The sequence below is a fragment of the Carcharodon carcharias genome, chromosome 31 (assembly GCF_017639515.1).
Source record: "Carcharodon carcharias isolate sCarCar2 chromosome 31, sCarCar2.pri, whole genome shotgun sequence".
In the NCBI taxonomy this organism is placed as follows: domain Eukaryota; kingdom Metazoa; phylum Chordata; class Chondrichthyes; order Lamniformes; family Lamnidae; genus Carcharodon; species Carcharodon carcharias.
The window spans coordinates 9,703,437-9,775,328 of record NC_054497.1 but is presented as its reverse complement, the minus strand read 5'-3'; the positions used below and the strand labels follow the sequence as shown (position 1 = coordinate 9,775,328).

At 44.6% G+C, this 71,892-nt stretch overlaps 1 protein-coding gene and 1 pseudogene across 4 annotated transcripts; both read left to right on the top strand.

Moving 5' to 3' along the window:
• Positions 1-20,078: 20,078 nt before the first annotated feature.
• LOC121271824 lies at positions 20,079-50,281 on the top strand. 4 transcript variants are annotated; one of them, XM_041178118.1, is made up of 9 exons: positions 20,086-20,315; positions 26,863-26,979; positions 29,507-29,611; positions 31,573-31,632; positions 38,499-38,642; positions 39,997-40,138; positions 41,264-41,853; positions 45,343-45,437; positions 48,142-50,281. In XM_041178118.1, the coding sequence occupies exons 2-8, from the start codon at positions 26,911-26,913 to the stop codon at positions 45,406-45,408; spliced, it is 1,176 nt and encodes a 391-aa protein (XP_041034052.1). In that variant the 5' UTR covers positions 20,086-20,315; positions 26,863-26,910; the 3' UTR covers positions 45,409-45,437; positions 48,142-50,281. The 4 variants fall into 4 exon arrangements, with proteins under 4 accessions (XP_041034055.1, XP_041034052.1, XP_041034054.1 ...); XM_041178119.1 differs by lacking the exon at positions 20,086-20,315 and adding an exon at positions 21,904-21,970; XM_041178121.1 differs by lacking the exon at positions 29,507-29,611 and having other exon boundaries at positions 20,079-20,315.
• A 4,364-nt stretch (positions 50,282-54,645) lies between these two features.
• On the top strand, positions 54,646-54,778 carry LOC121271852 (annotated as a pseudogene).
• Positions 54,779-71,892: the final 17,114 nt, after the last annotated feature.

Here is a 71,892-nt window from a genome sequence, read left to right as displayed (position 1 = left end):
TGGTCATTGGGGGAGGTCGATGGAGGGTTTTCAGGTTGGGTGGTTGGGGTTGGTCGGTTGTGGGAGGATCAGATGGACATGGGGGTCCTGTGGGGGGGTGGGGGGGGTTTGGGGGGGGGTGTTGTTGGGCAGTGTCAGTACTATAGTTACCCAGGAATTAGAAGTGGTTTTAATTCCAGCTTTTTTCTGGGTAAGTATTACTGGAAGATAGTCAGAACCATCCGAAGTTTGGAACTTAAAATCGTACTTTCGGATGGTTCCAACTGCAGAGCAATTGCCCAACATACGTTTGAACTTCCTGGGCAATTGCTGTGCAATCCTTACCTGGGAACCTCTGGGTGGAAGTAATGGGCTGACGTCTCCTTCTTTGGTTGGGTGACAGATTTCACTTTTGTGAAGCACCTTGGACTCTATTTACAAGGTTAAAGGGATTATATAAGTTGTTAGTGAGGGCTGGAGGTGGCAGGGATACTGCACGCGGGTACACAGGATCTATATTACCTTAACAAAAACAAAAATACCTGGAAAAACTCAGCAGGTCTGGCAGCATCGGCGGAGAAGAGCAAAGTTGACCTGTTGTTGTCTGACGCACTGACATCTACCTCGCAGAGGCTGAGAGTCAACTCGTAGACCCTTCCTCCTACCTCTCCCTGGATCATCACCCCACCACTGAACATCAAGTCATTGTTTCCAGGACTGTCACTGACCTCATCTCCTCTGGAGATCTTCCTTCCACAGCTTCCAACCTGATAGTTGCCCAACCTCGGACGCCCGATTCTACCTCCTACCCAAAATCCACAAATAGGACTGTCCCGGCAGGCCGATCGTGTCAGCCTGTTCCTGCCCCATGGAACTCATTTCTCGCCATCTTGACTCCCTTCTCTCTCCCCTTGTCCAGTCCCTTCCCACCTATATCTGTGATTCCTCTGACACCTTACGTCACATCAAGAATTTCCAGTTCCCTGGCCCCAACCGCCTCTTCTTCACCATGGATGTCCAATCCCTCTACACCTCCATCCCCCACCAGGATGGTCTGAGGGCCCTTAGCTTCTTCCTCGAACAGAGGCCCGAACAATCCCCATCCACCACTACTCTCCTCCGTCTGGCTGAACTTGTTCTCACACTGAACAATTGCGCCTTTAACTCCTCTCACTTCCTCCAAATAAAAGGTGTGGCCATGGGTACCCACATGGGCCCCAGCTATGCCTGTCTCTTTATGGGGTATGTGGAACATTCCTTGTTCCAGTCCTATTCCAGCCCCCTCCCACAACTCTTTCTCTGGTGCATCGATGATTATTTTGGTGCTGCTTCATGCTCTCATCAGGACCTGGAAAAATTTATTAATTTTGCTTCCAATCTCCACCCCTCCATCATTTTCACGTGGTCCATCTCTGACACTTCCCTTCCCTTCCTTGACCTCTCTGTCTCAATTTCTGGTGATAGACTGTCCACCAATATCCATTACAAGCCTACTGACTCCCACAGCTACCTTGACTACAGCTCCTCACACCCCGCTTCCTGTAAGGACTCCAGCCCATTCTCTCAGTTCTTTCGCCTCCGTCGCATCTGTTCTGACGATGCTACCTTCAAAAACAGTTCCTCTGACATGTCCTCCTTCTTCCTTAACCGAGGTTTTCCACCCACGGTCGTGGACAGGGCCCTCAACCGTGTCCGGCCCATCTCCCGCGCATCCGCCCTCATGCCTTCTCCTCCCTCCCAGAAACATGCTAGGGTCCCCCTTGTCCTCACTTATCACCCCACCAGCCTCCGCATTCAAAGGATCATCCTCCACCATTTCCGCCAACTCCAGCATGATGCCACCACCAAACACATCTTCCCTTCATCCCCCCGGCGGCATTCCATAGGGATCGTTCCCTCTGGGACCCCCTAGTCCACTCCTCCATCACCCCCTACTCCTCAACCCCCACCTACGGCACCTCCCCAAGCAAACGCAAAATATGCAACACCTGCCCCTTCACTTCCTCTCTCCTCACCGTCCAAGGGCCCAAACACTCCTTTCAAGTGAAGCAGCATTTCACTTGCATTTCCCCCAACTTAGTCTACTGCATTCGTTGCTCCCAATGTGGTTTCCTCTACATTGGAGAGACCAAACGCAGACTGGGTGACTGCTTTGCAGAACACCTTCGGCTGTCCGCAAGAATGACCCAAACCTCCCTGTCGCTTGCCATTTTAACACTCCACCCTGCTCTCTTGCCCACATGTCTGTCCTTGGCTTGCTGCATTGTTCCAGTGAAGCCCAACGCAAACTGGAGGAACAGCACCTCATCTTCCAACTAGGCACTTTACAGCCTTCCGGACTGAATCTTGAGTTCTACAACTTTAGATTTTGAACTCCCTCCTCCATTCCCAATCCCTTTCCGTTCCTTCCCCCTCCCTTTTGTTTTTACCAATAATTTATACAGGTTTTTCTTTTCCCACCTATTTCCATTATTTTTAAATGTATTCCACCCATGGTTTATTTCACCCCACCCCCACTAGAGCTACCTTGCTTGTCCTGCTCTCTACTCTTAATTAGCACATTCTTTTAGATAATATCACCACCTTCAACACCTCTTTGTTCTTTTGTCCCTGACATCTTTTGGTTAGCTCCTCCTATCACTGCTTGCTTGTCCAACAACCCTCCCCCACCCACTTCTCCCCCACCGCCCCCCCCCCCCGCCCTTCTCTCCCCCACCTACTTAAACCAGCTTATATTTCACCCCTTTCCTATTTCTACTTAGTTCTATTGAAGGGTCATGAGGACTCAAAATGTCAGCTTTGCTCTTCTCCGCCGATGCTGCCAGACCTGCTGAGTTTTTCCAGGTATTTTTGTTTTTATCTCTGTGTTTAATTATACCTATATTACCTTCTCTTGGAGTGTTGCTACTCAGAGAATGATATTTGTTCTAATACAACCCTCCATTTCAATTTTCCTTATCACCTTTTCCTCTGTTTGAACAGTTTCACTGCATGATGTTGTAGCTATAAGGAATGAGCTAAACGCAGTGCATTGAATCAGGAGTGGGCTATTTGCTCCATTATGTTGCCTAGACACTTCAAACTGAATTACAAAGTCTTCGTTGAATGGATCAAACAAATGAGAAATTGACAATGTAAATCTGATTCACTGTTCACCTTGAGAATTCACTATGATTTTCAGTCAGTGTTTGCATAGAGGTCTGATTACATTATAATTCTTTCTCTGACACCTATACTTGAGTGACATTCAGTATTTGAATGAACTACAAGCTTTGGGTAAAGCAAAGTGAGACTGAGGGTCCAGGTGTACACCTCCAGCATTTGTCCTGAAATGTTAATCCTCAGTGCTTCTTTACTCTGTGGAAGCCTTTAGGTGAAGAGAGTTTTCTAAGCTTTTGTTGTAATTACAGGTTTGAAGGCTGTAAACCCTTCACCAGAACTGAAGACTAAAGGATAGGCAGGCATTTTGTTAAGTTTTTGGTTTAAAAAAAAGGAATGGAAGAGAGGAGAGAATCAGATAGATATCTGAATCACAAAGAGCCATTTAATTGGTTGAATGGCCTGCATACTGATAGAAAATTATTAGATGGTAAGTAAGATTGTCAGCAAGGTAAATGAGGACCATATGAAGGTCAAAAGAAAACATAACTAGTTTGCAAGGTGAACAATCAGGGGAGAAGACCAAAGATAAAAGCATAAACTTGTAGAAAGAGCGAGAGTAAGTTGCAAACGCAGCTGATATGAAATTAAAGCAGAAATATAGGGCAGAAAGTTGGGTGGGGGCGGGTGGGAGTGAGTGTGAACCCGATCAGCAGCCTGAGATGCCTCAGGGAGATTAGTTTTAAGTTTTGAAAAATGGAATAAAGGTTAACAAAATTTTTAGGGGCATGTCCCCTCATGTGAAAAATTTTATGTAATTAATAAACCCTTCATGAAACCTCATCCCGCCTGTGGATGAGGTTTCATGAAAAATGTGAAGGCCGCCTGGGCTCTTCGTCTGCCTCCCCCCCACCCACCCCCCCGCCAACCTTAAGGTTGGATGTGCAGCATTCTTAACAGGTTTAATTACTTTGGTAAAAGCAAAAAAACTGCGGATGCTGGAAATCCAAAACAAAAACAAAAATACCTGGAAAAACTCAGCAGGTCTGGCAACCTCTGCGGAGAGGGACACAGTTAACGTTTCGAGTCCGAGTGACCCTTCAACAGAACTAAGTAAAAATGGAAGAGAGGTGAAATATAAGCTGGTTTAAGAGGGGGGTGGGACAAGTAGAGCTGGATACAGGGCCAGTGATAGGTGGAGATAACCAAAAGATGTCACAGACAAAAGGACAAAGAGGTGTTGAAGGTGGTGATATTATCTGAGGAATGTGCTAATTAAGGGTAGAAAGCAGGACAAGCAAGGTACATATAGCCCTAGTGGGGGTGGGGTGGGGTGAAGGAATTGAAAAAGGCTAAAAGGTAGAGATAAAACAATGGATGGAAATGCATTCAAAAATAATGGAAATAGGTGGGAAAAGAAAAATCTATATAAATTATTTAAAAAAGGGGGAGATCGGAAAGGGGGTGGAGATGGAGGAGAGAGTTCATGATCTAAAATTGTTGAACTCAATATTCAGTCCGGAAGTTCCCACAGAGAATTGCTCACTTAGGCAAGGCCCTGGGGGCTGTATTGGATGATTAATTGGGAGCCGAAAAAATGGAATTTAAGCAGTGTGGGAGAAACACAAACGGGGGTTAACAAGACTAGCAAACTTTAGCTTCTGGATGAAATTGACTGAGTTTCAAACAACAGAATCATTGGCCAAAAACCAACATCAACATTAAAAGGGAACTTCTGTTGATTTTGGGAGAGAAAAAAAGAAAGAGAACTGCTTCCTTGAAGCTAATCATGTTAGCTTGTGGGAGGATTTTCCCCTAATTAATCTGATAGTTGTTTCTAAGCGTACATTTTAATTATTCTCTGAATGCAGTCTTTCAGCTCTGATGTCCTTCAATGAACTCCCAGGGGGTTTCTGAGGCTCTCTTAAAATCCTCTCCCTGTACTTCCACGTATTGTATCCTCTTTGGCTTATGCATTATTATTTGACAGTCGCCCCTGATAACGCATGCTTGGAATCACACCCACGCGCTGTCTTCAGGTGAAATAGGGCAAATTCTGCAGTTTTGAGGGAGTTAAACTCAATAGAGGTTGTCATTGTGGGTAGCCCCATTGTCAGGGAGAGACAGCAAAATGCTGACAAGCCAGGATTTTATGGCTCCTCCCGCCCGGTGGGATATTGCGGTCCCATCGAACTGAATGGATATTTAAATAGCTTGCTGCATCCGCCGGGGGAGGGGCTAGACACCCCACAGTGGGGCTGTAAAAATCCTGGCTGTGATTATTATTTTTTTTAAATGATTGCATTCTGCCTTTGTGTCTGCCATTAGTATCTGCTGTGGCTGAGTTGGTAGCAGTCTTGACTCTGAGCCCGCAGGCTGTGAGTTCGAGTCCCACGCCAGAGACCTGAGCATGAAACCCACGTTAACATCCCCTGTGCTTTGTTGCCAGATGAGGTGTTAAATTGAGGCTGCTCTGAGGTTTGTGCAAATGATTCCTGGCCAATGTTTACCCCTCAACTGAGATCATGAAAACTGGTCATTATCTCCTTGCTGCTTGTGGGATCTTGTTTTGCACCAATCAGCTGCTGAGTTTCCTACACCACAACAGTACAGCACTTGGCTGTAAAGTGCTTTGGGATGACCTGATGCTGTGAAAGGTGCTATATAAGTACAAAATTGATTTGGCTAAAACCTATAGTTAGAAGCATGATGAGATGCCAAAGGTAACACTGAATTCAGTTTATATTGTTAGTGTTACAGGACAAAACGAACCAGTGTTTAAAAGACGAAGCAGAAAGGAAGAATTTAATAAAATTGAGCCAATTCTGATAAAAAAAAAATGTGATGGAAAGGGTACACCTTAGAAATGAAACATACTTACTGAGCAATCAAACTCATAATTATTGCATGGCTGCTTTTGTTGCCTGTGCAGGGTTAGCAATGAAGGGCTGTGAAGCCTTGGCACAGTGCCATCTGGTGGTCACTTGCATAACTAAAGCGTGACACGTTTACATAAACAAAATGTATTGGCCAGGATGTTGCTCCCAAATCGAGGTGCACAGAAACAGAATTCCTGGCTCTGTGAACCCAACCTTTAAAAATGGCTGCCTACAGTTAAGATTCTTGTTCCAGGGTTGGATGGGGGGAGGGTGCTGGCTGGATTAGAAGTTGGGCCCACTGCCCCGGAACGAATGCAAACACGCGGATTGGGCAGAAGGCCTGCATCATTTTGATTAAGTTCTCCAAAAAAAGATTAACATGAAAAACAGCCCACCAGTCCTCATCCCTCCTTAACACTCCCACACACTCCCCATGCCCCATCCATGCCAATCTATGCCAGCTCATGCCCCCACCAACATCCTATGGACCCTCAAGCTCCCTATGCCAACCAAGTGCCAACTCTTGCCAGTCCATGCCCCCACCACCATTTGCCCATACCACCTCCATGCCAATGCACCTAGTATCCTTTGACAGTTCTTTGACAAGTTTGACAGTTTCTTGACAGCTTGACAGTTCTTTGACAGCTTTGACAGTTCCAATGAGTTTGTGCACAGCTATGTTTACTTTTAACAATCCCAAAAGGTGCCTTACCTCTCCTAAAGGTGTTCCAAGACCATATCCAAAGGGGTACCCTCACTATCCAAATGAATCCGCCAAGCTCAGACCCCCTCTTACCTGGTCTAACCAGCATATCCTGGGTTTCACACTCTTGATCTGCCAAAAATACCACTTCAGTGGAGGCAGCTGGTGATTTAAATGACCGGCTGCCTTCGTAAACCGTGCATGCGTGAACCCCAGGCTGACTCCAGTCCCGCCTCAGTGAAAATAGGAAATACCATTTTCGGGGATGGGACTTAGAATTTCCAGCCAATTCTGGAATTTTTCCCACGATGGGCAATCTCTCCAGCCTAGCAAGAATCGGGCCATTATAATTGTTGACATGGGGCAAAAGAAAGACTTACATTTACATAGTGCCTTTCATGGCCACTGGGCGCTCTAATGTGCTTTACTGCAAATAAGTACTTTTTGAAGTAGCTATTGTTGGTGTGTAGGAAACATAGCTGCCAGGTGTGCACAGCAAGCTCCCACAAGCAGCAATGCGATCATAACCAGATAGTTTGGGATGTTGATCGAGGGATGAACATTGGCCTGGACATTAGGGATAAAGCACCTACTCTCCTTCAAAATAGTGCCATGGGAACTTTTACATTCACCTGAGTGGGTAGGCAGAGCCTCAGTTTAATATCTCATCCGAAAGACAGCATCTCTGACAGTGCAGCACACCCTCAGTAATGCACTGGCACACCGGCCTAGATTATTGTTCTTAATTTCTGGAGTGCAACTTGAACTCACGAACCTCTGATACTGACTCTGAGGCAAGAGTGCTACCCAGCGAGCCACAGCACACAAAGTGTGGTGAAGGAGCATGACAGCACAAAGTAATAAAATGCAGACTGACAATGCATCTAGTCATAATATTTTTAATATGCTTTGGATGAGCAGGTCTGCAGCAATAACACACACCACAGGCCATCTGAAGTCTGGAGCACAGTTGTGCTGTTTAGCTGTGAACTCAACCTATTTCTTAATGTGTAACTACTTGCTGCAGGTGCATGGTGTAAGTAGGCAAATCTTCATAATTGTAGCTGTTGACAAATTCCAGAGTTAATCAAGGGCCAAGAGTGTCACTTTATAAACTTTAGGCTTTGAGTTTGTAAGATTTTAACTTTTGGAACATGACTGATGTGCACTTGCAGCAAAACTTTAATTTATATACAAGTCTTGTGTGATGTTGTTCAAATTGTAGCTCAGAATGTACATGTTAAGTTCAGGCTAAAAAGAATTTACACAACGCAATTTCAACTCTCTTTCAAATTATTGGAAAAAATTAAGTCGAGAATACTGGGCCTTCAAGAGGAAAGGAAGGAGTTGAGAAAAATAAGTACATTTGGGATTCCTGTCTCTAGTCTAATTTCCTTTAGGGAAGGAAATCTGCCTTCCTTACCCGGTCTAGCTTATGTGTGACTCCTGACCCACAGCAGTGCAGTTGACTCTTAACTGCCCTCTGAAATGGCCTAGCAAGCCATTCAGTTCAAGGGCAAGTAGGGGTGGGCAACAAATGCTGCCCTTGCCAGTGATGCCCACATCCCATGAGAGATTAAAACAAAGTTAGAATATTCACTATTAATTTTGTGTTGGAAGCTAATTTTAAGCATGTGGCTAGTTTGTTGAGGAAGGATATTTCGAGTGATTTAATTGGTTTTGCTTCTGCTTTATTTTATTAGCAGATTTTCTGCAGTTTTCAATGAATTGGGGCTTAGTTGGAGTGGCTAAGAAGGACCTATTTCCCTTAAAAGAAAGGTCAATGACAAAGGGCCTAGCTTTAAGGTAATTGGGAGAAGGATTAGAGGGGAGCTGTGCAGTAATAATGTCACCCAGAGAGTGATGGGTGTAGGTTAATAGAAGAGATATGCTTATGAGTGATGTGGAACATGATGTGTCAGTGACATCAGCAGTCATGTACTCAAGACTGTGGAGCAGAAGGGAACAGTCTATATTCATGAGAGACATACCTACTCTGTAATCTAACTTACATAATGTTAGTAAACCAGTTTGAAGGAGGACCAGGGTAAGATTACAGTCTCGCTAGAGAAGATAGGCCACACACACCAAGAAACCAGCAACCATGCCACCCGTATATGAAACATGGTGGTAGAGTAGGATCACCAGTCGAACGAAAGATTGGGGCCATAAATGGAACCACAAAGAGAAAGTGCGAGAAAAACCCGGTAGCAGTAAGAATCTACAGACATACCTAATGAGGTGGAAAACTGGAAGATGGTGACAATGCCAGTACCAGTTGAGCAGTCCCTGCCCTTCCTGTAGCTGTTTGAAAATGTGAAGGTCCACAGAGAGACCGGAGCTGGAAGTTTTGGAAGAAAAGCTACCTCAGGTATTGAGCAGCATCGGGATTGCATGCTAAGGAGCAGCAGCACCAGGTTAGTTTATTCCCTTACACTGTAGGACCAGCTGCCAACCATGTCCTCTTGAGACAATGCGGTAGAAGAGGCCTCCATAGACTTCGAGACCATCCAAAACACGTTCAACACTTATTTCAGTCCACCGCCGAATCCCATTATCGAGCAAGCGGCTCGGTATGTGAGGCAGGCCGAATTCAGAGAGGTAAATTGGCCTATAATTTGGAGCAACATCGAGGCTCTAGATGACTCTGTTAACTGGTTAGACCCATGGGCGGTGACCCCACCTACTCAAAAGCCCACCAAAATGGGCAGGAGGGCAGGAAACCCCACAGCAACCATTTTGAGCTGCTTATATTGTGGTGCAAGGAGAATAAAATGCTTCCAGTGTGAAAAGACTGGTCATTCCAATCACTTCTGCAAGTCCAATAACTTTAATAGAGGAAGAAGATGAGAACATTAAAGAAATGCAAGAAATTGGAAATGAGAGGGACAAAATCACAGAGTTTCTAGGGGAAGTAAATGGTCTTAATCAAGACTATTGATCAGTTACAGTGCAAGTTAAAGGCTTTGACACCAACTGTAAAATTAATATGGAGTTGGCGTTAACATACTCGCTGATCATCTGGACTGGCTTCAGCCAATACCCCTTCATCCATCAGATATCAAATTGCAAGGTCCAGGTGGCACAAACCTTCCAATGAAAGGCAGGATAATTGCACCTTTGTCACAAGGGGTGACAGATCCCCTCTATGTTGTTCATAATCAATGCACATCCTTACTGAGTGGCAAGGTTGGCGTGCTATTGGGAATTCTGGAAAAACCAGATGACGACATGCATTTAGACAATTTGATGCCCTTCATGGAAGAATTTCTGAAGTGTTATGTAGGATCAACGGACTTTCAGCAGCTGGGGAAGTTTATTCCATCAGTGGTGATTTCCTCTCCATCACAGAGATGCCATCTACTAGGACCCCTGGTGGATATTGAGGTCTCTCAGTTCTTTTACAAAGCTAGACCAGAGGTGGTGGATACACAAGGCACTGCGGCAGACAGTGGCCATACCTTTTGGACATGGGGTGGCCCTTTCCTTTAGAAGGCTTTGAGGAAGAAGCTGTCAAAGCTTCAGGTGACCCATCAGAAGATGAGCCCCTGGAGGTTGGTTCACCATCCCATTCTGCTGCTGAACCAGATGAAATCTCCGATTTCTTCTTCTTTTTGAAGTCAGCTGTGTTTCCTGTGGCAGAAGAAGCATTCAGATCTTCGTCCCACTGGACTGACCAGTGCAATGACTTGCCTATAGCTGGTTGACCATGAAGAATTGTTCAGGGAAAACAACATGCTTGATTCCACGCCTGAATCTATAGACGATCATACTGGCAGGGAGTTGGTAGCGCCTCAACTGCAAATCTTCCCACTAGAGCTGCCCTTCAATGCAGAAGCCACTGCCAAGACCAAGGCAGAATCTTCAGAGCTTCAACAGCTTCAGAATCCGGTACAGCAAATTCATCTTCATATCATCTGACATATTCATCCCATTGTAGAAAATGGCATTGTCTTATCTTCTTATCCTCAAAATGACTCCCCATCACCCAGGGTGGAGCAGCCTCACACAGAGGAATGCGTAGCAATGTTCCGACTGCCTACAGAAAGAGTGCATCCTTTCTGAAATGTCATCAGGAACTCGCCTCTTCTTTGTTTCCTGAAAGGCCTGCTATTGTTTTTCTCCTCGTCACCCCGGTTTGATAGAATCTCAGATTTCCACTATCTTTGTTGTCTTTGCTGCAGCAGTGCACCTCACAGCTGTGAGAGTCTTCACTGGAGCTGAAGATCTTCTCAGCTCTTTCCTCAATGTGCTTCAAGAGAGGAGTAGACTCCTGAAAGCATCCTAATTTCTTCTCTTTCTAGTTCAAGGGAGTTCAGATGTTGATGTCCTTCAGAGTCCTCTCTCAGATCAGTCTTTCTTTGAAAAGGATCTATGGTCCATACAGTTCAGCAGTCCTAAAGTCACCAGCAGTCCTACAAAGTTGCTGTCTTATTTCACTGATCATGAGGTCCTCCAAGGAAAAGAAAAGAGAAGCACCTGCATGTCTCGAGATGTCTTCCCTAAGGGCCGAGAACACAGTGGGAGACTGAATCTCTCATAACAGTGAGGAGTGGAGAAGGTAAGAGTAAGAGTAGGAGTTGGGTAGAATCTGTAGCTGTAAAAAGGGTTACGGAAATGCGACGTAAATAGTTTAAAGCATAGTTTTGCATTGTTGTTAAGAAGGTGACAGAATACTTGGGGGGAGGTGTGGTGTAATGGGTTAGTAGCCACGCTAATGAGTGATGTAGACCATGGCCTGAATTTTTCCCGCGTCAGGCAGGTTCGGCAGGAGTGGGCAGGGCGGCCGCAGAGCCAACCGCTGCCTGTGATTGGCTCCGCACCGCCATTTTAAGGCCCACCCAGTTTAATACGCGAGCGGTAGCGCTGAGCGTTACCTGTGCGGGCGGGGGGGTGGGGGGGCGGTGGAGGAGGGAGAGTCGGACCCAGCGCTCTTTCATACACATCCATGCCTCAGGGAGATTGAAGCGATTGTTTAAAAAAAATCTGAAAACATTAAAAATTGAATGAAACATGTCCCCTCATGTGACTGTGTCTGTCACATGAGATGGGACATGATTTTATTTTTCAGAGAAACTTTTTATCTAAGTTGTGAAAGCTTCAGGAAATCTCACCCCACTCGTGGGTGAGGTTTCCTAAAAAAACGTAAAGGCCGCTTGGCCTTTTCGCCAGCCCCGCCGGCTGTGCACCGAACGAAATATTGCGCAAGTGCGCGTTGATGTCGGGACACACGCCCGATGTCATCGCGCGTCATTTTACATCCCAGTGTGTCGGGCCTGCCCCCCCCACCCGCGTGCCAAATGTAAAATCCAGGCCCATGATGTGTCAGTGCAGAAGGGAACAGTCTGTACTCATGAGAGACATACCTACTCTGTAGCCTGTCATGTATAGTGTTAATAAACCAGTTTGAAGCAAGTACCAGAGTAAGACTGCAATATCTCTAGATGGGATAGGCCGTGCATACCAAGAAGTCAGCAACGATGCCACCAGTATATAAAGAGTGGAGGCCTGGAACTCACTGCCCTGAAAGGATTGTGATAAACCAGAAACCCTCTTTGCATTTAAAAGACACTTGGATATGCACCTGACATGCTGTAGCTACAGACTAAGAGCTGGAAAGTGGGATTTGGCTGGATAATTCATTTTTGGTAGGCACAGACATGAACGGGCCAAACAGCCTCCTTCTGTGCTGTAAACATTTATGAATGTATGATTCATCAATGATCAAAGGTGCAGTTCATCATAATAGGGTAAATATTATTAAATATATCCATAGTGAAATGCATGGGGATTATTTCCTGTCACTGTGATTCTAAAATAACTAATGCAAAAGAAGAATTTGCATTTATATAGTTTTTTTTTGACTTCAGGTTGGTATGAAGGGCTTTATTTACTTCTGAGAAGCAGTCACTGTCCTTATAATTTTAACCCTTTAAGCCCCTGGTAGCTATTTCATTGTGTGGTCGGATTCTGGGGTTGGGGGCAGGCAGTGGGGGGGGGGGGGGGGTGCGGTGGGTTTGGGGATTGCCTTTTCTCCGAAAGTATGCTGCTCAGATCTGTAGTTTCTCAAAACCATTACTCTTTATTTACAGCAAGTACTTACACATCTGGACTTCTACACAAGGTCCATGTGGAGCTTCTCCTCCTTCCAGATTGCTCTTACTTCTCAGTCATGTGATCAGACATCATTATTACATTAGCATCATGTATTCTTCTGATATTAACCCTTTACTCTACATTTCCCCCCTGAATCCCTATTATATTTACATCCTCCTACATCTCCCTGCAAAATCTCAGGCTTCACAGGGTTAGTCTCTGAGATGCCTTGACCAATCTCCCTGATCTCTTTTTGAGGTTAAGGATATTCCATACTCTCCCTTCTGTCTGTGAGTGTTCTTCTCCTGGGTGGCTATAGAGCTTGTAGTGAGTCTTCATCAGGATCTGAGTAGTAAGCCCAGGTTTCTATTGGCTTTCTCGCCAAGGATATTAAGGCGCTGCAGTTTCTCCTTATGATAACCTGGCCTGTCTCAGTCCTTTACAATCTTGGTTGTGGAGTTTTGTCAATGATTGTGCCTTCCTTCTGTTGATCTTGAACCCACACTCTCACCCCACTGGGAACTCACACGATTACGTTTCTGAGCCTGGTTGCTCCCTCACTTTTTTTTTTACCATTTCGTGGTCATTCATGGTGATATTGGGTTTGAGTTTTTGTTATCTAAACAATAACAACTGAATGGCATTATAAATGTGGGCAGGAGCCTGGATTCTTTGTACCGAGGCAACTGCCAAAATCCACTGTTCGCATCCAATTCGATAAATAAAGTGGTCTTGGCTAGTTTTGCAAGGCTCTCATCCACTAACACCAATGGGTGGATGTCACATTCCACTGATTTGTTTAGCTAGGTTAAATTCAAGTAGATTCCATTTGACTTTGGGGGCATGACCATTCCTGAACACCGTATTGTTGGCATGGTGACCGGTGAGATAACTCCCTGCTTTTGCATCTTCTCATTTTCACCCTTGACTTTGTCCAAGAGCGGATGAGGGACTTTCCTTGGTGTAAAGAGGCAAAATGATTTAGCATCAGCTTGTAGGGTGATATGGCACTCAGTTTTTATCTTCCCTCATCCTGTAAACAATTTTGGAAATTTATTTTGAAACGTACTGCTCATCGGTAACTTCATCCACTTTAAAGATTTATTTCAGTTTTAGGCATGCCTTTCTGCTTAGTAGAGAGCATGCGTGATTATGAATGACATAGAGAGGTTCAAAGATTCCTCAGTCTTTATATTTCAGTTTTGCCATGATTTGTCCTTTGACTTTTAAAGTTGTCCCACCAGGACCCTGTAATTTGATAGACGAGGGTTGCAATGTAATTTGTTTGAGCTATTTGACTTCATCTGGTAAAACAGAAACCCCTGTTCCTGTGCCTAGTTTTAAACTCTATGGGGTGTGCATCCAGTTTGAGTTTAATACTTGTTTTCAGCATCATTTAACCCCCCCCCCCCCCCCCGCCCCCCCAGGAAGGTTAGTTCCTTTGCTGTGGTTCTCCCACTTCTTGTACGTAGCTTTGTTTTAAAATTCTCCCTCTTTTTACAGGTTGTTAAGTGTTTTTGAGTGACAAACAGTTTTCAAGTGGCTAATTTTTTTCACAGTTGTGGCACTCTGCACCACGCCCACTGCTCGAAACATCTTGAAGAATTCCTTCTAGAATGAATTATTCAAAATGCAGTAACTGTTATGGCGAAAGTGAAAGAAAATAAAGACTTTGCTTTTATATAGCACCTTTTATGAAGTGAAGACTTCCCAAAATTCCTCAGAGCCAACAAGGATAAATATTGACCAGTACTCCATCATGAACTATCCTGCACTTCTTCAAATAATGCCTTGAGTCTTTTATGCCCTCCTGTAAGGGCAGATGGGCCACATGTTACCAGAGTACTTGTCCTTAGTGCCTCGGTCAGTGTTTAATCCTCCTGCACTGTGCTCTGTTACAGAACAATGTGTGACTCCTCGCGTCCTATTACCATTTACCCAACATCTCTCCTCTCTGGAAGGCGCTGGTTCCCACTGAGCAACAGGTCCAAGGGTACCTCTTCCAAGCACTCGTTCCTCATTTGTGAAGCTGAATAGTGAGCGCTGGAGCAGTTGGATCATGGGGTGCCTCACGTCCAAGGCCAACCTCATCCATACGCGTACATTCCAGAAGAGACTAGTATGATTGAGAGCAGGAACCCACCAAAATTTCTTTGAAAATCTCACGTGGAGATGGTAACAGTTGTCCTAACCCAGCACTACCTTGGTTTAACAAATTTAGCACATCAGAGGGAAGTTCCTTTTGAAAGCGGTTGAATTCCACAGCATCTATTAACTTTTCTTTTTAAAGTTAACAGTGAATAAACATTTACTTATTTTGACTTAACTTGTAGATTAAAATCTTTTCTGGAAAGGATAACTGCAGCTTTTTATAGAATTTTGAGCTGTAATTTGATCTGGGTCAATGGAGTGTAAATCCATTCGAGTTATATTTATTATTTGTTCTCTTTGGGTCTTAATAATGCTTTCATGCCAGAACTATGTTAACCAATTTGCAGGAATGACAAGACTCCATTTCTCTGTGACTAGATCAGGTTGCTCACAACCTTGCACTATTAGGCTCTGAGCTAAGTTTCCAACTCCAAAATCAGCAACATGGTCGCTTCCAATCTACTGCAGGAAACCCTTATTCTTGCCTTGGTTATCTCTAGACTTGACTATTTTATTCTTGTCCTGGCCGGTCACCCATCTCGCATCCCCCATAATCTTGAGTTAATCTAAAACTCTGCTGCTCATATCCTAACTTGCACCAAGTTGCATTCACCCATCATCAGTATGCTTGTTGACTTATAATGGCTCCCAGTCCACCAATTCCTTGATTTAAAAATATTTATCCTTGTTTCCCTCTGTGGCCTTTGTCCCTCCCTTGCACCCCCATCTCTGTAACATTCTCCAGCCCTACAACCCACAGAGATATCTAGGATATTCCAATTATGGCCCTTTGCATATCCCCCCTTTTAATTGTTCCACCATTGGCAGCCGTGCCCTCAGCTTGGGATCCTGGGATCTAAGCTCTGGGATTCTCCCCCTGAACTCACCCTCTCTCTCCTTCTTCGAGGCACCCCTTAAAACCTACTCCTTTGACCAGCAGCTATAACTCCTTATGTTGCTTGGTTTTAAAGTTTGTATGATTATGTTCCTGTGAAAGAACTTGGGATGTTCTGGTACCTTAAATGGATGTCATTGTTGCTGCTGTCAACCCATAAAGGCCAGCACTGGTTAACACCTTATGTTCTTCAAGCAGTTTTGAGGACACCCATGCATTAATACTCTACCACCTATAAAGTAGACTAGGATGGGAATGTTGAATGGGCAGCCTATTGTGCACTCTGCCCAATTCTTTTTATTGCCTTCAATTAAATTGTATGTTTCAGGCAATTAGCGGCTCACAGCTTTGACCTCACTTAGGACTCCTTTCAACAGCTACAGATTGCAGGAGAGTGACAGCCATCTTACTGTTTCCAGGTGCTTACCTATATTGTCCATTCCATGAACAGCAGGGAGCCCATGGTGAAGGAAACAGTAATGAAGGAAGAGATGCATCTGCCACACAAAGCGCCTTGGCAAACCTACAATGCCTTTTGAATATTACAAAGTATTTCTTGCACAGGAAAAGCCCATGCAGTTCAACTCCAGTCCATGCCAGTTTTCTTGCTTCACACCTTCTTCATCTCACCCCATCAACATACCTGTCTATTTCTTTTCTCCCTCCTGTGTTTATCTAACTTTTACTTAAATGCATCTATGCTATTTGCCTCAACCACTCCCTGCTGTAGTGAATTCCATGTTCTCAGTAGTAAGTGGTCAGTTAGCTGGACAGCTGGTGAATGATGCTAACAGTGTGGATTCAATTCCCCTACTGGCTAAGATCATCCATCTGTGGTGACCCTTAGGTTAAACTCAACACCAGTTGTCTCTCTCTAATGAGAGAGCAGCCTATGGCCCGCTGGGACTGCAGTGACTCACATTCTCACCAGTCCCTGGGTAAAAAAGTTTCTCCTGAATCCCTGACTGGGTTTATTTGTGACCATCTTATACTTATGGCTCCACTTCAGGTCTTGCCTACAAATGAAAACATCTTCTCTGCCTCTACCCTATCAAACCATTTCATGATCTTAAAGACCCCTATCACCCTTCAGTCTTCCCTTTTCCACAGTGAAAAGCCCCAGCCTGTTCAATCTTTCCTGATAGATGTAATAAATCTATAGTTTTCCATAGATTGGTAAACTTTGATGACAGGCAATAATCGAGAGGACTGCCCACCATTGAGGTCGCCAACTTTTGGAGTAAAATTTGACTTTGGTTGACTCTGGTTTGCTTTGGAACAGCAATTTTTCTTTCATCCAAAGGCGAACTCAGAAGTCTGAAGAGTAAGGTGATGTGACCGAGACACTCTTTAAAAAGCCAAAAATGGAAATCTTCAACCTTGTTGAAGACAATGTTCCTGCCGACAGATGAGTAAATTAAGTATTGGCCAGTGTGATTCCTATAAATAGACTAAAGTTTAGATAATATTTTTAAAAAACCTGCACTGGATTCTTGTAAAGTTTTAAGCCTGGGTGTATATTCCCATCATATACTGTCAAGAAAGCAAACATTGAGCCCAATGTGTCAGTGCAGATGCTAGCTCCACAACAGATCTATTTATTTTAGTTCCATTTCCCTGCTCTTTATAACCTTTGTAATGTTTTCTCATTGTGTTTATCAAATTCCTTATTAAGTATATTTTACTTGGTTTTAATAGCTAGTTGTGGGAATGTAATGAATGGTCTAATATGCTTCTATATCAAAGAATTCCTCTAACCTTCAGGTTTTGTGCTGTTTGTACTTTGGATCCTTTCTTACTGCTGGACTAACCAGTGGAAATAACTGCTCACTATATAGCTTCTCAAATTGTGTCATCAGGGCGATCAATTTTATTAGGCGGTGTGTAGTGATGCAGCTTTCTCCATTTCCTATTTTTAGCAACAATAAAGTCAGTAATGTGAGAGAAACTGAAATGCCAGTTGCAATAGAGGAAAATATACCAAGTATGCATCACACTTCCAACAGAGGCATGTTGCATTTGCAAGTAGCAAAGTATCAAAAGATTGAGATGATAGGATAAATTATGAGAGCCAAGCCTTATTAACATCATCTCAGCTCTCAGCATGTTATTGCCTACAGCGCACTCAAGAGTCTGTTGTTTGGGATAACATAAAGAGTTGTAACATTACTGATCACATATCCTTCTGTTGTGACAGTACATGGCAATGAACAGTCATTTCTTACACTGGTAGCACACATTAATACCTGTTTTTTTCTGCTTTATTCAACACAATTATCCAATGGCGGAGCAGGCTCAAAGGGCCGAATGGCCTACTCCTGCTCCTAAGTCCTACGTTTGAATGTTTTCATTAACAACGTCAGCTTCGCTCAGTGGCTACTGCACTCATTGCTGAGTCAGAAGGTCATGGATTCAAGCCCCACTCCAGAGACGGAGCACAAAATCTAGACTGACACTTCAGTGCAATACCAACAGAGTGCTGCATGGTCAGAGGTGCTTTTGGATTGGATGTAAAAGAAGCCACAGTATTCTTGTGAAGAAGAGCAAGGTGAGCTCTCCCTGGTGTCCTGGCCAAAAGTTATCCCTCAACCAACATCAGAGAAGCAGATGGTCATTATCAGATTACTGTTCGTGGGGGCTTGTGGTGTGTAAATTGGCTGCCACATTTCCATTACAACATTATCTACACTTGACATGATAGAAATGTAAGTCTTTTCTTCCATCTTTTACCACATAACAGCTTTGATGCTATGAATCCATTGTAGGAATTCTTGGGTGCCATTTATAAGAGGGATGGTAAGTTGCTGTATAGTTTTTGGTCTCCAAACCTCAGGAATGATTTTATACCTGGATTTAAGGGATTAATTTGTGGGACCAGATTGAGTAACCCTGGTTTGTATGCCCTTGAGTTCAGAGGGCTGAGTTGTAACCTAATTGAGATGAATTAAAGCAATAAAAGGTTTCGCAAGGGCAGATACATTATTTTCTCTGATGGGGAAATCCAGAACAAGTGGGCTTTTGGAGACTGATCCAATCTCTCCCCAAAACTCTCCCCAAAAAGGGCGGTGGATAGTGGAGCACCATTAAAATTCTCAATTCTGAGATTGCTCAATTTTTATTAGGTAAGGGTATTGAGGGATACAGTCAAGATCTAACTGAATGGCGGAACAGGCTTGAGGGGCTGAATGGCCTCCCCTGTTCCTACGTTTCTAGACACACGTTTTATAGCAAGTGAAGGGGAAAAAAGGGAGAAATGGATTTTACTCTTTTCCATCCGAATTTTATATATTTTGTCCATTTTTTTAGTGCCCCCCACATTGACCGTGAGATTGTGACTTTGTTTCGTGCTGTGTCTTGTTTAATTGTTCAACATATTAAGGATGTTTGTTAGCAGGAAGAAGAGAGAGAGCTGTGCTATCACTGATCTGGTGACACTGCATCACCCTTTTTGGCACATTGAGGGAGTGCTGTAATGTCAGAGGTGCTGTCTTCCTGATGAGACGTTAAATCTGAGGCTCTGTCTGCCCTCTCAAGTGCATGTAAAAAAAAAAAATCCCATGACACCATTTCGAAGAAGAGCAGGGGGCTGTTCTCCCCGGTGTCCTGGATAATACTTATGCCTCAACCAACCTCACACAAAAATAAAATTGTCTGGTCATTATCATGTTAATGTTTGTGGGAGCTTGCTGTGCGCAAATTGGCTGCCAAGGTTCCAATGTTACAACAGTTCCTACATTTCAAAGGTGGGTGTAATAAACCTTCCCCTGCTCCAAAATCCCTAAACCACTTTAGAACATCTCGCTGGTCATGACAGGCACTATATAAATGCAAGTCTCTCTTTTTTAAAATTAAAATGGTCTCAACCCCGGAGCATAAAGTTGATTATAGTACCCCCTTGGCTTTGACCCATCCGAAATCAGTTCAGTACAAGAAAAGAACAGCATTGGGATTATATAAACTTTGGTGAAGCAGTATACCTTCTGTCCCACCGGTCCCCATATGCCTCTTCTCAGTTCCATTTGTTCCTTCCCTCCGTTACAGGTCTATTATTCGTACTCTTCCCCCACGCCCCTATTGCTTTTCCTCAGCTTTTTTTTCTCTCCCTCCCTCCCTCCCTCCCTCCCTCCCTCTTGCTCACGTTGTCCTCCGTCCACGCTACTCTTTGCATTTCTCATCCTGCACCTCCCACCTCCTGTTCCGCGGGCACTGGGACAGTGAAACACACGGACTTTTTGCAAGCCACCCACCTCAGCCTGTGAGTGGACGGACACTTCCATCAATCAGTTGGGCTTCGCACACTTTTGACCGTCCCGCCCACTGGAAAAAGCACGTTTTTCCACCCTCCCTCCCCCGGTTTTTTTTATATGTCTTTTAAATAAAAAGGAAGATGCTTTTTTTTTCGCGGCTGTAGCGGTGTCAGCTATTGTCACTTGTGATACAGTCTGGGGACAGCGGCAGCCTGATGTTAACAGAGCTCAGTAGACAACTGGTAACTTTTTCAACTTTGCTTCAGGTAAGAGCAACTTTCGTGAAACTTTTATTGCGCCTAGTTCTTTGCAAACTTTTTCCCCCCTTTTTTTTAAAAAAAAAAATGATGCACTTCCATCTCAAAGTGACTGTGATCAGTTTCCGTACCGAATCGAAAACCTGTCTTGATCAATTTCTGGGTGAACGGAGTCCACACGAGAAGAAAATTAACTGTTTTATATGCTTATTTCTGAAAATTTGGGATTCCTTTTGTCTGTTTCCTTCCCAGTGGGGCAGTCAGCTCACTGCGTTGAGTTACATTCAGATGTTATAGCCTTTGGAAATGGAAATAATCCTCTGTATTGGCGTCTGTGTCTGTTAGTGAATGATTCCTTTTTAAACTGATCTTTATTGTTGTTTGTCCGAGACGTGTGCTTACATCCGGAACTCAGGGTAAATTGTTTAATCTCATCTCACCTGTATACGTATTGAATACTCCCGCCCCATTGTAACTCTTTTGAGTACAAACCCATTTCCATCTGTTTCAGATGAAGTTACATTATCTCATACTTTGCCATTGTGAGATTTGAACTCTTGATACTCTTTTGAGTAAACCTGTTTCCATCTGTTTCAGATGAAGTTACATTGTTTCATAGTTTGCCATTGTGAGATTTGAACTCTTGATCTTGGGGTTACAAACCCAGTACCATAACCACTTGGCTATTTAGGCCAAGTTCCTGCCCCATTGTATGTGTGCCTGTTAACATAATTATTTATGCATCAAATCAGATTATCCAATGAAGTTAATTTTGAAGTAATTAAATTCAAATTTCATCAGCTGCCTTGGTGGGATTCGAAACCTTGTCCCCAGAGAATTGCCCTGGATCTTTGGAATACTAGTCCGGTGACAATACCACTATGTCACCGCCTCCCCTTAAACTGGACACACCGGCACTGCCCTAGTCCCTAATATCTGGAATTTCTCTCCTGAACCGCTCGCTCTCTTTTTTTAAGACCTACCTCTTTAACCAAGCTTTTGTTCACCTGTCTTAATATTTCAAAGTGTGGCTCCGTGTCAAATCTTGTGCGATAACAAACCCTGTGGAAGCCTCTTTGGGTCTCTTACCATGTTCCATGTGCTCTGTTGTTGTCCGTGGGTCTGACCTTGCCCAACCCATTAACCTTTGCAAAGCCAAACCACACCTGTGTACAGATGTTGATTGTATGACACAGGCAGGGTCCAGAGCTGCCCGAATAATCTCTAAAACGGGGTGGGCGGGGCCCGGAGGTGTTTTGGGGTTGTTGGGGAGGGGGTGTAGCGGTTGGGTGAGGGGAATGTCAGTTAGCTCAGTTAGCTAGAGCCTGGTGCAGAATAATACCAATCCCTGTACCAGCTGTGGTAGCTCATGGAGGCTTGCCTTCTTGCCACTTGATGTGGAGTGGTGCCCCTCATGTTTCTTTAGTGGATTATGACTAATTACACTACCAATTACTGATTTAGTTAAGAGGACACTCCCTCCCTGTGTGCAGTGCATTGTGTTCCAGGCTCTGACAGGTTGTGTGTGCTGCAGCAGATCTCTGAGAGACCATGGTTTACCCACTGAATCAACCACCAAATATTCCGCCCGTCACTTTCAGTGAGCTGCTCGTTGTGTGTTCAGCATTGTGGTTGAGTCGGAGCTGCCTGCTAAACTGTACAAGGTTTGATTTCCAGCTTGTGTTCATGGTTAGGGTAGTGCAGCGGGAACAGTTGCATTGTTATTATTGACTTTCAAGTCCCTTGGTTATGGAGGTGGGGCTGACTCAGCTGCTGCTGACCCTACTACCACCTTGCTGTGTGTAGACCTTAGGTGAGGATGAGAATGCGCTCTGATGATCCCTTTAGTTGCGTATGCTGTCAAGGGGATCCAGTAACAATGGTTCTGTTACTTGGACTAGAAATCCAGAGGTCTGAGCTAATGATCTAAAGACTTGAAGGTCAGATCCCATTGGTAGCCTGGGGTTTAAATTCAATTAATCAAATAAGCCAGGAATTAAAAGCTAACATCAATGAAGGTGACCATGAAACTACTGGATTCACTACCTTAAGGAAGGAAGGAAATCTGCCATCCTTACCTGGTATGGCCTACTTGTGACCCCAGACCTACAACAAAGTGCTTGACTCTTAATTGCCCTCTGAAATGGTCGACTCCATTGTACTCAATAAGATGGCTCACCACCACCTTCTTGAGGATGATAAGGGTGAGGCAATAAATGCTGAACTTGCCACAACCCATAAATGAATTTTAAGTGTCGACCTTCTCCATTAGCCTGATGTGCTGGAACTCTTGCTTCCTGTGCCCATGGTGCAGAACAACAGCAAGAACTGGAAAGACATCTGAAGCAGGTGAAGCAAAACTACACGTACATCTGTCAGAGTATAGCAAAGGAACAAGTTGAGGCAGGTCCGGTGGTGGCTGAATCACTTCCAAAACAGCGGCTGTTTTGTAATTGCCAACTTTCCTTTTGTTAGAACAAAATTTGTCAGTGTCTCTGTTAACCATTGACTCACTGGGTAGCACTCTTCCCATCGGAGTCAGTGTCCCACTCCAGAGACTCGAGCGCACAAAAACTAGGCTGACACTCCTGGAATGGCACTGAGGAAATGCAGCACCGTTGGGGTTGACATCTTTCAGGTGAGACCATAAACCCAGGACTCCATTGGCGTCTCTGCTGGATATAAATAAAATCCCATGAAAGTATTTTTGGGGGAAAAAAAGTGGTTGGCAGTTCTCCCTGGTGTTTAATATTTATCCCTGAACCAACATCACATTTTTTAAAATAGAAAATGAGTCATTATCACGTTGTATTTTGTGGGGTCTTGTGTGCAAATTGGCTGCTGTTTTTTTAAATTCATTCATGGGGTGTGGGCATTGCTGGCTGGGCCCAGCATTTATTGCCCATCCCTAACTGCCCTTGAGAAATTGGTAGTGAGCTGCCTTCTTGAACTGCTGCAGTCCAAGTGGTGTAGGTACACCCACAGTGCTGTTAGGTGGGAATTCCAAGATTTTGACCCAGCGACAGTGAAGGAACAGTGATATATTTCCAGGTCAGGATGATGAGTGGCTTGGAGGGGAACTTCCAGGTGGTGGTGTTCCCATGTGCCTGCTGCCCTTGCCCTTCTAGATGGTAGTGGTCGTGGGTTTGGAAGGTGCTGTAAAAGGAGGCTAGGTGAGTTCCTGCAGTGCATCTTGATGCTGCTACTGTGCATCGGTTTTGGGGGGAATGAATGTTTAAGGTGGTCGATGGAATGCCAATCATCTGCTTTGCCCTAGATGGTGTCAAGCTTCTTGAGTGTTGTTGAAGCTGCACTCATCCAGGCAAGTGGAGTGTATTCAATCACACTCCTGCCTCAACTGGTTCAAGTCTTTGGATAGATTAAGATTATAATCTATAGGAGCAAATGAGTTTGAAATAGAAGCTCTGCTTACTAAAAGGTGAGTTATAATTGCGGTATTTGCCTAGAATCCTCTGTGGTCAATGACGTAGAAATTGTGTGCAGCCTGTGTGGATGTATAGATTTGAAAGACCGCAGTGATGTGTGCACATAATATTGTGCCAAATGTGTGAGATTATTGGGAAGAAGTGTGAACTATCTATTTATAATTTGTACTGTGTAGCCCAATCTCAGTGAGTAACACTTTGAGTCAATAAGTTTAGAGACTTGAGCACACAATCTAGGCCGACTCTCCAGAGCAATATTGACTGAGTGCTGCACCGTCAGAGGTGCTGTCTTTTGAATGAGACTTCAAATCAATGCCCTGTGTGCTGTCTCTGTTAGATGTTTTTTAAAAAAAAACTTCGGAGAGAGCAGGGGAGTTATCCCCACTGCCATGGCCAATATTAACCCCTCGAGGAATGCCACAAAAACAGATGATCTGGCAATTTTCATATTGCTGTTTGTGGGAGCTTGCTGTGCACCAATTGGCTGCCAGATTTCCAGCATCGCGCAGTGACTACACTCAAAAGTGCTTCATTGACTGTATAGTGTTTGGAATGTCCTGAGATCGTGAAAGGCGCTGTATAATTGCAAGTCCTTTTTAAACGAAGGTTACTTAACTGATGCATTTTGTTTTTAAAACTCTTTCCCCCAAGGGAGGAGCCAGGCCATTTAAGAGGGAAGCATTTTTCACAGAAGGGATAATAGTATTCTGGAACCCGCTTCCCAAAAGGCTGTGGATGCTGGGGGAGTAATTGAAATTTTCAAGACTAAGATAGGGTTTCTTTTCGTTAGGTCAATAATATATGGAGATGAGGTAAATTTCGAATGTCAGAACAGACTCAAGGGGCTGACTAGCCTATTCCTTGTGCTATGGAGGTGGGTGACCCCCAGTTGTGAAGGGCGTGTGGGGCTATTTTTGCCTCAGTGACGCCCCCACCTATGAAATTTAAAAGCCCGAGGTAGGCAAAGGGAACCACATTTAAACAGTTCTTCCCTAGTAAGTGGCTCAAGAATCCTGACTTGAGGCTTCAGCTTTTGCACAGTGAGTGGTAATGACTTGGAGCTTAGTGCCAATGAGGGTGGTGGAAGCGAAGACTGATTTCAAAAGGATATTGGATGGGCACTTCAGGGAATAAACTTGAGAGGTATACAGGGATAAAGGGGACTGGAGCTGACTGGATTGCTCTACAGAGTGCCAGCATGGACTCTGGGCCGAATAGTCTCTTTCTGTGATGTAATGATTCCAAAACCTGACCTAGGGTAGGAACATAATGAAAGGGTGGATTTAGTTTGATGTGGGAAGGCAATTATAAGGTTAACGGACATCATAGTCAAGGGTTAATGAGACCCATCGTAGATTATCTTTTGAATTCAGCAGACTCTGCATTGCCTGGGATTGAATTTGGGATTGTCTGGTTTGTCCATCTTTTTCTTTAACCAGTTGAGTCACAAGACATTTGAGATCTTTCCCTGAATAAGTGCCATTATGTGACAGTAAAGGCCACCATAAACATTGTACAGCACACTATGAAAAGGGGTCCTTTTAAATTCTCTGAAAATTCTGTAATCAGACAGACTTCAGAACATCCCAAAGTGCTTTACAGCCAATGAAATACAACAGAGGTAATAAATACTGCTGTAATGTAGATGATAAAATCTATGATTTTATTTCCTTTCCTCATTTATTATTCCCTCATCTGGGCAAAAATCCATTAATTTTTGTTTATAATTGGCAAACGTTTGCATTCCGTCTAGAGAGAGAGAGTTGAGTATATTTGCTAACCGCTTCCTAGTTTCAGTTCGAAACATGTGATTTAAGCAGCAGCTGGAGGATTGACTTGTGCAATACATTTCCTTCCTTGTCTGGTGGGAAATCACCAGGAAAAATTAAGCCTTGCCCTGATCTGACCTAATAATTAAAGGGATTCCCTCCAATATTGCTTGCAAGAAAGAGATCTGGACTTAGGTATGGTGGTGGAGGCACATCGACATTCAAAGTTCATTTTAGAAGGAACCGTCAATTGTATTATCTTTCTTTTTAGTAAAACAAATGTGTCAGGGATCGAAAGGTTTTGGAGATACTATTGTTGCTTAACTTTATTCATTTCCTGCACCCCAGGGTGTTGGGGAAGGGAATAAAGTAAAGGGTTGGTGGGTGATGTGGGAAAGGAACCCGTGGCCCAATTCTTAGATGTAGACATTGGATGATTCAGTCTCAAAGACAGTGATGAATTCTTCTCAAAAGCCCTGGCATCCTGCCACGATCTCATATCTCCAGCTTTCAGCAGCCTCAAAATGGCCTTGGACTTGGGGCAGAGTGCCCTCCTCCAACCACCCCACACACCCACCCAACCCCTTTTGTTGATACCACTTTGACTTATTTCCAATAAAGATGCAAACTTCTAATTCAGATAAAAAAAAATTAAGGAGAAGCAAGTTGGTCATATTACCACCTGCTCAGCACTTTTGACTTCCTTGATTTTTAAATCTGACTCTACTGATGGATTGTTCCAAAGCTGCTTCAAGATTTTTTTTAAGACCTGTTCTTGATTTGCTTTTAATTTTGTTCCCTTTAATTCGCCACTGTACCAGGAGGTTGAATGAAAGAGCAGATTCTGTCATCCTTGAATAAATACAAAAGCTTTCATTCTCCTGCGCACCTTTTCACTTTATCCCTTGCTTGGTACGTTTTGGAGTGTTTCAGTTTTAAAAATGCAGTATGCGTAAAATGTCCTTCGATTTCTCTGTACTTGTGACTCTCTCAAAGAATGTAGCAAGCCCCGAATATACAGCTGGGCAGGATCGAACACACAAACAGCGTGGCACCATGTGCCAAGTCACTAGGTGAATTGCCCTTCTCTTGGCAAGTGTGTGGGAATTGCGACAATTAGTTGTCATATGGACACCTAGACATCGAATTAGGAGTAAGAGCAGACCATTCGGCCCCTCAAGCCTGCTTTGCCATTCAATAAGATCATGACTGATCTGATTGTGGCCTCAACTCCGCTTTCTGGCTACTCCTAATAACCCTTGTTAGCTTGATTTGTTGGCTTACTGAGCTGGACTGAGGACCCTGCTAAGTGGGTAACCTACTATTCCCTTGTGTTTTAAGGAGATGAAAAATCTTTAATTGTGGAATGTAAAGTGTGGAGATGTTGAGATGAAATTTTATCATGTACGTCCGAAGAACTCACTAAAGGAACAACGAGGGGCTGTGAAGGATCTGATTGTGAGTACCTGTTCTATTTTTGTTCCTGTCCCAGTCTTCCTGTGAAGTACAGAACCCCTCCCTGTCTAAATAACAAGAGGGAATGTGAGGAAGGTTTATAATCAATGAATGTTTCTGGATTTGGTAGAATCATAAGAGGAGGCCCATTGTGTCTTTGCCAGTTCTCTGGAAAGTGCCACCACTTAATTCCACTCCCCACGACCCTGCAAACCTTCTCCATTTTTAACATATATACCTAATTCCCTTTTGAAGGGTTTCTGCGGGATTTACTACCACTGGCCTTTCAGGTAGCGTCTTCCAGACCATAGGCCATTTTGGAAAAAAAAAACACAGTAATCTCTTCATCTCCCTCTGGCAATTTTGTTCATCTTTAAAAGAAAATCTCTGAAAGAAAGAGAATATTGATATTGGAAAGCATTTTCTAGTTTTTCCACTCCGTGTGGTGAGTATGATAATTGGTGTGCTACTTTCTTTTTTATTCATTGGATGTAGGCATTGCTGGCTAGGCCCTTGTTCAGAGACATATAGAGTCAATCACATTGCTGTGGGTCTGGAGTCACATGTAGCCAGACCAGGTGTGGACAGCAGATTTCCTTCCCTAAAGGACATTAATGAACCAGATGGGTTTTTACAACAATTGACAATGTTTCCATGGTCATCATTAGACTTTTAGACTAGATTTTTCTTGAATCCAATTTCCACCATCTGCTGTGGTGGGATTCAAACCTCGGTCCCCAGAGCATTGTCCTGGGTCTCTGGATTACTAGTCCAGTGACAATACCACTCTACCATTGCCTCCCCTCGTTATGAGGGGTCATGCGCTTTTCCATGCATGTTGTAGCCTGGAGCCACAGACAGTGATGGTAGAGACTCCAACATTCTTTCCATCACATGGCTGACCAGGAGTCTCTCCCATACTTACCACCTGCCGTTGGCATGTGTTGGAAGGGTTTATAGGTTGATACTTAACCCATTTGACTGCATTATGAATGCCCCTTCTTTGGTCGTCAAGCCTAGGGTGAGACTTGAACCCAGAGCTTCTAGCTCAAAGGTAGGGACGCTACCTACTGTGCCAGAAGACCTCCTGACTATGATGATTAAGTGACTAAAACTAGAGCATCCTGTGGAAAGAATGGGCTGATGAAATTTTGGGTCCCAGTGTAGGCTTTTTAAGTGTAATGTAAATTTAATGCTTTGAGTCAGTTCTTTAAATAGTGAATGGCCCATGATGTCACAGCCAGCCATACTGTCCCAGCTATTCAGATGACTCATGCTCTTTAAGAGTCAATGTAGAAATTCCCTTCCAGTTTTAACCTGTGGGGGACCAAATTTCAGATCAGTATGAGCTGTACTTCCTCCTGTCTCTTTATTTAGATGAATTGTCCTTACCTTTGCCTGCTAGGCCCACCATGTGTCAATGACGCCACCTTGGGTTTGACTGTGCTCTTATGCTGAGTTAACTGACCCAAGCCAGGGTAAGGATGTGAACTCGGCTGGTGGCACTCTTGCCTCTGAGTCACAAGGTTCTGGATTCAAGTCCCGCTCCAGGGCTTGAGGACAAAAATCCAGGCTGACGTTCCAATGAGGGAGTGCTGCACTATCTGAGGCACCGCCTTTCAAAAGTGGTGTTAAACCAAGGCCCTATCTGCTTGCTTGGGTGGATGCGAACAACCCCATGGCACTATTTTGAGGAAAAGCAAGAAGTTTATCCCTGGTGAGCTGGCCAATATCGATCCCTCGATCAACATCTCAAAAAGCAGATGATCTGGTCATTATCACATTTCTGTTTGTGGGAGCTTGTTGTGTGCAAATTGGCTGCCACATTTCCATTGGTTGCAAAGTGTTTTTGGACCTCTGGTGGTCATGAAAGGCATTATCTCAGTGTGAATCTTTTTTTTAAAAAATTGTTGGCTTCATCTTCCCCTACTAGGGATTGTGAGAATGTTGATTAGGACTCCCACCAAGTTATCAATTGTAGAAAATTCATGGCACTTTGAGTGCAGCTTCATGTTGGCTCGGAGAATGAGCTCTCGCATGGGGTTTAATTTGCTATCCAGTCTCCTCCTCGAAGAATGCCTTGTGTAAGATACCGGAGAGTGGATGGAAACTTCTAGAAACATTTCCCTGGGCAAGCTATTGCCTTCAAGGGAGAAATTTGGACAGATTACTTATGGGGAAGGGGTGGAATCGATTGTGTTTGTTGTGGGGAGGGAGGTGAGAGACAGGAGCAGTGCCTAATTATGACCCCATGTTACCCATCTCGCTTGCATTGCTTGGGAAGGGTAGCAAATGGAAATGCAATTGTGTGTCATTAGGGGGGATTAGGGCATGGAGCGAGGAGGAAATGAGCATTTATTCTCCAGAGGGGACAGAAATTAGGTGTATTTGTCTTTAGATGCACTTGTTGGAGGCTAGTTGACTGCAGGTCTCAGAGTTGCAGGCATAGGGGGACAAAATGGTGGATGAATATCCTGTCAAATATATATAAAAAAAAATCTTTACAATAAATTCATTTTTTCTTTCTCAGGTGGCTTTCTTCTTCGTTATATTTTTGTCAGAAAGCTGTCTCGCTTGTAACTTTAATGGTTTTGAACCACACACAACAACTTATGCCGAGAAAATTAAGAAGCTGGTGAGTTGCGGAGGGAGTGGGTTGGGTGTGAGGGTTACTTGCTCATAGAGTCAATCACACAGAAAGAGGTCATTGGACTTATTGTGCCTGTGGCAATTCTTTGCAAGAGCCTCCAATTAGACCTGCTCCCCTTTCCTTTCAGGCACTTTCCCTGCAATTTTTTTCTCTTTTCACATATTTATCCAATCCTTGGTTCGGCAGTCACTGTTGAATCTGCTTTTTGGCAGCGCCTCATCAGATTGCAACAACCGGCCAGTTAGATAAACTCATCAAAAGCAGGTCTGACAGCGTCTGCGGGAAAAAAAGAAACGCGTTGACATTTCAGACTGTGACCTTTCATTAGAACTGGAAAAAGTTAGAAATAATGGGTTTAACGTAGAACAACATCCTTATCTCTCCTTTTATACTCTTTGCTGATTCTGTGTCCTCTGGTTACTGATCCTCCTGCCAGTGGAAACAGTTTCCCTTCATTTACTGTAATCAAAGCCCTTCCCTAATTTTGAACACTCCTATTTGATCTCACCCTTAATTTTCTCAGCTCTCGGGGAAAATAATCCTGACCTTTCCGGTTTCTCCATGGAACCGAAGCCCCTCGTTCCTAGTAACTTGCTGGTACACATTAGGCCCCTCACTCCCCAAGGCCCAGGCATCCTTTGTAAAGTGCGCTGTCCAGAATTGGACTCATTCCCTGTCTTTCCCTGGATTTGAATGAGTAGATTTGTGGTGCTGTGCTAGAGGCCCGAGCCCAAATTTCAATTTTTCCCTGAAGGTGGAGCCTCTTGTAGTTGATCAGGTGACTGCCAGTCGGGGATGTGACGGGGCAGCTTTGGAACATTAGATTAACCATTCCCTGCTTGGCCTTACAAAGGCCTGGAACCAAGTATTGGCGAGTAGATGGAAACTTCTAGAAACATTTCCCTGGGCAAGCTATTGCCTTTAGGGGAGAAGGCAGGGTGGAAACCTCCAGCCCAACCTGCTGCTTTCTAATAGTGAGTTCACAAGCAGGCTTGGCATGAATCATTGTCTTCACTATGGTTAGGGGCTTGACAGGGTAGATGCTGAGAAAATCTAGGGTACAAGGTCACAGCCTCAGAATAAGGAGTCAGCCATTTAATACTCAGTTGAGGAGAAATGTCTGCATTTGGAGGGTTGTGAATCTTTGTAATTGTCTACCCCAGAGAGCTGTGGGGTGCATTCAAAATTGAGATCAGTACATTTTGGAAAATTAGGGGATGTGGGGATGGTGTGGGAAGGGGGAGATCAGCCAGGATCTGGTTGAGTAGTGGCAGAGGCTCAAGGGGCCAAATGGTCTACTTCTGCTCCTAGTTCTTATGCTCCCATATTGGCCTAGGAGACTGCAGGGAGGGAAGTGGTTGGGGCAGAGGAGAGAGCAGAGCGTAGAGGAAATTCAATCTTCATCTAAAAACACTGGTTCTATCTGGGCAGCTCAAGTGCATACATTGTCTGATGGTGCGCCATCTTATCAGAGTGAACTCAGGAAGCATTTTTTGACAAAGTGTGAAATGCCTCTCTCTTTTTCCCCCTCAAAAGTCTGGATCAACATAGTTTAATCAGGTAAGGGATGTGGATCCAGAGTGGGAAATGGAGTTGAAAAGAGATCTATTGTGGTCAAATTAAACAGCAGAACACATTTGAAGGACTGAATGGCCTCCTCCAGTTCATCTGCACTTGAGAATGAAATAATACTTTACATTTTACTTCAGTGAACTGCAAAATTGGTCACAATAATTAACTGGGAGTCAATGGCTTTCTGGGTGAAGTTGGGAAATGAAAGAGTTGGCACAGATTGATTGATCAAATGGCTTTTCCTGTTGTCAAAATATTGTTTTTTTTAAATTAAAGCACCCGTCTATTATATTCAAAAAGCCACCATGGAAGGAAAAAAGTTCCTTCACTCGCTGTTTATGTATGTATGTATTTATTTATTTATTTATTTACAGAGCGACAATCTTCCTACAGACTACAACCTCACTGTCTTCTTCCAGGATACTGCCAGTCTGGTAAGTTTTAGTTCAGCCCAGTTCTGTGTAAAGGACGATTAAATTATTTGGGTGATGGGGGTTAGGGTGGAAAAGCCAATGATTTCAGTTGGTAAAAAAGACATTTTGTGCAATGACCAGAGTTCCCCTCGTTTTCTAAGAGAAACATTCTACACACTGGCTGACTTCCCTCATTCCAATACCTTCCCTGTCATTATCACATTGCTGTTTGTGAAATCTTGCTGTGCACATTTCCTACATTACATCAGCAACTACTCTTCAAAAAGTACTTAATTGGCTTCAAAAGCATTTTGGGGCATCTGGTGGTCATGACTTGTATTTTATGTAATGTCATTTATTTTTTTTTTGTGTGTTTAACACAAAAACGGGACATTCATCCTGCATTGGTGGTAACTCTTTGCAGGAGCACTTATTCTCTTACACGTTCTGTCTGGTTTGAAACCGCAACCATACATTTGAAATTCAAAATAATGTAGAGGCAGGAAAGTGCTGGAAATACTCAGTTTCCTCACTTCACAGTCAAGCTGAGTTCGTGTTTCGAGCCGACTATGACTCTTCTTCAGAGCTGTGACTGTGGAAGCCAGTCTTTGGTAGATACCTTATCAAACACCAGGAGGGAAATGGAAAGCAGTGAAAGTGACCAAGGCGAGATAGACAAGCGGAATTCCCGTTGAAGAGCAGAGCTTCTTCAAGGTAGGCTTTCCTGGAAGAGCTGCGGGAGTGGACTAAACACGCACAATACTGCGGATACTGGAAACCTGCAATAAAAGTGGAAAGTGCTGCAACTACTCGGGTCTGGCAGGATCTGTGCGGAGAGAGAAACGGAGTTAACGTTTTAAGTTTAACGTGACCCTCCTTTGGAACTCCCCTGAAATTCATCCTTCCTCCTACCCTCGTCTCCTCGGCCTTCACCTCCTCCAATCTACAGGAGCTTTTGAAACCCATAGGGATGGTATCTGAACATGTCCTGATTTCCATTGGCATCTTGCGCTAAGAAATAACAGGTAGCCCAGCACTTCAAAGCATGCTGGGTAATACTCTGCGGATGGCCTTTTCTTTTCAAAAGTTAAATGGGATGAAAGCCATCTGCTGAGCAACAGTGAAGCTCGTGCTGCACAGAATGTGCTCTATTTGGTACGTGGGGTTTTTCATGTAACTTTGCAAACTTGTCCTTTTTTAATTCAGTTGCATTTCTGGTTCTTTGCACCAGATTGTTGATACCAGCTGTTTGAAGTTTTAAGGGTGGGACATTGCAACCTTGGGTGTTTTTTTTTGATGCTGCAATGATTTACCTCCGATAAAAGATGAGATGTGCTTTTCACTTCCTCTCGTTTTCTCTTATGCCCCCTCGCAGGCAGAGGTAGAGGGAGCAGCATGCTGCATTCTAACATACGGCAGGAACAGCACAATTTATCAGGACGCTGTTTATCCCGTATTTCAGATCTTTCAAATTCGCACATCTGTGCGTTTGTCTGCTCCTGGCTGAAGGATTGTTTTTTTTTTGTCCCTCCACCCCTGCTCCCATTGGTGCATCAACACCACCCTCCTCCATGCTCGCAGGTTCATCACAACTGCATCACTCCCACCCCCCACCCCCCCCCCCCCCCCCCCCCCCCCCCACCCCCTTGCCAACTCACAGGTTCACCAGCAACCCCTGCTTGCTTGTATGATATCTCATGCCAAAGTTCTCCTTTTATTTTTATCATTGAGAGTTGGTCACCCTGCCTGTATCTAACTCTGTGCTGTACCTGCCTTGAGAGTGTTTGATGGGGATAGGGTAGAGGGAGCTTTACTCTGTATCTAACCCCGTGCAGTACCTGTCCTGGGAGTGTTTGATGGGGACAGTGTAGAGGGAGATTTACTCTGTATCTAACCCCGTGCTGTACCTGTCCTGGGAGTGTTTGATGGGGACAGTGTAGAGGGAGCTTTACTCTGTATCTAACCCCGTGCTGTACCTGTCCTGGGAGTGTTTGATGGGGACAGTGTAGAGGGAGATTTACTCTGTATCTAACCCTGTGCTGTACCTGTCCTGGGAGTGTTTGATGGGGACAGTGTAGAGGGAGCTTTACTCTGTATCTAACCCTGTGCTGTACCTGCCCTGGGAGTGTTTGATGGGGACAGTGTAGAGGGAGTTTTACTCTGTATCTAACCCCGTGCTGTACCTGCCCTGGGAGTGTTTGATGGGGACAGTGTAGAGGGAGCTTTACTCTGTATCTAACCCCGTGCTGTACCTGTCCTGGGAGTGTTTGATGGGGACAGTGTAGAGGGAGATTTACTCTGTATCTAACCCCGTGCTGTACCTGTCCTGGGAGTGTTTGATGGGGACAGTGTAGAGGGAGATTTACTCTGTATCTAACTCTGTGCTGTACCTGTCCTGGGAGTGTTTGATGGGGACAGTGTAGAGGGAGCTTTACTCTGTATCTAACCCTGTGCTGTACCTGCCCTGGGAGTGTTTGATGGGGACAGTGTAGAGGGAGCTTTACTCTGTATCTAACCCCGTGCTGTACCTGTCCTGGGAGTGTTTGATGGGGACAGTGTAGAGGGAGCTTTACTCTGTAACTAACCTGGTGCTGTACCTGTCCTGGGAGTGTTTGATGGGGACAGTGTAGAGGGAGATTTACTCTGTATCTAACCCCGTGCTGTACCTGTCCTGGGAGTGTTTGATGGGGACAGTGTAGAGGGAGCTTTACTCTGTATCTAACCCCGTACTGTACCTGCCCTGGGAGTGTTTGATGGGGACAGTGTAGAGGGAGATTTACTCTGTATCTAACCCCGTGCTGTACCTGCCCTGGGAGTGTTTGATGTGGACAGTGTAGAGGGAGCTTTACTCTGTATCTAACCCCGTGCTGTACCTGTCCTGGGAGTGTTTGATGGGGACAGTGTAGAGGGAGCTTTACTCTGTATCTAACCCCGTGCTGTACCTGTCCTGGGAGTGTTTGATGGGGACAGTGTAGATGGAGATTTACTCTGTATCTAACCCTGTGCTGTACCTGTCCTGGGAGTGTTTGATGGGGACAGTGTAGAGGGAGCTTTACTCTGTATCTAACCCCGTGCTGTACCTGCCCTGGGAGTGTTTGATGGGGACAGTGTAGAGGGAGCTTTACTCTGTATCTAACCCCGTGCTGTACCTGCCCTGGGAGTGTTTGATGGGGACAGTGTAGAGGGAGCTTTACTCTGTATCTAACCCCGCGCTGTACCTGTCCTGGCAGTGTTTGATGGGGACAGTGTAGAGGGAGCTTTACTCTGTATCTAACCCCGTGCTGTACCTGTCCTGGGAGTGTTTGATGGGGACAGTGTAGAGGGAGCTTTACTCTGTATCTAACCCCGTGCTGTACCTGTCCTGGGAGTGTTTGATGGGGACAGTGTAGAAGGAGCTTTACTCTGTATCTAACCCCGTGCTGTACCTGTCCTGGGAGTGTTTGATGGGGGCAGTGTAGAGGAAACTTTACTCTGTATCTAACCCCGTGCTGTACCTGTCCTGGGAGTGTTTGATGGGGACAGTGTAGAAGGAGCTTTACTCTGTATCTAAATCCCTGTTGTACCTGTCCTGGGAGTGTTTGAACAGTATTGGGGAAGCTTTGCATGGTACATGTGCTATTCTGAATTAGAAAACATAGAGATCATGCAGCTGGGGTCCTGTTTTAATCAGAGTGGGAAGTCAAGTGTGGAGAGAGGAGAATCCAGGTTTCCAAGTGACCCAGTAACTGTTGACTTTAAGATTGGGAACATGTTGGAGGGGAAGCTGGTTGGGACTATGAACTGGGGGATTTGAAGGAAGGAAAAGTGGCTAACGCCAGGTGCCAGAATGTGATATTGTTCAACTCTGAGCAAATTGTCAAAGGGAGGGGGAGCAAATTTTTCTCTTTTTCTTTTTTAGATATGATCTTTGTTTCCAGTAAAATGAATTTCTGTGCCAGAAATCAAATTTTCATCCAAATCCTTTGGGTAGGTGTGGCAGGACCTGGACTTTTCATGTGGGCATTGAGTGGAGTAAAGTGATTTACTAGCGCCAATGAACAGCACTTGTGATGTGCCAAATATTACAAAAAGGAAATTGTCAGGATGCCCAAAGGGTGTCATCAATTTGCATTTCATGTTTTAAAGTGTAGGTTGAAGGGTGCATGCATGACAGCAGCCATTCTGAGTGGAATTTTAACCCTGGTCATGGTACCACAAAGAAAAATTGCAGAACGTTTATACAACGCACCCACCACCACCCAACCTTGCCCTACATCCAAGCATGTTTCAATGCTTCCTTTAGTAGTTAAGATTACGGTTATTTAATTTGGACTTTTTTACTCTCCGATTTTTGCAGCTCCTATTCTCCTGAAATGGAGAACTTGTAGCCTCCCATTTCCTTCATTTTAAATGATGACTACCAAAAGAGCCAGCACAGATGCATCAGGCCAAATGTCTGCTCTGTACTGTATTATTATTCCATGACTCTATAGATTCCAGGCCAGTAATGGGTCATTTTGGGAGGTCCTGTGACCCTATGGGTAGTGTCCCTGCCTCTGAGCCAGAAGCTCCAGGTTCGAGTGCGACTCTGGGACCTGCTAGCCAAGGAATGTGTGTCCGTAATGTGGCCAAACAGGTTGAGAATCAGCCTGTAAACCCTTCCAACACGCATCAATTGCAGGTGGTAAGAGCGAGTGAGATTCCTGGTCAGCCATGTGACGGGAAGAGTGTTGGAGCCTCTACCATCACTATCCATGGCTCCAGACTACAACATACATGTAAAAGCACATGTTGCCACAGCAACTCTGACTCTCTGAGTGAACTGTAAGCCACTGACTTTAGAGCCAACAGGTTTATGCTCCACATGAGTTTAATTCCAATTTGCTTTCTTTAATTCCATCAACATATCCTTCTATTCCTTTCCCCCTTGCGTGATTATCTAACTTCCCCTTAACTGTTCTTTTCTGTGCTGTCTGCCTTGACCATTCCATGTGGCAGTGAGTTTCACTTTCTTGAATGAAGAAGCATCTCTGATTTGTCTCTTGCACTTATTAATCAGCACCTTTCTATTTATGGCCTCTTGCTTTGGACTCCCCAACAAGTTGAAACATCTACGCTTGCTCTATTGAATCCTACTCGAAGAAAGATTTGCTTTTATATATCACCTCTCATGAGCACAGAACATCCCAAAGAGCTTTACAGCCAATGAAGTACTTTTGAAGTGTAATCACCATAATGTAGTAAATACAGGAGCCAATATGTGCAGAGCAAGCTCTCACCAACTGTAACGTAAAATGACTGGATAATATTTTAGCGATGTTGTTTGAAGGATAAATATTGGTTGGGACACTGGGTAGAGATCCCAGCCCTTCTTCACAATTACTTGTTCTTCTTGGAAATAACATCTTGGGATCCTGGGTATCTTGGTAGTTCAGAACTTTAATATCGCTGAAAAGAGAGATGTTGCTGAAGGTTATCATCGTGCACTCATCAGGACAAATGCAAGAATACCGAATTTCAAATGATCACAACAATTTATACTAGAGGAGAAGAGAGTACTGATTTGTTTTCTCCATGGCGACGCCTTAATTAGAGTAAACTTGCTAACCAGTCAGTTTCCTGTGATGACTGTCACTTTAAGATCAGTTCAACTGCATAGGGAGGTCACATGGTTAGTGCGGGGGAATAAATTCCAGGAAGGGGATTCCTAGAAAAATTGGCTGCATGAGGGGCTGGCTGGATGCAAGCAGCCACGGAAGCTCTTGTGTAAATAATGTTTGTTTTTGTTTGACTAAGAAGCCTCCCAGAGCATGTTTTTATATACCATTTTCTCCTGCAATATAAATTGTTGAAATTTAACATCCTTGCATTTATCCTGATGAGAGCAAGATGAAAAGTCATTCTGCTGTCCTTCAGCAACATGTCTCTCTTTTCAGAGTTATACAGCACAGAAACAGGCCCTTCGGCCCGATGTACCTTTGTTGGCCATCTAGCACTTGGCCCGTAGCCTTGTATGCTATGGCAGTTCAAGTGCTCATTTAAATACTTCCCAAATGTCGTGAGGGTTTCTGCCTCTACTACCCCTTCAGGCAGTGTGTTCCAGAGTCCAATCACTATCTGAGTGAAACAAATTTTTTTCAAATCCCCTCTAAACCTCCTGCCCCTTATCTTAAATCTATGCCCCCTGGTTGTTGACACCTCCATTTAGGGGAAATGTTTCTTCCTATTTATACCCCTCATAATTTTGTACACCTCTATCAGGTCCCCCCTCCGCCTTCTCTGCTCCAAGGAAAACAACCCCAGCCTATCCAGTCTCTCTTCATAGCTGAAATGCTCCAGCCCAGGCAACATCCTGGTGAATCTGCCCTGTGCCCTCTCCAGTGTAATCACATCCTTCTTATAGTGTGGCAGCCAGAGCTGCACACGGTACTCCAGCTGTGGCCTAACTAGCTCCAACATAACATCCCTACTCTTACATTCTATGCCTCGGCTAATAAAGGCAAGTATCCCATATGCCTTCTTAACCACCTTATCTACCTGTGCTGTTGCCTTCAGGGATCGATGGACAGCAATATTTACTCTGTATCTAACCCTATGTTGTACCTTCCCTGGGAGCGTTTGGGCAGTTGACCACCTAAGCACATAGGGCCTCGATTTTAAAAATAGGACCTCCTGGCAGTGCAGCACTCCCTCAGAACTGTCCTTGGAGTACCAGACTAGGTTTTTGCACTCGGGCCTCTGGTGTGGGATTCGAACCCACATACTCCTCCTGATTCAGGTGTGGGTGCTACTCACTGAGCCACACCTGATGTTGTTGGGTTGCCTCTCAGGCTCTAGGTACAATGATGGTTGATTAATGTTATCTCCTAACCTTGTCTGACCTGTCAACTTTATTGTTTCACCCACAGGACGATTGTTGCATTGAGCTGCAGGCGATGTTGGTGCTGAATAGGTCAATCGGGCACCTCTATCATCACTCCATGGATAAACTCCAAAATTTGACCTCCGCTGTCCTAATGGAGCTAATATTTCTAAAGGACTGTCCTGTTCAGGTAAGTTTCCCATGCGCTTTTACAGGCAATTTGGGGGAATTCAAAGTTCACACTATTCTTGACCTATTTCACTTTCCCGGCCCTGATACCCATTGTAATCACAGGGTCCAGGAGCCTTTTAAATTTAGTCTGATCATAGTTTCACATTGAGTGCACTGGAAGTAGCTTCAGTATGAAGGTTTTTACATTTTTTTTTTAAATGGGATGTGGGCATCACTGGCAATGCCAGCATTTGTCATCCATCACTAATTGCCCTTGAACCGAGTGGCTTACTAGGCCATTTCACAGGGCAATTGAGATCCAACCATATTGTTGTGGATCTGGAGTCACATGTAGGCCAGACCAGGCCATAAGGATGGTAGGTTTCCTTCAGATCAGGAGGGTTTTTACAACAATCGATGATAATTTCATGGTCACCATTACTGGTACTGGCTTTATATTCCAGATTTATTAATTGAATTTAAATTCCACCCGCTCCCTTGGTGGGATTCGAACCCAGTCCCCACTCAGGTTGTTGCTCTGGGCTTCTGGATTACTAGCCCAGTGACCTTACCACTACAACATCATGTCCCCTTAATGTGTGAGCCATTGCTCCATTTAAAATAGATGGATAAGTGTATGATAAAGGGCTAGACATGACCTTTCCCTCCTCGATGCTGGGTTTAAATCTATCCATTGATACAATGGACTGCCCCTCTTTCATCTGCTGATTGTAAGAGTTTTGTGGGAGATGTGTTCCCGGTGAGCTCGAGTCCATTGTGTGAAACTACCCTCAATTATAGCCAAGCTGATGTAGAAAATGGGGACAGTTTTGTTGTTCATTTGGCTTTTTTTAAGCTTGCTCTAAAGAAAGACTTGCATTTATATAGCACCTTTCACGATCTCAGGACATGCCAAAATGCTTTCAGGCCAATGATGCCCTTTTGAAGTGTCGTCACTGTTGCAAAGTAGGAAATGCGACAGCAGCCAATTTACACACAGCAAGCTCTGCAAATTAGCAATGTGATAATCCGTCTTTGGTAATGTTGGAGGGATAAATATTGGTCAGGACACCTGTGTTTTGGCAGGGTGGTCTCTCCTCCTCTTTGGATCCTGTTGCTGTATTGTTCACAACTAGAGGCTTTGTCTGTCCTCTGGATAATGTTTCACCTGGAAGTCTATACCTTTGGTGCAGTGCTCCCTCAGTACCACTCAGGGAATTCTTGCCCAGCTTACTTGCTCAAACCTTTAAGCGGCAACCTTCTGACTCACTGCGCACTGACACCGCACTGAGCTGCTTTTGAGGATTAAAAAAATAATAATTTGTATATCTTCCTGCTAATTGTGGCTCTCTCTCTTTCATTCCTCAACCCAGGAATCCTCTAACTGTGAAGTGGTGCGAATGAGATCCTCAGATCTTCTCCAGGACTTGATGAGATGCTTCAGATCTTTCGATACGAAACATGACCAGATGAAATGTGACTTCAGTCAATGCACTTTATATACCTGCCTAACAGGTAAAGGCAGCCCTGTTTCTGCAGCTTTGCTCCTTCCTGGGATGGGGGTTTGAGGGGAAGATGGTCAGCTGTACTTCACACTTGAGGGCAACGGTAACACAGAATAAGGCGCAAGGCTTTTCCCATTTGGGAGAAAAGCTGGCCAGTGGTTCTGTAACAAGCGGGCAAGCTTTATCCAGTCGTAGAATCCTACAACACAGATAAGAGGCCATTCAGCCCATTGTGCTTGTGCCAGCTCTTTCAAAGAACTATCCAATTATTCCCACTGCCCCCTCCTCTTTTCCTACAGCCTTTGCAATTTTCTCCCCTTCATGCATATGTCCCATTTCCTTCTGAAAATTACAATTGAATCTGCTTCCACCAAAGGGCCAGCATAGGTATGATGGGCCAAACGGCTGCCTGCTGTACTGTTTAAGTCTATAAATATCAGCAGTGGGTGACTTATCACCTTGTGCTTGCAGTTTAAGGCTCTGCAGAGACACTGTGATAGGTAGAGCAGAAAGCCACAAAGATCAGGCGCTCTCCTACAGGGAAGCGATGGAAATTCCGAGGGAGTGCCTTCGTCTAACAATCGTTTAAATATTCGGATCTCTTGTGTTCTTCTGATTGGCTCACTCAGGTGACCTTGCTGCCAGGTTCAGCTGAACAAAGTTTTGCAAGTTCAATTCTGGTTGGCACTGTGGCTGTTTCTTGAGGGCAGTGTGGACCCCAATATGGCAAGCAGGAACTGTGCTGCCACCAGTTTGGATAAGCATAAAAAGTTAGGCATACTTTACATTTGCCTAAAACAGACTGTTCCTTTGTATTTGCAAATAAGAGGCATAAAGCCTGTTTGAAACCCCTTTTCTATTGGCACTTGATAGATTTGTGGCATTGTTGGCAAGGCCAACGTTTATTGCCCATCCCTGTTTTCCAGCTTGGTAAAACCAGGTTTGGGGATCACAAGCATTCGCCCGACCTTGACTAATCTTCAATAAGTCGGAGTGAGGTGCAATATCTGGGGAATGTACCCTGTGCCCCACATCCCTCCCCAATCTAAGTACCTACATATGACTCCATTGGTAGCACTATTGCTTCCCAGTCAGAAGTGTGCAAATAACGTTTTTTCTCAACCCCTCATTTTAGGACGCATCGAGACAACATTACCAACGGTAACAAATGCCACAGTGCCTTCAATACAACCAGGAATCTTCACCAATGGAACCAACAACCTGACAACCAATGCCATTCCAACTGTTATAGGCAATGCAACCAATCCCACTCCAACTTCAACCCATGGCAACCTGACCGGCTTAACCAATGGAACCAATCAGTCTCCATCCTTAACCACTGGCAGCCTATCGGGCTTGACCAATAGAACCAACACAAGTCCAACTTTAGCCAATGGCAGCCTAGCAGATGTCAACCTGACCAGCTTAACCAATCCATCTTCATCCTTGATCAATGGCAGCCTCGGAGGCTTGACCAATAGAAACAGCACCATTCCAGCTTTAACCAATGGCAGCCTAGCAACCGTAGCCAACCGGACCGATGTCAACCTAACATCTTTAATCCATGGAAACGATTGTATTATGGCAGCAACACTGAAGTGCGACACTGAGTCCTCTCGGATAGTCACTCCACTGTCACTTCAAACAGTAGCAATCATTCTTGTCATCAGCATCCTCTTAAACATGTTCCTTCTTGGATGCTTATTGAAAAGGAACAGACAGCTGGTAAGTAGATGTTTCTTTTTCTCAAGAGATATCTGAGAGGTTTTTTGCAGCACTCTACTTTTCAAAGCAAAATTATTGCAACTCAGCACTCATCAATGCCTATTTCACATTATGAATGCAATTTGGAGTTGTTCTATAGTACCTAAACTGTAAAGTGTTGAAATTGTTTCACTTCTTTCAAAATAGAGGTCCTGTGGTGCAGTGGTTGTGTCCCAGGCCTCTGTGCTAGAAGCTTGGGGTCAAAGTCCCACATCAGGACTTGTCGGCCATGCAACGTGCTGATAATCAGCCCGGGGATCCTTCCATCACCTCCCCATCGCTTCCCCTCAGTGAAACAATTTGTGTGAAGGTAAACTTGGGGGGGGGGTGGTGTTGGGGGGTGAAAAAGTGCCAAGCTTTGAGCCAGACTTTAACTACCAAGTAGATTTTGTTTCTTTTTTCTTTTTTTCTTGAAGGCCATCAATATGATTTGGTCACCAAGAAATACAATAGGGGAATTCAGAAGAAACCTCTTGACCTCAGAGAGTGGTGAGGGTGTGGAACTCACTACCACAGGCAGTGGTTAAAGTGAATAGTGTAGATGCATTTTAAGGGGAAAAAACAGCCAAGCATATGAGGGAGAAGAGAATCGAGGGTTACGATGGTAGATTTGGAGGAGGAAAGATGGGTGGAGGCTCGAGTGGAGCATAAACACCAGCACGGACTGGTTGGGCTGAATGGCCTGCTTCTGTGCTATATTTCCTATGCAAATGAGCTGACAAATACGACTGTCCATCTATAAAGCTTTGCTGCCATCTATCCTATATTGTTTTCACACTTTTGCTAAATTCTTATGTTCATTTTTAAACCAACATCTTGCATTCATATAGCACCTTTTAATGTAAACAAAAACCCCAAGGTGCTTCATGAATGCAACCAAACAAAGTTTGACATTGAGCCACAATAAGGAGATATCAGGGACAGGTGACTAAAAGCATGGTCAAAGAGGTAAGAGCGTCTTAAACCAGGGGGAGAGAGAGATGAGGAGAGGTTTAAGGAGGGAATCCCTGAACTTGGTGCCCAAGCAGCTGAAGGTGTGGCCAGCAACAGTGCAGCAATTAAATTAGGGAATGATTAAGGGACCAGGACTTGGAGGACTGCAGACATCTAGTAGAGCTGTAGGACTGGCTGAGGTTACAGAAATGGGGAAATATTGGAAAACCTACGTTAGAACTTTTAATCTCCAGATGCTGCTGGACTAGGAGCCAGTGTAAATCGGCACGCTTGGGGACAGCAGGTGAACTGGACATTGTGCGAGTTAGGATACCAACTGCAGAGTTTTGGATGACGTCATATTTACAGAGGGTGCAAAGTCTGGAGAACTTGGCTTAATATAAATATATGTTTGTGGTTGCGTTTTATTTGATCTCACTTTTCGGGAGGCATGAAGGTTTCCCTGCGCTGTCTTGTACAACCATTGCTCCAGAGACGTGTGCACATGCTTCAGGCAGGCACATCAGTCCTGCACTGTCAGAGATGCCATGTTTCAGATGAAATGCTAAACCAAAGCCCCATCTACCTTCTGGTTGAAGTAAAAGATGCCATGGCTTTATTTTGAAGAAGAGTGGGTGGGTTCTCCCCATTGTTCTGGCTGATATCTATCTCTTAAGCAGGATCACCTTGGAGGTGAGGGGCACAACCATCTGGTCAATGTCTTGTTGCTGTTCATGGAAGCTGGCTGTGTACAATTGAGCTGCTTTGTTTCCTATATTACAACAGTGACAGCATTTAAAGTACTTTGTCTATAAGAATTTTAGCATGAGGTCATGCAAGTTCACTTAAATCCACTTGATCACGAGAGCCCCTGGCTTGGTCATAAGGATCTTTTCAAGGAATTTTGAACGACCACCCATGCTCCTGGTAATGGACCCTATGGTGTTCACTATGGTGTTTGTCAAATTTGGATTTTTACAGTAACTAATTGCACTTGGATATAAATCACGGGTGTGAAGTCATTCCACTGTTAAAAGGTCAAACCAGCTGGTCCTAGTTTAGATCCTAGGCTATGTTGAGGCTGCTGATTTCAGTGGGGTGACTCCAGTGGGCCTGAGTATCCCTTGGCCACAGTTCCTGCTGTTGATCCCCATGCAGCAGCACCTACTGGAGTGCACACCTAAGCGGTTGCCGATTTGAAGATGGTTTGACGTGTGATGCGTTGCACAGTTGTCTAGCCAACCGTGACGCAGCATGGACATTTGGATGATTTGCATGAGAGGGAAGTTGTTTCCTGTGGAACTGTCAGCCAAATTTCAAGCAATCACAACAACTTATACTGTAGGAGAAAAGGGTGATTGGTTGGCAAGTTGACTCTGGCCGAGACGTTGCCATGGAGAAAGCAATGGGGAATTGACTCCCCAAACTCCAGGGTAATTCAAAAAAGGCACAAGGCTTGAACATATTGCTTTTGTTTGCGGAGAACGGGTCTTGGTTTATGAATGTATGTCACTTCTAGCAAGTGTAAATGAGCTACGTTACGAGCTCGGCTGACAAAATGTCTACCATTTTAGATGTGATTCCGCGATTGGGCAGCACTTGCTGAACAATCCTGAGTGCGCTAATAGCTACACTGACAACCAGTTTAGATAATCAGTCGAACACGTGACATGTTTCTCTTTTCATCAATATTCTGTGCTTTTATCTTTGTGGAGTCCAGCAGTTTGAGCCATTGCTCTGGAACTTTGTCAGTAGGATATCGGGGAAAGTCCTGACCCAACTGCATGAAATTTGCCCAAATGGACTGAAACAATTGACACCGCCAACAAACCCCCCCCCCCGCAACCCCAACCCCCTAAAGAAAGGTTTAATGTGATGTTAGTTTGGACAGTTTCAGGCTTGTTTAAAAGTTAGAGTGAGTGGGGCTTAGAGCTTCTTGACACTGGATTGTAATGATCCACAAGTGAGTTCGTAGAACGTTAGGTGTGAGTGAAGGAAATGCTCATGTGGTGTAATAGGGCGTGCCTTTGAGGTTGACCTTGTTAGGGCAGAGTAGAGAATGATCCACTGTTTCTCTCTCTCTCTCTCCTCTGCCCTACCTTTTCATTTGAGTTGAGCTAACAAATATTTATCAAAGATTTGATAGGGTTTTGTCTGGTGGGGGAAGTCCAGAACAAGGAAACATGGCCTTAAAATTAGTGCTAGGCTTTCAGGGGTGATGTCAGGAAACACTTCTTCACCCTCAGACTGGTGTAAGTCTCGATCGAATTCCCTCCCAAAATTTCAAAGGCTGAGTTTGATACATTTTTGTCACATGAGGGTTACGCAAACTAAGGTGGTTAGATGGAGTGAAGATAGAGGTCAGCCATGATCTCGTTGAATGGTGGGACAGACTTGAGGGGCTGAATGGCCTCCCCCTGTTCCCATTCACTGGCACTGATACCATGCCTTCATGTATTAAGAACTTGTGCCCCTGTTAGTTCAGTTACATTAAAGGGCTCTCTTTCTGTCATGTAGGCCCCTCCACATATGACTGAAATGGAGCCATTGTCATTGGCCAGAGTGGAGGTTGTCGATGCATAGGGGAGAGAGCTTTGAGAAGGAATGAGGAGGTGAGTTTTAATTTTCTTGAGAGCACAATGACCTAGAAACCAGGAGCAGATTGTTTATTTTTTTCTTTAATTCATTCTTGGCATGTGGGCCTTGCTGGCAACCTGCACAACCTGAGCTGTTCTTGAGAAGGTGTTTTTTTAAAAATATGTTATTCACTTATGGAATGGGAGCATTGTTGGCAAGGCCAGCATTTGTTGCCCATCCCACTTAAGAGCGTGGTGGTGAGCTGTCATTTTGAATACAACCGAGTGACTTACTAGGCCATTTCAGAGGGCATTTAAGAATCAACCACATTGCAGTGGGTCTGGAGTCATATGTAGGCCAGACCGGGGGACGGACGGCAGATTTCCTTCCCCAAAGGAGCATTAGTGAACTAGGTGTGGGAACAGACATGTTTTTGATGATCTTTTAGTTTCAAGGAGATTTTATTGAATTCAAATGCCTTAGCTGCCATGGTGGGATTTGAACATGTCCCCAGGTTATTAGTCCAGGCTTCAGGATTACTAGACCAGTTGCATAACCACTATGCTCCCAAACCCAGTGCGACGTGGTTATGGAAAACATCAAGGGATTCACCAGGAAGGCTCCTTTTCACTTACAAATTTATGTACAGTCGCCATTGGCAACTCGGTTCCCATCTCCCTTGGCAACCACGGCCAGGGTTCTGCAGCAATTGGACTGAGCCATTGCATTCACTGAAGTGAATCCTTTCTCTCAGCTGGCTCTGAATTAGTTTACTGAATGGTTTAAAAGTTGCAAAGCTTAAAAAAAAAAAGAGCTTTTCCAACACATATTCCTATGGTAAGATGCCAGTTTGATAGAGCTACAAGAATGCTGTGTCTGACCTCAGTAAAACTTGGCTCAGAGTGTATGAGAGAGAGAGAGAGAGAGAGAATGGGAGGATTACACTGCACCCCCCCCACCCCCCAATTCTTTTAAAGGCATTGACTCTCCTGGGTTGGGAGGAACTCCTGGCCTCTCTCCCACCAACCCCATTGAAATCATTTTAATTTCCTCCAGTGTGACTTAGATTAACATGCAGCCCGATCCTCATCCTAACCTGTAATGTCATCACTTTTTATCTTTGCCCAGAGGAGGGGTAAAAGAAATCACCTGGATTAGGATCAGCAGTGGAACCTCTTGGCATATTTAGTTTTCCCTCTCTACCTCCTGAGGCACAATTGCTCTTCAACAGCGCCCCCCCCCCACCGCACCACCACCCCACCCCCACTCCCACCATCACCCTCCATTAAATTAAACCTTTGTCTTTTGGTTTGTGGGGCCAATTTACCACACCAAGACCTGGTATTGTTAACAGCTTGTGAGAGAGAGTGCACATTCCAACATGCATTTACAGACTCAGCACAGCTTTCACTGTAAAACAAGCAGATTATGTGACTGGAAGGAAGGGGTGGAGGATGAATCGAAATACTAAATTGGAAAATTTCTTTAAAGAAGGAATCTTCTGTGATTGCACAGCTATTACAGCTCTCCCATGTCCTGTAGCACACAAGGATGACAAAACATGTCTGTTTCCACACCTAGTTTTTCCTGGAACAGATTGCTAGAGCCTGTCACTGGAGGCTATAGTTGAAGGGTGCAAATCCACATCAAGCATAGCTGACTCTCCTGCTCTTGCCAACTGCCTTTGACGTATGTTGGAAGGATTTGCCTTGGCCATCAAGAGCTGGGGTGGGTCTTGAACCCAGAGCTTCTGGCTCAGAGGTAGGGATGCCACCCATTGCACCACAAGACCTACTGTCATGTACTTTTCTAGCTTCCCCACACCCCCCCTAATTGCATCTATGCTGTTTGCCTCAACTACTCCCTGTGGTATCAAGTTGCAGATTCTCGTCACCCACTGTCTCAAAGTGATTGACGGAATTAATCCGACTGCAGACAAAATCAAAATTGTACCAGCTGCTGGAAATCAAAACAGGAAAAGCTGGGCGTACAGAGTAGGTCAGGTAGCATCCCTGAGAGAACTTACATTGCAGATTGATGATCCTTTGGTCAGAATTGGAAAAGTTGAGGTGTAACAGCAAGGGAAGGAGATGAAGGTCTGTGATTAGGGTGGAAGGCAGGAGAGATTAAATGACAAAAGGAATGATGGCAAAGGGATTGGTAATGGGACTGTTGTATATTTTATATATTTGATTTTCTGCAGAGCAATGCAGAGATAACACTAGTTTCTAAGTGCACAACAGATTTATTTACAAGAGTTTTAAAATACCTCTGCAGTTACAATGTCTGCACTCATGCTTACAGCTCAGCTTCTGTGGTGACTGTTTACTTTACTCTGAGTCCACACCCAATCAAGCACAGTGAGCATAGATCAGTTATCAGACTCACCTAATCAAACACAGAACAATTGAACACTATAGGGACAAGTAAACAAACAAAAGATGGGTCATGCGAAGATGCAAATGGCAAAAGCAGAACCATTACCAGCGCCTATCTGGAGAAAAAAAATGAGACTGGTGGTCATGGTCTGAAATTATTAAACCCTTAATGATGAAGGTTGTAAACTTGTGGCCATGGAAGTGAGTTTGAGTAGATACTGACGTAAAGGCTGTACAGTTCAGTTTTCTATTTTGGAAGGTGCCATTCTATAGTCTTAGCTGCCAAGCATTTTGTGTTCCATTGGTTATTTGGACATTCTTCTTGTCATTTTAACTGATGAAGGTTTATTCTTTGTTACAGAACATGTGAAAAGCAAGATGACTTCCCAAGGCCTTCTATTTCGAAAGAGTCCTGCTTCCCGCCATGTTGGAAGTCTCAGCATACATTGTCTGGTCCGTACTCTGTCTTGTGCTGCTGTTCTGCCTCAACTCTACTTTTTTTTATCCCTTCTCCCCTCATCAACTCAAATTGTAAAATGAACTCTCCATCAGCAAGCCAAGTTGGGGGAGAGCTTTTCATTTTTGGATGGAAAGGATTGTCAATCAATTGGACCATTGGGGAAGCAGGGATGGGGAGGGAAGGAGAGATATCTTCTTTAATTATATGAACTTTACCAACAAGCAAAAGATATCTGGCTCCCTTGATAACCACAGCTCGTCAACTTTGGCCAAGAGAACTGACAATCCCCCGCATTTCTTCTTTCTGCGGTAAAACAGCTTTAATATTCACCTGAGAGACCATTTGTTCCCTCCACCATGGGCACTGAAAATGTATCTTGATCACGTAGGGACGTGACCCTCCATCTCCCTCCCCGACCAGGGAAGGGAAGGATGTTGGTGTTGGAATTGAGATACCAGCAGTAACTCCTGGTAGAAAATTTGACAGCAGAGAAACTGGCCATTCAGCCCAAGAGAAGTAGTGGGCAAGTGGAAGATGGGAAAGCAACTTGGTATGAAATGTTGGCACTAGATGCTTATTGACTTTCCGTGCATCAGTACCTACGAGGATCACTGTCCTGCTAGAGCCTGGCTCAATTGGGATCCAAAGAAAAAATGATGTTATTTGGACTATTAACTTACTTGTTGAACTTGTTGTGTTTTATAATTTCTTTTGTTATCTTTTGTGCCTGTTGTTGCCTTACTATTCCTTTTTTAATTATGGCTTCTGACATCGAGTTCCATTCTGCCAAGGGATCAAATCTGGGGCAGGATCCATGGATCCATTGGGGGCGAGTCCCCGGTCTAGAATGAGGAGAGGGCTTGGTTGGGGGAAACCAGAAAGGAGGCAGTGTCTGACTGGATTGGGACTGCCTTGCAGCAAGCGATTGTGCAGGAGTAATGGAAGGGTGAGGGTGCAAGCGGGTGGGGGTTTTGAACTAGGTGAGGAGGGATGTACCAGAGAGAGTTCTAAGTATAGCCGGAGAACAGGGTTGTCATGGGCGGTGGGTGGGGGACCTGTGGAATGAATGTATTAAACTATCTCCTGAGAAAAGTCTTAGAGGATTAATGGGACAATGAAGATATGCTTTTTCAAAACACATTTTATTTGTACTGGCTATTTCACAAGGAACACATTGACCTGTCAGGAGAGTTGTCAGTAGACAGACAAACCATTCAGGGACTTTTCCAGCATTCCAAAGTCTTAGATTCTGTTTCTGAGCCTAGCAGTGTGAAGGGTTTGGAGTCAGTTCTGAGCCTGTTTTCTCTATTCCTCACATTGGACTGGTCCACATACACCCCCCAAGTGTCTCCTTCCTGTTTATAGGGATACCAAGAGTTAAATGCAGCTGGTGACTGTACCATATCTGAATGCCTTTACTGACTAACTGACACTTTTGCCACATGTTAGGTTCAGAGCAGTGTGTTTGTGTATTGAAGTTCACTTTGATGGAGACCTAGTGTCCGCTGTGGCTCAGTTGGTAGCACTCTTGCCTCCGAACCATGAGGCTCTGGGTTTGAGTCCCACGCCAGGGCTTGAGCGCATAAGAATTGAGGCTGACACTCCAGTGCATTAGGGAGGGAGTGCTGCACTGTTGGAGGTGCAGTCTTTTGGATGAGATTTTGAACTGAGGTTCTGCCTGTTCTGGTGGATGTAATAAAAAAATTCCTATGGCCCTGAGTTTTCCCTGGGGTCCTGGCGAATAATTATCCCTCAATAAACATTGTAGAAAGAAATGGATTATCTGGTCATTGTCACATTGTTAACCACATTCTATTCATAAATGTTGCCAGAATACAGATTTTAGTCTGTGATGCTGACACCACTGAAGCCTTCTGTGAGGTAGCATTGGTGGAGTAACAATCTCACCAAGGGCATACCTTTTTTAAAAAATACATGTATGTATGTATTACGGCTGTGCTGTATCATGACCAGAGAATGTGAGCTCATAAAAACTATTTATTATTCTTTCCTTAAAATAAAAACAAATTTTAATATTGAAGGATTTTTAATAAATATTGTAAATAAATGCTTTCTTTCTGGTTTTCCCGGGGGCTTCTCATTTAGAAGCCTTTCGTGGGGGAAGAGTAAGGTTTCATTGTTTTTGCACATGCTAAAGTATCAGGACTGGATTTGGTTTCCCTATATTTTAAATCACTCTAATAGGTGAGTTCTTAGCTCCGCATGTTCACAAATACCTTTCACAGTCTTTGATATCTGGGTAAACCTGGTTGGGGTAGCAAATAGCCTTTTTACCAAAAAAAATTGGCTACTGGAACTGTGTGCATTTTGGATCTGTTTCACTTCTCCAACATGTTGCAACATCAGCCCATGAGTCAGACTTTATAAACTCTCCTACAAATAATTGTAGGTTGTTTAAAACCTTATTTCCCCATCTTTTCCGTTATAAATTCCTGTGTCCCTAATTTTTTTTACACTATTCTTTGGGATGTGGGCGTCACTGGTAAGGCCATCATTTGTCACCCATCTGTAATTGCCCTTGAACTGAGTGGCTTGCTAGGGCCACTTCAGAGGGCAGTTAAGAATCAACCATATTGCTGTGAATCTGGAGTCACATGTAGGCCAGAACAGGTGAGGATGGCAGTTTTTTTTCCCTAAAGGATATTAGTGAACTAGATGGGTTTTTGTGACAATGGGCAGAATTTTGCCCTAGGTTCTGTGAGGGGTCTGTGAGGAGATTGCCATCATCCCCAGCAAGAAACTTCCTAACATCTTTCAACTTCATTGGCAGGTTTTAAAATCCATTAAGCTGGGCTGTTTAATTATTAATTAATTCATTTAGGAGTCTCTATTGTGGGAGTTTTGGCAGAGAGAGGGATTAAGTGGTGGGGGTCTTAAACACAATGAGAAGGGATGCACCAGAGAGAGAGTTAGGAGTCTCTGTGGTACAGGCAGAGGAGTTGGGAGTTGTAAAACCAAGGTGCTAGAGCATCACCCCTGGCAGGAGGGTGTAACTACAGTGTGATGTTTACATAGGCAGTTACCACTACTCCATCTCCCTGGTGTTAATGTCAGTGGACTAGTAATCCAGACCTAGATTAATGCTCTGGAGCCATGAGTTTAAATCCCACCATGACTGCTGGTAGAATTTAAATCCAATTAGTAAAAATATTAATTCTGGAATTAAAATCTAGTCTCCATAATGGTGACCATGCGTGTGGGCCCCACCGGCTCGGCGGCAGGCGGACAGCCGACCCCCACCACCGAAACGGGGCCCACCGCCATTTTGAGCGGGCGGGCCAATTAAGGCCCACCCAGCGGCCTGCCCGACAGGAAGCACTTCCTGGGGGTGGGGAGAAATCCCCAGCTATCAAAGTGCGCTCTTCCGGGCACTGCTCCCTGAGACAAAGGGAAGTTACTGACAGTCCAAAAAACTTTGCAAATAGAAAAATTAAAAAATTATTAACATGTCCCCTTGTGACAATGTCACACAAGATGGGACATGTTAATAAAGAAATAATTGTAGGGGAAACATTTTATCAACATCTACTAACATATATTAAAAGCCTAAAAGTACCACCGCACCTGTCTAAGAACAGTAAAAGGGACTGCTTAGTCCATGGACATTCATGAAACCTCATCCCGCCAGAGGTTTCACGTATTATCAGAAGCTCGCTGGGGCTCCTGGCCTGCCCGCCAGTCTTAAGCTTGGACGGGCAGGGTCTTTAATTATCTTAATTACTCTTGTCAATGGCCCCATTTGGCCATTGCCAGGTCGGTGGGCAGAACAGCTGGTTTCGCTGTCCGCCCGCCTTCCTAAAGATTTAAAGGGACAGGGATGACGTCAGGGGCTCCTCCCGACATCATCCCACGTCATTTTCCCGTCGGCGAGTGGGCCCTGCCCCCAAATCGCCAAAGGAAAATTCAGGCCAATCTCTTAAATTCATGGTCACCATTATGGAGACTGGATTTTATTTCCAGATTTAATATTTTTACTAATTGGATTTAAATTCTACCAGCAGTCATGGTGGGATATAAACTCATGGCTCCAGAGCATTAACCTGGGTCTGGATTACTAGTCCACTGACATTAACACCAGGGAGATGGAGTAGTGGTTACTGCCTATGTAAACATCACACTGTAGTTACACCCTCCTGCCAGGGGTGATGCTCTAGCATCTTGGTTTTACAACTCCCAACTCCTCTGCCTGTACCACAGAGACTCCTAACTCTCTCTCTGGTGCATCCCTTCTCATTGTGTTTAAGACCCCCACCACTTGATCCCTCCCTCTGCCAAAACTCCCACAGAGAGACTCCTAAATGAATGAATTAATAATTAAACAGGCCAACTTAATGGGTTTTAAAACCTGCCAATGAAGTTGAAAGGAATACTGCCAGTTGTGCATACGACTGAACAAATCACACCATTATTTTTTTTTTGTTTTAAATATGACGACTCCTTTTGTTCTGAGTTAAAGTCTGCCTGGCAAAGCTTTATGACATTTTGAGTGGGGTTATGCTGAAGGTATGAGTTTTGAATGCATCTGGATTTTAAACTCTTCATGTATTGTGAGTGAATTTGTTTTGCTTTACCCTCTAGAGTTTAGAATGGAAGGTGATCTTGTTGAAATGTAGAAAATTCTGAGGGGGCTTGACACAATAGCTGCTGAGAGGCTGTTTGCCCTGACTGGAGAGTTTAGAACTAGTGACCTTGACGTCACTACCTGTTGCTACCCAAGTTCACACATGGGGGAAGGATAAGTTCCATTCGCAGAAGGGAGAACAGCAAAAGATCCGGAGGTTTGTTTCTGTGCCATATGATTATGTGTGAAGTGGCATTTATTCCACTTACTGTGCCAAAATGGACCTCCAAAACAGAATCGGTTCTGACGAAACCTTGAAACATTAATTCTGCTCTTCTCTCTCCATGGCTCCTGCCTGGCGTGTGGAGTATTTCCAGTCATTTATTGTGTTTTTTTTTATTTTAGATTTCTAGCATCATAAAAGGGTAAAATACCGAAGGAGCTTATTCGGCCCATTGCGCCTGTGTTGGCACTTTTGATATGACTATCCCTTTAGTTTTGCTCCCCTGCTCTTTCCACATAGCCCTGCAAAGTTTCCCCTTGCTTATTCCACTTTTGAACGATATGATTGAATCTGTTTCCACCGCCCCTTCAGGCAGTCCATTCCAGACCACAGCATAACGCAATAGTTCAAAAAGAAGTCACCTCTCGTTCTTTTGCTGATTCACTTTGAACGTGGATCCTCTGGTTACTGACTCTCCTGCCACTGGAAACAGTTTCTCCTTATTTACTCCTCCCACTCCAGGTACTATGAGGACTTTGGCAACCATGGACTTCCATTGGCTTGGTCCATGATTTTGCTCGGCAAAATCCTGCAGGATGGCAGTTTTCCGTTGTCCTCTGCAGTATGGCTGACTAGGAAACTCTTCCGCTTGCCATCAGGTGTATTGGAAGGGCTGATAACAGCCTGTTTGACCACATCACCTTCCGTGGCCATCAAGTCCTGGAGTAGGACTTAAACCAGCAGCTGCGCCACAATTCCCCTTATTTACTCTGTCAAAACCATACACGATTTTGAACACTTTTATCAAATCTCCCTTTAACCTTAACAAAAACAGAACTACCTGGAAAAACTCAGCAGGTCTGGCAGCATCGGCGGAGAAGAAAAGAGTTGACGTTTTGAGTCCTCGTGACCCTTTGACAGTCGAAGGGTCATGAGGACTCGAAACGTCAACTCTTTTCTTCTCCGCCGATGCTGCCAGACCTGCTGAGTTTTTCCAGGTAATTCTGTTTTTGTTTTGGATTTCCAGCATCCGCAGTTTTTTTGTTTTTATCTCCCTTTAACCTTCCCTGCTTTAAGGAGAACAACCCCAGTTTCACCCGTCTCTCCACGCAATCAGCAATATTTTTTTGGCCTTGGAAACCAAGTAGTTTTTGAAGATAGAATTATGTATGACAGTGCCAATATATTACTGGAAGTTAGCTAAAGGTTCTTAAAAGTCTGGGATATTGCTAAATAGCAGACTGTTAAAAGGGCATGTCTTTTTGCATCTGCCAATGTTGTTCAACTAAAATTTTCTGCCTTACAGAAGAAACATGTCTTTTTGATTGTTGTACGATCACGTACAAGATTGAACTCCACTTTGCTTTCCAACAGCAATTAGTTGCTTTAAGCACTGGTGTAGATTGCTGAAAGAGAGAGAGAACGAGAGACAAGGGAATCAGTGAGAGTAATTTGTACCTGACAAAAGTGAGATAGTGTAGAAGGCACACACACTAACTGTCTCCACGAGGAGCCCTTTAAACAATGGGCTCAGGCTAACAATGTGATCAACAATGCCCACAGCCCATGGAAGAATTTTGAAAAATTGGGTGAAACAATCAACTTCGCAGTATCGTAGCCGATGAGGTTTAACCAAGGCACAATTATTGCTTATTGAAAACTTTTCCCAATACCCCGCTATGACGACTTGAAATATAGTCGGCAATGGCAATTTTTGATAGTCTCTGCGGAGCAAGGCTTGGCCTAAATAGCCAAGTGGTTATGGTACTGGGTTTGTAACCCCAAGCGCAAGAGTTCAAATCTCACAATGGCAAAACTATCAAGAAAGCAGCTAACACAGTCTACACAGCCAAAAATGGCCACTGTGCAGAAGGATCAAGAGTTCAAATCTCACAATGGCAAACTATGAAACAATGTAACTTCATCTGAAACAGATGGAAACAGGTTTACTCAAAAGAGTATCAAGAGTTCAGATCTCACAATGGCAAAACTATGAAACAATGTAACTTCATCTGAATAGGAACAGATGGAAATGTGTTTGTACTCAAAGGAGTTACAATAGGTTAACAAGCATCAACCTCATTAACAGGAAGTTGCTGTGGTTGATGACAAATTGTAGCAACATGTGGGGTAATTCCACAATAATGAGATAATGATCCCATCAATACAATATGCGATTGAGTGCTGACAATTCTTCTTGATCCTAATCACAGCAATAGGGACTTCTAAAAAAATTAACTATCTTTCTCTCCTCCCCACAGACTTGTGCCTTCAGGTACCCTGCCCAACTGTCCATGCACAAGTGTTGGCAAGCTATTCCACTATGGTAGGGTGTCACGGCTGAGCACCATCCTGATGTTCCCAGTGACAACAACTTGCACTTATATAGTGCCTCTAACATATAAACCATGACAAGGCGCTTCACAGGAGCGTTTTAAAGCAAAATTCGGCTCAGATCCTTTTAGAGAGATAGTAGGACATGTCTTAGACAATTAGGTAATTTTATTAATGAGTGCCTTAAAGGAGGATAGAGAGGCAGAGAGGTTTGGGGAGGGAATTTTAGGGCTTAGGGCCTTGGCAGCTGAAGGCACTGTTGCCGGTGATGGAGTGATGAAATTGGGGGATGCCCAAGAGATCAGAATTAGCTGAGCGCAGAGATCTTGGAGGGTTGTGGGACTGGAGGAGATTGCAGAGATAGGGAGCGGTGAGGGATAGATGGATTTGAAAACAATGATGAGAATTAATTTTTAAAAATGTATTCATCCATGGGATGTGGTCGCTGGCTATGCCAGCATTTATTGCCCATCTGTAATTGCCCTTGAGAAGGTGGTGATGAGCTGCCTTCTTGAACCGCTGCAGTCCATGTGGTGTAGGTACACCCACAGTGCTGTTAGGGAGAGAGTTCCAGGATTTTGACCCAGTGACAGTGAAGGAACAGCAATATATTTCCAAGTAGGGATGGTGAGTGGCTTGGAGGGGAACTTGCAGGTGGTGATGTTCCCATGTATCTGCTGCCCTTGTCCTTCTTGGCAGTAGAGATCATGGGTTTGGAAGGGGCTGTCGAAGGAGCCTTGATGAGTTGCTGCAGAATTCCCAGCCTCTAATCTGTCCTTGTAGCCACAGTATTTATATGGTTGGTCCATTTCAGTTTCTGGTCAATGGTAACCTCCAGGATGTCGATAGTGGGGGATTCAGTGATAGTAATGTCATTAAACTTCAAGGGGAGATGGTTAAATTCTCTGTTGTTGGTGATGGTAAATCAAGGCATTACTTGACCAGGAATCGATGTGGGTCAGAAATTACTGGCGTGATGAGCAAGAGGGACTTGGTTTGAATTTGGACTTGGGCAACAGAGTTTTGGATGAACTCAAGTCGGTTAGAATGTGATAGGCTGGCCAAGATCGCGAGGCATGGATATTGTTTCAGTAGCAGATGACTTGAGGCATGGAGGGAGCTGGGTTATGTTCATACACATGAGCAGAGGCTACCAATGGTGTAAGCTATTCCACCTTGTGGGTATCATAGCAGAGCTACAAGTTGTTCATATCCGGCATTCATGCAATTGCACTTTATAAAAGGAGTTAGCAAGATGGGGGTTGGCAGTAAGGACCCTGGCTCCACTGGTTCTCCTGAGAGTGAATGTACACAGCATTTTGGAAAAACCTTTAACAAAGTACTATATAGGAGATTATTAGAGTAGATTAAGGGGCATGGAATTGGGGAGAAAATGGAAAGTGGCTTAGCAATTTATAGGGGGAAAATATCAAGTCGGAATTGAGGACAGGTTTTGAAAGGGCATAATGATCCCACTTTTGTTCACTGTATATCAAAGTTATGGATATAGCCCCTTTCCAGCTCACGTGATGCTGAAACCCTCATTCCTGCCTCCATTACTTTTAGGCTTGACTATTTCAATGCACTTTTGACTGGTCTCCTACATTCTAACCAATGCAAATTTGAGCTCATGCAAAACTCTGCCGCCTATGTCTTAGCTCACACCAAGTCGCATTCCCCTCACACCCCTGTGCTCACTGACCTACACTGGCTTCTGCTCAAGCAACATCTTGATTTTAAAATTCTCATCCTTGTTTTCAAATCCCTCCATGGCCTCACCCTTCCCTATCTCTGCAATCTCCTCCAGCCCCACAACTCTCTGAGATATCTGTGCTCCTCTAATTCTGGCTTCTTGTGCATTCCTGATTATTGCACACTACTAGTGACTGTGCCTTCAGTTGCTCAACCCTAAGTTCTGGAATTCCCTCACAAACCTCTTTGCCTCTCTAGCCCCCTTTTCTCCTTTAAGACACTCCTTAAACCTGACTCTTTGGCCAAGTTTTTGATCATCTGACCTAATATCGCCTTATGTGGCTTGGTGTCATACTTTGCTTTATAACCCTCCTATGAAGCACATTGGGACATTTCATCATGTTCAAGGCGCTATATAAACATAAGTTGCTGTTGTGTGAGAGTGCGTGTCAAAAATTTACAGGCAGTACAAGGTAGAGTTGGTTCTTCAGAAGACCAAAGGAAGCTGCAGAGATCAATTGATAACATAGGGGAGTGAGCTCAAATTTGTCAGATCGAATTCAGTGTCATATAGCATGAGGTGGTCTAAATTGTTTTTTATAAAAAATACCAGCCATGTTTATACGCTGAATGGAAGTAGGTTTGGTACTCAGGATGAGCAGAGGGATTTAAGTGGGCAGGATCTGAGGACGTTAAAGGCAGAACCCCCGGTTTAAAGGTGGTCCAGCGGTAGTGTCCTATCCCAAGCCAACCTGCCCAGCACTGAGGCGCTATTCACTCAAAACCAGCTCCACTGGGCGGGACCTGTTGTTCGTACACCTGACACCAGACTCTTAAAGCAACTGCTCTACTTGGAACTCAGTCGTAGGAAGAGACTCCCAGGAGGAGATCGGAAACACTTCAGGGATGTCCGCAAAGCATCCCCATTAACTCATGTGAGCCTTTGGCAGCTGGTGGAATTTAAAATTCAATTAATTAATAAATGCAGCTAATTAAAAATAAATCTGGAATTGAAAGCTATTCCCTGTAACAGTGACCATGAAACTATCAATGATTGTCGTAAAAACCCATCTGGTTCACTAATGCTATTTAAGGAAGGAAATCTGCTGTCCTTATCTGGTCTGGCCTGCATGAGGCTCCAGACCCATGGTAATGTGGTTTACTTCTGAAGCAAATGTAGTAAGCTGCATCAAACCACTATAGAAAATTAGCACTGTAGCTGTATTGCAGCGGTTCAAGGAGGCGGCTCTCCACCACCTTCTCTCGGGCAGTTACGGATGGACAACAAAAGCTGGCCTTACCAGGGGTGTTCACATCCCAAGAATGGAGTAAAAAAAACTAGGACAACTGAAATTCAGCACCAATTACCGAGTGAGGTTGTACATTATGGATTTACAAGAGGAGACACTGGATAATGTATCTAAGCATAGAAACATAGAAAATAGGAGCAGGACTGGGCCATTCGGCTAATCATCCAACTCAATAGCCTGCTCTCGCTTTCTCCCCATATCCTTTGATCCCTTTCTCCCCAAGAGCTATATCTAACTCCTTCTTGAAAACATACAATTTTTTGGCCTCCACTACTTTCTGTGGAAGCGAAATTCACACGCTCATCACTCTTTGGGTGAAGAAATTTCTCCTCATCTCAGTCCTAAATGGTCTACCCCATATCCTCAAACTGTGACCCCTGGTTCTGGACTCCCTCACCATTGGGAATATCCTTCCTGCATTTACTCTGTCTAGTTCTGTTAGAATTTTATAGGTTTCTATGAGATCCCCCCCTCATTCTTTTGAACTCCAGTGAATATAATCCTAATCGACTCAATCTCTCCTCATATGTCAGTCCCACCATCCCAGGAATCAGCCTGGTAAACTTTCGCTGCACTCCCTCTATAGCAAGTACATCCTTCCTCAGATAAGGAGACCAAAACTGCACACAATATTCCAGGTGTGGTCTCACCAAGGCCCTGAATAATTGCAGCAAGACATCCCCGCTCCTGGACTCAAATCCTCTCGCTATGAAGGCCAACATATCATTTGCCTTCTTTAGCGCCTGCTGCACCTGCATGCTTACCTTCAGCGACTGGTGTACAAGGACACCCAGGTCTCAATTTATAGCCATTTAGATAATAATCTGCCTTCCTGTTTTTGCTACCAAAGTGGATCACCTCACATTTATCCACATTATACTGTATCTGCCATGCCTTTGCCCACTCACTCAGCTTGTCCAAATCACACTGAAGCATCTCTGCATCCTCCTCACAGCTCACCCTCCCACCCAGCTTTGTGTCATCTGCAAATTTGGAGATATTACAATTAGTTCCCTCATCTAAATCATTAATATATATTGTGAATAACTGGGGTCCCAGCAGTGATCCCTGCGGTACCCCACTAGTCACTGCCTGCCATTCGGAAAAAGACCCGTTTATTCCTACTCTGTTTCCTGTCTGCCACCCAGTTTTCTATCCATCTCAATACACTATCCCCAATCCCATGCGCTTTAATTTTACACGCTAATCTCTTATGTTGGGCTTTGTTGAAAGCCATCTGAAAGTCCAAATAAACCACATCCACTGGCTCCCCCTCATCAACTCTACTAGTTACATTCTCGAAAAATTCCAGTAGATTCGTCAAGCATAATTTCCCTTTTGTAAATCCATGCTGACTCTGTCCGATTCTGCCACTGTTTTCCAAGTGCTCAGTTATTAAATCTTTTATTATGGACTCTAGAATTTTCCCCACTACCGATGTCAGGTTGACTGGTCTATAATTCCCTGTTTTCTCTCTACCTCCCTTTTTAAATAGTGGGGTTACATTAGCTACCCTCCAATCTGTAGGAACTGTTTCAGAGTCTATAGAATCTCGGAAGATGACCACCAATGTATCCACTATTTCTAGGGCCACTTCCTTAAGTATTCTGGGATGTAGATTATCAAGCCCTGGGGATTTATCAGCCTTCAATCCCATCAATTTCCCCAACACTATCCAGTCATAGTCAATGAGGGAATGCTCTATCCCACTCAATAAATTGTGTTAAGCCAGTTAGAAAAGAGGCTGGAAGATAGCCTGGGAGTGATGATTAGCCTGACAGCTAACCATTGATATATCTCCCCTAACACATGGTGAGATATGTGCTTGCTTAATTGGAAAAGGACAACTCCTGGGGTATCTCCAAAAATGGAGGTGAGGTCCTGACCCAATAAAAACAGAAAATGCTGGAAAAACTCAGCAGGTCTGGCAGCATCTGTGGAGGGAGAAACCGAGTTAACATTTCGAGTCCATATGACCCTCCTTCAGAGCTAAAGAGAAGTAGAATTGTGCTGGAATTTATACTGTTTAAGAGAGAGTGGAGCAGATGGAGCAAAATAGAAGGTCAGGGATAGGTGGGAGCTCTAAAGGGATTTGACAAAGATGTCATGGACACTGGATAAAGGGAGTGTTAATGGTCGTGTTGAGGACTAAAGAAGGTGCTGATAGTAGCATAAAGATGACAGAATGTGTTCAATGTGTTAATAGCAGAGCAAAGATCAGCGGTCTGTGAAAGCACAGTATAGAAACAAGTAACAAATGGCCCAGTGGGGCTGGGAGTTTGAGGATAAAGGATAAAAAAAAATAAAAATGATAAATAAAATATAAATAAAAAATACAAATAAATACAAATTTAAAAAAATTGGATTAATAAAGGAGTAAGGATGAAGGAGCGAGTTCACGGTCTGAAGTTGTTGAACTCAATGTTAAGTCCGGGAGGCTGTAAAGTGCCTAGTCGGAAGATGAAGTGCTGTTCCTCCAGTTTGCATTGGGCTACACTGGAACAATGTAACAGGCCAAGGACGGACATGTGGGCATGAGAGCAGGGTGGTGTGTTGAAATAGCAAGTGACAGGGAGGTCTAGGTCATGTTTGCAGACAGACCGAAGGTGTTCCACAAAGTGGACACCCAGTCTGTGTTTAGTCTCCCCATTGTAGAGGAGACCACATTGGGAGCAGGGGATGCAGTAGGCCAAATTTAAGGAGGTGCAGGTGAAGCTCTACTTCACCTGAAAGGAGTGTTTGGGGCCTTGGACAGTGAGGAGGGAGGAGATAAAGAGGCAGTTGTTGCACTTTCTATGATTACATGTGAAGGTGCTGTCAGAAGGGGATGGGGAGCTGGGGCTGATGGAGGAATGAACCAGGATGTCATAGAAGGAACAGTCCCTATGGAATGCTGACAGTGGGGGTGAGGGGAAGATGTGTTTGGTGGTGGCATCATGCTGGAGTTGGAGGAAATGATGGAGGATGATCCTTTGAATGTGGAGGCTGGTGGGGTGAAAAGTGAGGATAAGGAGGACCCTAGCATGGGGTTCTGGGGGGGCTGGGGGGGCAAAGGGTAAGGGCAGAGGTTCAGGAGATGAATTGGACATGGTTGAGGGCCCCGTCAACCACATTGAGGGGAATCCTTGGTTAAGGAAAAAGGAAGGCATTGGGTCTAGGAACTTATCGAAGGATATGGGAGTGGGGACAAATTATACCCTGTTGACCAAAGCTTACGGAAATATTTAAAGGAATGTGTCCACTTTAAGACTAACGTTATGGAGCATCAACCTTGCCAAGTCTTGAAAGAACATCTTGGATCTTTTTCAAGACTGGTGCAGATGTAGTGGTTGCTGTAATTAGCACTGAGGCAGGAAGCAGTGTGTGGGTTGCTGGTAAACTGATGCAACACTGGGCATTGAAGAGAAAGAGGTGGTTTGCTGATAGGTGAAACCCAACAGAATATTTTTTATTCATTCTGGGAAAAGGGGCATCGCTGGCATTTATTGTCCATGCCCAGTTGTCCTTAAGAGGGTGGTGGTTAGCCACCAACTTGAACTGTTGCTTCCTGTGAGGGGAAGGTGCTCCCATGTGCTGTTGAGGAGGGAGTGCTAGGGCTTTGAACCCATGACGTTGGAGGAACGGTGAAATATTTCTAAGTCAGGATGGTGCTGTCAAAGGACGGATGGAGATGGAGCCCGAGTAACCTTCTTAAATATCTTCTGCCTAACTATCAAAAATGCAAACAACAAGTGAAACTGGAAACCTTAATGTCGAGAATCATCCCAAGCTGCTTCCCAGAGATGTGAGCAAAAATAACAGATGCTGTGCCAAAGGAGGAAAGCTTAGATCGAGTAACTAAAAGCTGAGACAAGGAGATGAGGCTTAAAGGGTTCGAGCGGGGTTGAGAGAGAGAGAATTCCACAGTTGGGTGTGCTTTTTTAAAATTTATTCATGCACAGGATGTGGGCATCGCCGGATGGGCCAGCATTTATTGCCCATCCCTAATTGCCCTTGTGAAGGTGGTGGTGAGCTGCCTTCCTAAACCGCTGCAGTCCACTTGGTGTAGGTACACCCACAGCGCTGTTAGGAAGGGAGCTCCAGGATTTTGGCCCAGCGACAGTGAAGGAACGGCTGATATATTTCCAAGTCAGGATGGTGAGTGACTTGGAGGGGAACTTCCAGGTGGTGGTGTTCCCCATATGTCTGTTGCTCTTGTCCTTCTAGATGGTAGAGGTCATGGGTTTGGAAGGTGCTGTCTAAGGAGTCTTGGTGAGTTCCTGCAGTGCATCTTGTAGATGGTACACACACTGCTGCTACTCTGCCTCGGTGGTGGAGGGCGTGAATGTTTGTGGATGGGGTGCCAATCAAGCGGGGCTGCTTTATCCTGGATGGTGTTCAACTTCTCAAGCTTCTTAATGGCCTTTATCAGCTGACAGCATGTGCGGTTATTAAAACTCCCTCTCAAGTGTGGGATCAACCTTTTAGAGTCGAGGTGAGGAGAGATTTCTTCACTCAGAGGGTTGCGAATCTTTGGAATTCTCTGGGCTAGAAACTGTGGACGCTTAGCCGGTGACTATATTCAAGGCTGAAATTGATAGATTTTTGAGAACTAAAGGAATTAAGAGATATAGGGATCAGGCAGGAAAGTGGAGTTGAGGTAGAAGATTGGCCATGATCGCCTTGAATGCCAGAGCAGACTCAAAGGGCTATGTGGCCTACTCCTGCTCCTATTTCTTATGCGTTTATGTTCTTAACTGGAGAGGAAGTGATTGGGACCATCTTATAGACCCAACTGAAATATCCTGCTGTGTTGGCTACGAGCCTAGGTTCCGGATACGAAAGATCCACCATGTCATTAGTTCCCTGTTTTAGTGCTGAATGAGCTGAATCTCCCATAAACTGGGAGCAGGAACCCTGTTGGTTTTCTGAGCTGGTGCTTCATGTTTCTTTGAGATTAACTTGAAGCTTGACTGAACCCAACACTGAAGAAACTCAATGCAAAGGGTTAAATGTTCCCACTGCTGTCCCATTCTCTCTTTCTTGACCTTTGTTTGCTTATGGTGGGATTGGACAAACCGTGGTGTGTGAAACTGCACGTTGTTGTGACTGTTTTCCGGTTGGAAGACAGATGCCAAGAGGTCAAGTTAAAGAGAGTCAATCTAAAACTCTCAGTCAGCACTGGATACACATCAAACTCCATATTGGCACTGCTGCTTAGCAGTCCTGCCTTAGCGCAGTTCCAAACCAGCAGCCTCTACCAGCTAGAAGGATAAGGGCAGGGAAATACTGACATCATGGTGCTGTTATTGGGTGAGCAATCTCGAGGCCTAGGCTAATTCTCTGGGGACATGTGGCGGGATTTTCTGGCCCCGCCCATTGCCAGGATCGTCCGATCCCGCCGAAAGTCAACGGGCTTTTGACTGGGCCACCGAATCTCCCACGGCAGGTCCCGATGTGAGGGGGCGGAAAAAGTCCTGGCCTTGGAGTTCAAATCCCACCACGACAGCTGGCAGGACTTAAATTCAATTAATGAAGTCTGGAATTGAAAAGCTCGTCTCAGTAATGGTGACCATGAAGCTATCATCAGATTCGCTTATAAAAAAAACCTATCCGGTTCTCTAAAGGGGGAAGGGAACCTGTCATCCTAACCCAGTCTGGCCTATATGTGACTCCAGACCCACAGCAATGTGGTTGACTCAAAGCTGCCCTCTGAAATGGCCCAGCAAGCCACTCAGTTCAAGGGCAATTAGGGATGGGCAACAAATGCTGGCCTTGCCAGTGGCGCCCACACCCCATGAAAGATTAAATTAAAAAAAAACTTGGAACTATATCACTGCTGCTGCTTTAAAGTCCTGAAATTCCCTCCCTAATAGCACTGTGGATGTACCTACAACCGCATTAGTTAAAGCAGCTCAAGAAGGCGGCTCACCACCACCTCCTCAAGGACAGTTAGGGATGGGCAATAAATGCTGACTTTGCCAGCAACACTCCTGTCCCATGAAAGGACAAAGCAAAGCGTTCTTTAATAAAAGCAAAATACTGCAGATTCTGGAGATCTGAAATAAAAACAGAAAACGCTGGGAAAAAAAACTCAGCAGGTCCAGCAGCGTCTGTGGAGAGAGAAACAGAGTTAACGTTTCGAGTGCGAATGACTCTTCTTCGGAACGTGCTAGGAGACCCGCCGGCGTGGAAGGAGCTGCAGGCTGAGAGGTCTCCTCCACCTCAAGGAACTTAGCAATCTGAAATTTAAAACATTGGCTCCAGCTCGTCCAATAACATCTTTGCGGACCCTTCCGCAGGGCAGGCTGTGCGGCCTAGGCTGTAGCCGGGTAGGCTGGGGGGGCCGGGGGTGGGGGCGGGGGGGGGGGGGGGCGGCAGGGAGGGTGGAGTGGAATCTCAAAGGTACCCTGGTGCACTGCACACCCCACCCCCCCCCACCCCCCTCCCCACAACCTCCAGGCAGCTGCCATCGTCCCATCAGGCCGAGTGGAAAATTCCAGTCAGCCTCTTATGGTTGTCGTAACCCAGGTACCCGCCGCTTGTGGGTGGGGAGCCATTCTGTCCCCAGTCAATCCCGCTCCGGCTGGGGGGGGGGGGGGGGGGGGGGTGGAGGGGGGGTGGGGAGAGAGAGGGGCCGGGGTGGGGGGTGGTGGGGAGGATTAGACATCCAAAACGCGGAGTGAAATTATTCGCCTGCCTCGGTTGACTCCCCACATTGGGATGAAAATCCTACCCCAGTAAGGCTGTGGGGAATTTTGGGTGGTTGGGGTTGGGTTTGGGGGGGGGCGGTGAGAGGGAGGGGCAGGAAGGAGATGTGTCCTCCTGATGCTCTGGCCACGTTTATGGGGGGGCAGGCCTGTTAGACCAGTTGAACTTCTCCTGCCTGTTGTACGTTTGTTTGAATGCATGTTCCTTGGTCAGATGGAACAAGGCATTCGTAAGGAAGGGTGTTGAAATTGGTGCACTGAACAACAGAGAGCGATAATGGATATTGGGAGTCCCGGGAGAAGGGCCTGAGCAGTTCTGACAGAGAGTTAAAAACAAAAAATAACAAAAAAAGTTTTTTGCTTTTATCTGACAGAAAGTTATATTGGATTCGAAATGTTGACTCTGTTTCTCTCTCCACAGGTGCTACCAGACCTGTTGAGTTTTTCCAGCATTTTCTGTTTTTCTAGTGCGAATAGAGCTCTATTTCATGATCTGTTAACTGTCTGGACTGGATTCAAATAAATATTCCTGGAAGGGAAGGCCCTGTTCTGAAAGGGAAAGGAATTTTTTATCGCTCTCTGCCTGCCTTATCCTGCCTGCCAAACTGCTGGAACCGGGTACAAAGGTTGCCAACATCTCTGTCAGTCCGCATTGCCAAGTCATGTTGTAGGTATTGCTGCAGATTTCATCACTGGAGCACTGGCCTTTCACTGCCCCACCCCCACCCTCTTGCCTTTACCAGCCCAACGTGCCCATCCTCACATTCCCCATGGCTTAATTGGAAAACCAGTTGGGTGGTTCCTGATTTTCAGCCGATGCAACCTTTCAGTTTTCATCCTCCCTCCCTTACCTTCAATGCTTTCATAGCAAGTTAACATATAAAACAAATAACTGGGAAGAGAACCACCCTTTCTCTGCAGGGTTTTGCTCACTCTGTATGGCCTGAATTAAACCTTCGATCCCCGGTGCATGGCTGACAACCCTATCAGTCACCCAGACAGCCCTCCCTCTCTCGTGGGCATTCCCCCTGCCCAGTTCCTTCAACCTGCTGCATTGCACTTAGGATGGGTCCTTGAAATGCGGCCCACTGGTCCACCTCCTGCAGCCATGTCCCACCTGCGCCAGGCTGCACATCACCTCCCCCCCCACCACAACGCACGCCACCACCTTCCCCGCTTTTCTTCCTTTGAGGAAGTTGCAACACATTGAGTTACATCAACAGTTTCTATCTCTTTTTTCTTAATTACCACTTCCTTATTTAAGAGACTTTGTTTTCCTCCTGTTCTTTTTAGCACAGCTTAGTTATTAAATCAGTCAAGCTTGCACTACTTAGCTTGGAGGTTGTTTAAGGACTTTCACTTTTTATCTCGTGCACTGGTGTTGTTTTTAGTAAGATGCCAGTTTATTGTGCACACCAAGACTCAGGGCTTGATGGCGGGGCACAGAAATAGGAGGAGGAGGAGGAGGAGACCATTCAGCCCCTCGAGCCTGCTTTGCCATTCAATAAAATCAAGGCTGACCTTCTGCCGCAACTCCAGTTGGCTGCCCAATCCCTGGACTTGCTCAGTGTCCAAAAATCTATCAATGACTGATTACCCACTGCTCTCTGGGGTACTATATTCCAAAATGTTCACAGCCCTCTGTGTGAAGAAATTTCTCCTCATCTCAATCCTAAATGTGTAAATATCATGAGACTACAGGCCAGGTTTTCACAGGGACATGGAGACTCCGCGGACCTTAAAAAATGGCAGCTGGGAACCAGATGTGGACTAACCACCCCCATTTCTGACAGAGCCCATTTTCGCCTTCAGGGGAAAGGGGGCATAGCATGAGTCACCAGAACTCTGCAGGGCCATTAGAACTCAGTGCTTATTTCAGACAAACCCCATTTTTGCCGTAGCAAGGACCTTAACTTGAGGTGTGGGAGTCTCAAACTTTTAGAGTCAACGTAAATGCTCGTGAACAGAGGATAAGGACTGTAGAATTGTCAAATTGTGAAGTTATTTATATCCTCAGCCCTTTAAAATTAAAAAAAATGGGTTGCCTGTATCAGTTGAAAAAAATCTCTTCCAAGAGTTTATTGACTTTTCCCTAAAGACTATGATTATGTCATTATTAATGCTTGGCTGTTTTCCACAATCTACAATTAGCTCAGCAAGGAGTCTTAAATTCATAGTTTGATTGGCAGTTCAAAGAGGTCATTAAAGAATTATCTACCTTTGATGTGGGGTTATGAATACAAGTCTGTTTTATAAGGTATTGAGTTCCTGGGGTAATTTAACAGTTTTGAATGGACTTTCATGAATGGCAGTGTTTTTTTAATATAGTGATGGTTGTAAACAGATAGTTAGACCTTTTTTTTTATTTCATCTCAACATGGGTCCCAAGGTCTGCCCATGATGGATACTAGGCGGATACTGGCATGGAGGGTATAAGGGCAAAGGTGGTAGGTGAGGGCATAGGTTGGCATGAGTTAACTTTAAGTTGGCATGAGTCTGTAAGGAGCCATGGGTTTTGGGGGGGGTGGTGGGGGTTGGCAGTGGTTAGACAATAAATGCAGCCTTGTCAGCAACACCCAAATTCTGCAACATCCATTAATTAATCTTTTGCTTTCTTGTAATCACAGACATGGGCTACTGAAAGATGTTGAGTGCATGAAACACATTGAAACTTTTCCAACGTGTGCCAATGCAATGTAAGTAATTTTTAATGAATGTAACTGCTTCTACACTTTAGTTTCTTTGTACGAGCAAATGAAACTATTCACATCTTGGAAACTATCTCAAAAGTTGTCTCACTGGGCGTTAATTCTGTCAACAGATTCCTGATCTTCTGCTCCATTGCTGAGGGAATGCTGCACTGTCTTTTGGATGAGAGTTAAACCAAATTCCCATCTGACTGTTTGGATGGACACAAAAGATCCCATGGGCATTACTTGGAGAGGCTAGGTTTGATCAGGGATAGTCAGCATGGCTTTGTCAGGGGGAGGTCATGCCTAACAAATTTGACTGAATTTTTTGAGGAGGTGACCAGCTGTGTAGATGAGGGTGGTGCCGCTGACGCAGTCTGTATGGATTTCACCAAAGCCTTTGACAAGGTCCCATATGGGAGACTTATAAAGAAGGCAAATGCACATGGGATACAGGGTAATTTAATAAGGTGGATTCAAGATTGGCTTAGTTGTAGGAGACAGAGGGTGATGACAGAAGGATGCTTTAGTGACTGGAAGCCAGTGTCCAGTGGCGTACCACAGGGATCTGTGCTGGGTCCCCTATTATTTGTCATTTATATAAACGACATAGATGACTATGTGGGGGGTAGGATTAGTAAGTTTGCGGATACACAAAGAAAGATTGGCCGGGTGGTTTTAACAGTGAGGTTGAGTGTCTTGGGCTACAGGAAGATATAGATGGGATGGTCAAATGGGCAGATAAGTGGCAGATGAAATTTAACCCTGAAAAGTGTGAGGTGATACACTTTGGAAGGAGTAATTTGACAAGGAAGTATTCAATGAATGGCATGACACTAGGAAGTTCTGAGAAACAAAGGGACCTTGGCGTGTGTGTCCATAGATCTCTGAAGGCGGAGGGGCATGTTTGTGGGGTGGTGAAAAAGGCCTTTATCAATCGAGGCATAGATTACAAAAGTAGGGAGGTCATGTTGGAGTTGTATAGAACCTTGGTGAGGCCACAGCTGGAGTACTGTGTGCAGTTCTGGTCACCACATTCTAGGAAGGATGTGATTGCACTGGAGGGGGTGCAGAGGAGATTCACCAGGATGTTGCCTGGGATGAAACATTTGAGTTATGAAGAGAGGTTGGATAGACTTGGGTTGTTTTTGTTGGAGCAGAGAAGACTGAGGGGCGACCTGATCGAGGTGTACAAGTTTATGAAGGGCATGGACAGGGTGGATAGGGAGCAGCTGTTCCCCTTAGTTGAAGGGTCACTCACAAGGGGCATAGTTTCAAGGTGAGGGGCAGGAGGTTTATGGGGATGTGAGGAAAAACTTATTTACCCAGAGGGTGGTGACGGTCTGGAATGCGCTGCCTGGGAGGGTGGTGGAGGCGGGTTGCCTCACATCCTTTAAAATGTACCTGGATGAGCACTTGGCACATCATAACATTCAAGGCTATGGGCCAAGTGCTGGTAAGTGGGATTAGGTAGGTAGGTCAGGTATTCATCGCAGACTCGATAGGCCGAAGGGCCTCTTCTGCACTGTGTGATTCTGTGATTATTTTGAAGAAGAGCAGGGGATTTCTCCCCAGTGTCCTGGCCAATATTTTATCCCTCAACCAATATCACAAAAGTAGATTTTCTGATCTTTGTTACGTTGCTGTTTCTGGGAGCTTGCTGTGGGCAAATTGGCTGCCGTGTTTGCTACATTACAACAGTGGCTACACTTCAAAAGTACCTCATTGACTGTAATGTACTTTGAATCATCTGGTTGTTGTGAAAAGCGCTATATAAATACAAACCTTTCTTTCTTTGATCTGTGAGTCGGAGCATTACATTAAGCAGGTTGCTCGTTGAAGACGCACAGAGTAAAAACTGTCTCATGGAGGACATCTAGTGGCATTTTCAGATAACGACAGTCATTTCATCTGCCTCAGAGAGCTTATAAAACCTATCAGGGAGGGGTTGTGGTGCAGTGGGTAGCATCCTGACCTCTGAGCCAAAAGATCTGGGTTTGAGGCCCACCCCAGGGCTTGACGGCCACAGAGGGTGAGCTCATAAAGTGACCAAACAGGTTGATTATCAACCTGCAAATCCCTCCAACAGCTGGTGGTATGAGTGGGAGCTGATTATTTCCATGTGATGGAAATAAGGTTGGAGCTTTGACCATCATGACCCATTGCTCCAGACTCTGTGTAAAGGGATGTTGCTTGGGCTTGGCCTGAATGGCCAAGTGGTTATGGTACTGGGCTTGTAACCCCAAGATCAAGAGTTCAAATCTCACAATGACAAACTATGAAACAATGTAACTTCATCTGAAACAGATGGAAATGGGTTTGTACTCAAAAGAGTTACAACAATTTCAAACTATGAAACAATGTAACTTCATCTGAAACAGATGGAAACAGGTTTACTCAAAAGAGTATCAAGAGTTCAAATCTCACAATGGCAAACTATGTAACTTCATCTGAAACAGATGGAAACGTGTTTGTACTCAAAAGATTTACATTAAAAGCTTGGCTTGAATAGCCAAGTGGTTATGGGACTGGGTTTGTAACCCCAAGATCAAAAGTTCAAATCTCACAATGGCAAACTACGAAACAATGCTGGTGCTGTAAAAATGTGTAACTAAGCCAGCTCTTCAGTGCTTTGTTCATAGTGAGAAAAGAAATGCAGTACTAAATTATCAGGATGTTATGGAATCTGTAGGCTTGGCCTAAATAGCCAAGTGGTTATGGTACTGGGTTTGTAACCCCATGATCAAGAGTTCAAATCTCACAATGGCAAACTATGAAACAATGTAACTTCATCTGAAACAGATGGAAACAGGTTTACTCAAAAGAGTATCAAGAGTTCAAATCTCACAATGGCAAACTATGAAACAATGTAACTTCATCTGAAAACAGATGGAAACATGTTTGTACTCAAAAGAGTTACTGATTTCATCAGCAACCATGTTTGTGCACTGGATCAACATCTAAAGGGATGTTGCTATAGCAACTTGGACTCCTTGTGGAGGGGCTGGATGGTCAGTGCTGATGTCAAGGGTTTGATGGCTGAGGTAGATTCAGGACCTGCCTCCTCGCTCTACCACGGTGGAGGTTGCAGGGCTGTGTGTCAGGCCTGGTCTTGGGCAGGGACCTGAAGAAGAATCATCCTTCTATTAAATAGAAAGAAATTCTTGCATTTAATCTAGCACTTTTCATGGCCTCAGGATGTCCCTAAACGCCTTAAAACCAACAAAATACTTTTTTTGAGGTTTAGACCCTGTTGTAATATAGGAAATGTGGCAGCAAATTTGCAAACAGCAAGCTCCCATGAGTAGCAACGTGATTATGTATTTAGCCGTTGGGTGAGGGACAAATATTGGCCAGGGCACCATAAAGGACACTGCCACTATTCAGGATTGCCCCCACAGGATCTTTCACACTGAGCTGCTGATAGGTTAATCATTTCATCCTGAAGGTGGCACCTTTAACACTGCAGGACTCCCTCCTTCAGAAAGTAATCGTTTAGGATCCAGAACATTAAGAATATTGCTGAAAAGGGAGGCAAGTTACTGAAGCTTTTTGTCTTGCACTCATCACGATAAATGCAAGAATGACAAATTTCAAACATTCACAACAATTTATACCTACAGGATTGATTGGCAAGTTGAATCTGATTGGCCAAGGCATTGCCATGGAGACAGCAAAGCATTCCACGGCAACACCTTGGCCAATAAGAGTCATCTATGGCAAGTAATGTTTGCAACACAAATGCCAGGCAGTGATCATCTCATAACCCCTCCCCTGCAAACCCACCCCCCACCCCCCCCCCAACCAAAGTCACGCACTATCCTGGCTTGGAAATATATTGCCGCTCCTGCACTGTCACTATGGGAACACCAGCACCAGACAGATTGCAGCGGTTGAAGAAAACAGCTCACCACCACCTTTTCAAGGGCACCTTAGGGATGGATGATTAATGGTGATGCCCAGATCCCCAGAATGAGTAAGTCAAAGAAAAGATGGGCCTGGGTCATTTTGCATGCAGTCATTTCCATGTTCCCCTAACCAACAGCACCAAGCCACAGGTTTCTGCTCTTTTCTGTATCTCCATTGACTTACTCCTTCACAGTATCACAGAATCTTTACAGTGCAGAAGGAG

Bases quoted from the DNA above. Each gene is read 5' to 3' on its own strand.
- LOC121271824 (XM_041178118.1), top strand. From the start codon at position 26,911: ATGAAATTTTATCATGTACGTCCGAAGAACTCACTAAAGGAACAACGA. The intron at 29,612-31,572 runs GTGAGTTGCGGA...ATTTATTTACAG, and splicing joins CCGAGAAAATTAAGAAGCTG to AGCGACAATCTTCCTACAGA. The intron at 31,633-38,498 runs GTAAGTTTTAGT...TTTCACCCACAG, and splicing joins TCCAGGATACTGCCAGTCTG to GACGATTGTTGCATTGAGCT.